This window comes from Heterodontus francisci, chromosome 7 (assembly GCF_036365525.1).
Source record: "Heterodontus francisci isolate sHetFra1 chromosome 7, sHetFra1.hap1, whole genome shotgun sequence".
Classification (NCBI taxonomy): domain Eukaryota; kingdom Metazoa; phylum Chordata; class Chondrichthyes; order Heterodontiformes; family Heterodontidae; genus Heterodontus; species Heterodontus francisci.
In genome coordinates, this window is record NC_090377.1 from 87,516,262 (window position 1) to 87,588,350 (window position 72,089).

Consider the following 72,089-nt stretch of genomic DNA (forward strand, 5'->3'; position numbering starts at 1 on the left):
GCTGGAGTTACCTTAGCTTCAAACATATAGGTGAGGATTAATCTGTTACTCAGCTAATGCTGTCTTATTTGAAAAAATGAAAACATTAAATAGAAACAAAGAAATTTAGAAAGATTTACATTATGGAAGGAGGCTATTCGCCGATAGTGTCCGTGTCGGCCAAGAAGGAGCTATCAAGCCTCATGCCACCTTTCACCTCATGGTCTGTAGACTGGCTGGTTATGGCATCTCAAGTGCATATCCAAAAGTGTTTTTCAAATGCAATGAGTGTTCCTGCCTCTACCACCCTTTCAGGTAGTGAATTCCAGATCCCACCACCCTCTGGGTAAAAAACATACTCCCCAACTCCCCTCTAATCCTTCTACTAATTCCTTTAAATCTGTGTCCCCTTGTTATTGACCTCTCTGCTAATGGAAATAGGTCCTCCTATCCTTAAAAACATAAGAACATAGGAAATAGGAACAGGAGTAGGCCATTTGGTCCCTCATGCCTCCTCTGCCTTTCAGTAAGATCATGGCAGATCTGATTGTGGCCTTAACTCCACTTTCCTGCCTGCCTCCCCCATATCCTTGACTCCCTTCTAGATCAAAAATCTGTCTCGCTCAGCCTTGAATATATTCAATGACCCAGCTTCCACTGCTCTCTGGGGTAGAGAATTCCAAAGATTAACGACCCTCTGAGAGAAGAAATTCCTCCTCATCTCCGTCTTAAATGGGAGGCCCCTTATTTTGAAACTGTGCTCCTAGTTTCGGTCCAGTTCTAGTCAGCATACTTTAGGAAGGATGTGAGGGTCCTTTAGAGGATGCAGAGGAGATTTACCAGATGTTTCCAGGGATGGGGGATTTTAGTTACAAGATTAGATTGGAAAAGCTGGGGTTGTTCTCCCTGGAGGAAAGGAGATTGAGGGAAGATTTGATCGAGGTGTACAAGGTTATGGCAGGCTTAAATAAATTAGACAAGGAAAAGATGTTCTCAATAACTGATGGTACAAGGACTAGGGGATACAGATTGAAGGTTTTGGACAAGAGGTGCAGGAGGAATATGAGGAAGAATTTTTTAACGCAGCGAGTGGTAATGACCTGGAGCTCGTTGCCCACGAGAGTGGTGGAAGCAGAGACAATCAATGATTTCAAAGGGAAATTGTATGGCCACTTGAAGAAAATAAACTTGCAGGGTTACGGAGATTGAGTGAGGGAGTGGGACTGATTGGATTGTTCTACGGAGAGCTGGCATGTACTTGGTGGGCTGAATGGCTCCTTCTATGCCATTAGTGATTCTATAACTCCAGTTCTAGATTCCCCCACAAGGGGAAACATCCTCTCAGCATCTACCCTGTCAAGCCCCCTCAGAATCTTATATGTTCCAATAAGATCACCTCTCATTCTTCTAAACTCCAATTAGTATAGGCCCAACCTGCTCAAACTTTCTTCATAAGGCAACCCCTTCATTCCAGGAATCAACCTCATGAATCTTCACTGAACTGTATCCTAATTACTTGCTGTACCTGTATACTAACCTTTTGTGATTCATGTATGAGAACACCCAGAACCCTCTGTACAGCAGCATTCTGCAGTCTCTATCCATTTAAATAATATTCACTGTTCTATTCGTCCCACCAAAGTGGACAACCTCACATTATCCCACATTATACTCCATCTGCCACATTTTTGCCCAATCACTTAACCTATTTATATCCCTCTGTGTCCTCCTCACAACTTGCTTTCCTACCTATCTTTGTATCGTCAGCAAATTTGGTTACAATACACTCAGTCCCTTCATCCAAATCATTAATATAGATTTTAAATAGTTGAGTCCCCAGCATTGATCCATGTAGCACCCCACTAGTTACAGTTTGCCAACCTGAAAATGACTTATTTATCCCAACTCTCTGTTTCCTGTTAGTTAGCCAATCCTGTATCCATGCTAATATATTACCCCCAACACCATGAGCTCTTATCTAGTGCAGTAACCATTTATGTGGCACCTTATTGAATGCCTTTTGAAAATCAAAATACACTACTACTGGTTCCCTTTTATCCACCCTCCTTGTTATATCCTCAAAGAATTCTAATAAATGTCAAACACGATTTTCCTTTCACAAAACCATATTGACTCTGCTTGATTGTATTATGATTTTCTAAATGTGCTGCTACTGCTTCCTTAATAATGGATTCCAGCATTTTCCCAATGACACATGTTTGGCTAACTGGCCGATAGCTTCCTTCTTTCTGGTCTTCCTCCTTTCTTGAATAGAGGTATTACATTTGTGGTTCTCCAATCCACCAAGTCCTTTCCAAAATCTAGGGAATTTTGGAAGATTACAAACAATACATCCATTATCCTGCAGCCACTTCTTTTAAGGCCTTAGGATGCAGGCCATCAGGTCCAGGGGATTTGTCAGCCTTTAATCCCATTTTTTTCCTGGTACCTTTTTCTTTAGTGATGGTGATTGTTTTAAGTTCCTCCCTCCCTTTTGCTCCTTGATTTTCTACTATGCTCGGGATATTTTTTGTGTCTTCTCCCGTGAAGTCAGATACAAAATATTTGTTCAAAGTCTCTGCCATTTCTTGTTTCCCATTATTAATTTCCACAGTCTCATCCTCCAAGGGACCAATGCTTACTTTAGCTACTCTCTTCCTTTTCATATACTTGTAGAGTCTGTTTTTATATTTCTTGCTAGTTTAAAACTCTATCGTGACCCATGTTAATTTTATACACCTCAATTAGATCTCTCCTCAGCCTCCTCTGTTCCAAAGAAAACAACCCCAGTCTAGCCAACAAGTGCTGGAAATACTCAACAGGTCTGGCAGCATCAGTGGAGAGAGAAGCAAAGTTAATGTTTCAGGTCTGTGACCTTTCATCAGAACAGGCAAAGTTTAGAAAAGAATTCGGTTTTAAGCAAGTGAAGGGGAGGGGGGTGGGGAGAGAGCAGAGGGTAAGCAGTTTGATAGGGCAGAGGGTGATTAAATAACAAAGCTGTCCTGGGACAAAGGCAAAGCGTGTGTATTTTGCTTTTATTATCCCAGTCTATCCAATCTTTACTCAAAGCTAAATTTCTCCATTCCTGGCAACATCCTCGTAAATCGCTTTGGTACCCTCTCTAGTATGGTCACATCATTATTGTAATGCAGTGAGCAGAAATGTACACAGTACTCTAGCTGTGGTTTAATTAGTGTTTTGTACAGTTCTAGCATAACCTCCTTGTTCTTATACTCTAGACCTTGGTCAAAAAAGGAAAGTATACCATATACCTTCTTGGCCACCTTATCTACCTATCGTGCTACTGTCAGGAATCTGTAGGCATGCACTCCAATGTCCCTCTGTTTCTCTACACTTCTCAGAATACTACCATTTATTGTGTATTCATTTGCCTTGTTTGTCCTTCCCAAATGCATTACCTCACACTTTTCCAGATTGTATTTCATTTCATTTGCCATTTTCTGCCCAGCTGACCAATCCATTGATATCTTCCTGCAGTGCATTTAGTGCTGGGATGCACATCATTATCACGGAAATGAGCAAGCAGCACAAAGTTTGTGTGCTGCCTGCATCACTTTCAGCAGGCATGGGTTAATCACACATTTGATCCCTGGCTTCAGTGCTGGCCAATTCTGCACCCTACCCACACCTGACCCACACCCCTCCATCACATACATACTTTATTTCAATTGGCTGACCTCAGGAATTTCCAGCACTAAATGCACTGCTGAGTGGCTGCATGCTCCGCAAAGGGCTCAGGTTCGTCCAAGGCCAGCACCAATTAAAGCTAGCCTGCACCTCTTAAAGTGAAAGTGCGTTCTGGCTGCAACAATTCATTCAACTAATTGGGAAACACTTTAGGAGTAGGAAGGAACCAGAATAATGGCATAATTTCCAGTGTTCAAGTTGAATGTCTTGTAAACCGTGGCGCGGAGTCAACTCCCCCTTGGCCCCTTTATTCCCTTCACCCACTTGATCCTGGCCGTCACGTGGGACTAAGTCCTCTTATTTCAGGCTCAGGCTGGGTGTTTGGGATATCGGGTTACAGGAGAGCCACCTTCCACCTAATCCACTGGCTACAGTTAATGGCTCAGTACAAAGAGGAGGAAACTCAGTCCTTTCTTTTACTATCAATTTACTTTATTCACGTTGTTGTACAATGTAAGAATAAGGCTTGTACACTTGGTTAGACAAAAGCATGCAAACTGGGTTATACAGTTAATAACAAAGCTAGCTAGAATCAATAAGCACACCCACTAGGTTCCTCTGACCTTTCCCTGACCTAGTCACAGAAAACAAAGGATAATACCCGAAAAAGGGCAGAGCTGACGCTGGCCAGGCGTTCTGTTCTCTCTCTCTTTTACGTCGTCGCCGCATTGCTCACGCAGGGTCTTCCACTTCCACGATGGTTGGTCTTCGGAGTTTCTCGCTTGCTCTATGCCTGAGAATCTCTATACTTATTCTCTTTCTTATCTCTTCAAAATTAAGCTGTCTCTTTCCGGTTGGTTTAAGCCTGCTCACCTCGTTCGTATCTTCCCCTAATTGGCCCAGGCCCAAAGACCCTGGTATCACACCGTGTCCAAATAAGGCTCTATTCCTGTGATCTCTCCCTTGTCTTGTCACATAAATTAATTAGTTCAAACTGGTTTTTATCAGCACAGGCCAGTGTCTGAGCTCCGGTTACTATAGTTCATGAACTGTTCAACAGTTTGTAACAGACTCTGTACCTCTTGCAGCCCCTGGCCAACAGTCTGCATTCTGGAAAGCCTCAGACTGCAATTGTTGGGCTGGTGTGAGTAGTCAGAACTGTGTTCTTGAAGTTCAGTTACATCTATGCACCATAGCAGGTTTTAACAAAGAAGGAACATTCATAGGATCATAGAAATTTTTACTCAGGGGAAGGATTTTTAGCCCATTGTGCGGATACTAACTATGGAACTGGAGCCATTTATTGGACTGAATGACATGTTTCCATAATGTAAATCTATCCATGTAAATATATATTTGGACTTTAACTGATTTTACCTCACTTCAATAATTTTTTCTGTATTCTGTACATGATGCCTTTATGATTTCATTACTCTGGTATTCTGATCATATATTTTGAGATCTAGGTCTGTTTTTTTGATGATTTTGTTCACATGATAGTTTCTAGAAGGGGCTTATAACATGTGAGTCTGTCTTACATAAGCTACAGTTCAGCTGGCTTTGAACCACCAGATTGAGCAGAGGTCCTGCATGTCCTGTTCACAGACTGGCAGCGGATGTTTTCTGTCAGGTCCACCTGATTCACAATGATCATTTTTTAGTAGTATCTTAAAACATTACCCAAAGCAAACCACTGTAATGATATGAAATAACTATAGAATACGGTAATCATGCCCCTTCCCTCAGTCCAGACAGTGAAATGTTTTTGACGAATATGAGGGCATCTTTCATTCAAAGGCTTGAAATGATCCCATTAGGCTTCAAAGCATCTATTCCACTGTGCCAGTCCATACAAGTTAGATGATTTTGAGTTCTCTACTCAGTAATGCTTAATTTTTGAAATATCTCACTTGACAGCACAGAAGCTTCAGGCTGGGTTTTAACTGTCTGAACTGCTAGCTGCAGAGGAGCCCAGAAGATTGTCAGTGGCTTTTTAATCGAGCCACCTTATCTGCATCGGACTTCCAGGCTTCCCAATGAATTAGAGCGAATTGACATGATGACAACCTGCATCAGTCAATTTCATCTCAGCTATTTAAAGGATGAAACTTGAAGTATTGTCCAGGTGCTTCAATGAAGCAAGAAAGTCAGCAATGGTCTCCAACATTGCAAAGCAGTAACTCATTTCCCTATACCTCCCTAGAGCTGATGCTGTGGGCTGCAAGGGTCTGCTGGGAGATTCTGTTCCCTCTCAATGGGAGGAAGAAGCCCACCATGGAGAACAAAAAGGCGTGGTTGTAAATTGCTGAGGAGGTCAGCAGCAGGAGTATGGTCCTGGATACAATGCCAGAAATGGTTTAGTGACCTAATCAGGTCAGAAAATGTGTGCAGCATGGCACGTGCAAGTATATCTTGATGTGCTTTTAACCCAACTCCCTCCGACTCTGCCTTTCCAAGCCTACTCCTACACAACACTCCTCATACCAGCTTACCTTGCAAGTGCATCCATCCCTCGTTGTCTAGGGATCTCCTCACATCTCCATCTGACCATCCACCACTGACACTCATCTTATTGCAATGTCACACCCATTCCTCACTGTATCCCTCCACATATGTTGCCCATCCATTCATTCAACACAATATATTGCTTCACTCATAGGTCTCTTCTTTCCCTCCTTGCAGGAGAAGAGAGTACAGAACACCAGGGAGAAGATGAGACCAGGAGGTGGCTCTTCAGCCATCTCCATAGTCACAGCTACAGAGCAGGAGGTGCTGGAGATAAACCAAGTCAAAGCATGCCTGGCCATTGGAGATAGAGAGATGGGGGTCTTCCAGCTACTTGGTGACTGAATTAGATATCACGTAGCCAATGGCATACAACACTTACTCATACCAATTTGATGTCAACAGCCAGTGACGTATGATCATGTGTCAATAATGATTTAACACCTTCTTATCTTGACTGTTCTAAATCACATCTTTCATCTCCCACAGGCCCTTCAAGTGTCCTTCAGGAGGTGGTGCAGGAGGAGGACAAAGACTTCGCATAGGAGGTCACTCACTCTGAGGATGCATCGTCACAGGACTCATGCAAACCATCCAACAGCTCAGATACATACAGGTAGATGGGTTTTCACATGGTGTCGCACAAGTGAGCAAAAGCAGGTAGTGGAGACAGAGACAGGGATAGCAGTGGAGAGCCTCTGTTGGAAGGTGCAGGACGCTCCAAGCTCTGCTCATCTGGTCACAGATGCTGAGCCTTGGAGGGCTGTCGATAAAGAGGATAATTCTAGAACAGCAGCAGAAAATGTGTGAGGTGCTGTCAGTCTTTCCAGTCATTCCGCATTGTGCACATTTGTAGAGAGATTTGTGGAGTCCATCTCTGACATACCTTCGGTCCCTTCATCCAAGTCATCTATATAATTGTAAAAAGTCGAGGCCCCAGCACTGATCCCTGTGGCACACCACATCTTGCCAACCAGAAAATGACTCATTTATGCCTACTCTTTGTTTCCTGTTAGCTAGCCAATCTTCTATCCAGGTCAATATGTTACCCCCGACACCATGAGCTTTTATTTTCCACAAAAACCTTTATCATATGCCTCTGAAATCTAAGTACAGCACAGCCATTGGTTCCCCTTTATCCACAGCACATGTTACTTCTTCAAAGAACTCCAATAAATTGGTTAAACATGATTTCCCTTTCACAAAAGCATGTTGACTTTGCCTGATTACCTTGAATTTTTCTAAATTCCCTGCTATAACATATTTAACAATAGCTTCTCAAATTTTCCCTCTGACAGATTTTAAGCTAACTGGCCTGTAGTTTCCTGCTTTCTGTCTCCCTCCTTTTTGAATAAAGGTGTTGCATTGGCTATTTTCCAATCTAATGGAACCTTCCTGAAAGCTAGGGAATTTTGGAAAATTAAAACCAATACATCAACTCTCTAGCTAGCCACTTCTTTCACTTCAAGGCCTCAAATGTCCTCTGGGTGGGAAGGCCGTCTTTGGCCTATCTCGCCCCCAACAAAATTGGGTTGCAACTGGGAGGCAACGGGCCCTCTGTCCCCTGTCCCCCACCGCAATTCTATGGGCACCCCCCACCTCCAAACCCAAGTCGGGGGACCCATAAAATTCAGCACTCAAAATACCACTTTAAGTAGGATTGATGAAAACCTAGCTTTGGTCATTCAGCACCTCACTGATGTGCAGAAAATTACTCTTCAGCTCATTGCTAGCAGGGAAATGCAGATGGACCATGGGAAGGAAGGTAGAGAAAGGGAACATGGAAGTGGAGACTGTACTCAAAATGTTTCCACTTCTCACCCATTGTTCCTCATCCCAGCCTGAGTCAGCGCCTAACATGCGGCTTCCGGTCTCGATGACCAATTCTGCCCCTGTATAGGTGTAGGTGGAGCAGTCTTTAGCAGGGTCCTCCCAGACTCCAAAAGTAGAGGACATCAACCAAAAGCATCTCAACAGTCAGAGCAGCGATGTGCCTCTAACTCTGCTGAAGCCACAGGGGTTACCCCAAGTAGGAGTCGTAGAAAAATGACGAGTAAAGGATTGTAATTGCTCAAGGGTATGTACATGGGTGTTTAACACAAAATTAGATTGTTAAATTACTTTTTGATATTTCTGTACCATTAAAATTATTTGTTTGCTCCATTTTTCTGTATTGTCCATTTTTGCCTGCTGCCTGGCAAGTCACCTTTTCCTTGTGAAGAATGGTAAGACAGGACATATAGATAGCTTTGCATTTATATATTGCCTTTCATGACCCCAGGTCATCCCAAAGCGTTCTACAGCCAATGAAATACATTGTGGAGTGTAGTTACTGTAGTGATGTAGGAAACACAGCAGCCAATTTGCACACAGCAAACTCCCACAAACAGCAATGGCCAGCTAATCTGTCTTTTTTTGTATGTTGATTGAGAGATACATATTGGCTAGGCCACCATGGATAACTCCCCGCTTCAAAATAGTGCCACAGCTCCACCTAAGAGAGCCTATGGTGCCTTGTTTAAAAATCTCCTCCAAAAGATGAGTTAAAGACAAGTAATGGGTGTCTGTGAAAGGACTGATTTGTTGACTTTGAGACTGATTTGTGTTGGGACACAGGGGCATAGTGGGTTCAGAATTTGGGTGCCTGATTCACTCCAATTGAACCATACCATGATTCGGCCATCCCGGGCATCTAAGACAGCAATGTGTGCCAGTCCTGGTGCCCTCCCCACATCAAATCCGTCCTCCTCCTGCTTCTTATGTCTAGCGAAGAGCTGGCAAGCACTTTTCTGCATATCAGTGAGGCTCGAAACAGCAAAGACGGAATTTTCATCAATCCTGTTTAAGGTGGCATCCTGAGTGTGCAAGCCATTGGTGAGGGCCAGCAAACACTTATGTCTTGCAGGAGGCCATTCTTTCCATGAGACATCATGACGCTCATGTCAGAGATGGATTCCTCCAATCTCTCTCCAATTGTGTATGTTGGAATTGGAAAGGCTGCCAGCACCACACATTTTCTGCTGCTGCATAATTATCCTCTTTGTCGACAACCCTCAAGGCTCAGAATCTGCTTCGAGTTGAGCAAAGCTTGGAGCGTTCTGTACCTTCCAACAGAGACTCTCCACTGCTGTCTGTCGCCGCTACCTGCTCCTGCTCATTTGTGACATTTAAGACACCACATAAAAACCCAACTATCTGTTTTACCAGACCCACCGAGGTGTGTGCATCTGTGTTGGTGTAGTCCTGCATGAGTCCTGTGACAGTGTATCCTCAGAGTGCGTGGCCTCTTCTGTGCAGTCTTTGTCTTCTTCTTGCACCATCTCCTGCAGGACACTTGCTGAGCCTGTGAGAGATGAAAAACATGAATTAGAACCATCAATATAAGTGGCTGTGTGATAATTCTGTCATTCATCTCCCTTCTCTGATGGCCAGGCATACCGAGACTCATCTTATCTCCAGCTCCTCAATCACTGCAGCTGTCGAAATGGAGCTGACTGGAGGGCGACCTCCATTTCGCATCTGCTCCCTCGTGTTCCGAGTTCTCTTCTCTTGCAAGGAAGAAAAGAGACATATGAGTTAGCGTAATGAAATGTGTTGGGTGAATGGACGAACAACATTTGCGGTGGGTCACTGTGGGTGATATATGTGACATTGTATTCGGATGGGGATGAGTGTCAGTAGTGGATGGTCAGATGGGGATGTGAGGAGATGTCTAGGCAGAGAGAGATGGGTACACCTGGAGATAAGCTAGTAAGAGGAGTGATGTGCAGAAATAGATTTGGAAAGGCAGAGTGAGGGTAGTTTGGGGTTAGATGCACATTAGGATATGCTTGCATGTGCCATGCCACACACCTTTCTAGATGTGATTAGGTCATTAAAATGGGGCGGCACAGTGGCGCAGTGGTTAGCACCGCAGCCTCACAGCTCCAGCGACTCGGGTTCAGTTCTGGGTACTGCCTGTGTGGAGTTTGCAAGTTCTCCCTGTGACCGCGTGGATTTCCGCCGGGTGCTCCGGTTTCCTCCCACAGCTAAAGACTTGCAGGTTGATAGGTATATTGGCCATTGTAAATTGCCCCTAGTGTAGGTAGGTGGTAGGAGAATTGAGGGAAGATGGGGATGTGGTAGGGAATATGGGATTAATGTAGGATTCGTGTAAATGGGTGGATGATGGTTGGCACAGACTTGGTGGGCCTAAGGGCCTGTTTCAGTGCTGAAACTCTCTATGACTCTCCTGGCACTGTATCCAGGAAGGTGCCACCACGTTTCTACTGCTGACCTTCTCAGTAACTTTCAGCCATGCCTTTTTGTTCTCTGTGGTAGGCTTCTTCCTTCGATTGGCAGGGAACAGAATCTCCCAGTGGGCCCTTGAAGCTGCAACATCAGTTATAGGGAGGTATTAGTGAAGTGAGGTGCTGCCTTGCAGCGATGTGAATCCATTGCTGCACTTTTGCTCTGTTGAGACACCTGGACAATACTTTATGTTTCATCCTATCAGGGTCTCTTTAAATAGGTGAGCTGATATAGGCCCATGTAGGTTGCCAGCTTGCCCGTTCATCCTAATTGATTGAGAAATCTGGAAGTCAGGTGCAAATACAGTGGCTGGGTTAAAAAGCCACAGATAAATATGCTTCTGAAATTTCCGCTGTCAGCATGTTGGACAGTTAAAACCCAGCCCTTAAATTTGAAATCTACAGTTCAACCAACTATAAATGACCTCTTTGCATATTATAATCGTAAACCTGCCTCTCCCATGGATTTTCCAGCGTGAAGTGGATCGCACTGAAATTAAAGGTGTAAATCCGTGGGTTGCTGCCAGCTTCCCGAAGCGCTGTCAATTTCAGCCCTTCTAACCAGCATGGATTTCCAATCCAACTACTCCTCCATCCACCACCAGGACAGCCCGAGGCCTCGCTGCTCCTTCCTTGAACACAGGCCCAACCAGTCTCCATCCACTACCACCCTCCCCCACCTGGTGATTTGTTCTCACATTGAACAACTTCGCCTTTAACTCCACTTACTTCCTCCAAATAAATGGGGCAGGATTAATCTTCGAGACAGGCACGGAGGTGGGGGGGACAAACAAAATGACAGGAGGCGCCGTTCCCAACATCGCCCAGGCCCCCTGCAATTTGTCTGGGGTCACCAAGTCTGAGAACGGCCTTCCCCACCCCAGACCAATTGAAGCCCTTAACTGGCCAATGAATGACCAGTTAGTGGCCTCTTCCCAACTCCACTTCAATTTTGTTGAAGGCGAAGAGGCCTGCCGCGGTGATGAGACACTCCCAATTAAAGCCTGGAGCCTTCCTAGCGGGGTCGGGGGTCCCTCCTTTGGTGGCAATCCAGGGCCCCAGAGGGCCCTCTGGTGGCGATGCCACATTCCAGATCACTGCCTTAAAATGTCTTTCTTTTATCCAACCAAGGATTCCTCCCCATTGTGGTTGACAGGGTCTTTGACTGTATCTGTCCAATTTCCCGTAACTCTGCCCTCATACCTTCCTGTCCCTCCCAGAACCATGATAGGGTCCCCCATGTCCTTACCTTCTATTCACTATCCTTCACATTCAACAAATCATTCACCACCATTGCTGCCTCCTCCAGTGTGATACCATCACAAAACACATCTTCTCCTCCCCTTCCCTTTCAGCATTCCAACAGGAACATTCTCTCCACGACTCCTTGACCCACGCCTCCATCATACCCAGCCCTTCCCACGGCACCTTTCTTTGCAACCACTGGAGGTGCTTCACCTGCTCTTTCATCTCCTCCATTTCCACCGTCCAGGACCCTAAACACTCTTTCCAGGTGGAACAGCAATTTACTTGTACTACTTTCAATTTAGTAAACTGCATTTATTGCTCATAATGTGGTCTCCTCCATACTGTGGAAACCAAATGCAGATTGGGCGATCACTTCACGGAAAACCGTCATTCTGTATGCAAGTGTGACCCTGACCTTTTGGTCACCTGTCATTTTAAATTTCTGCCTCACTCCCACTCTGGCCTCTTTGTCCTCAACTTCCCACACTGTTACAATGAAGCTCAATGTAAGCTTGAGAAACAGTGCCACATCTTTCGCACAGGCACCTTGCAGCCTTCTGGACTCAATATTGAGTTCAACAATTTCAGATCATAACCATTGCTCCCACTTTTCAGGCAGCTTAAAACCTATTATATCTCTAACTTCTTCCAGTGCTAATAAAAGGTCATCAAACTGAAATGTTAACTGTGTTACTCTCTCCACAGATGCTGCTGTGTTTTTCCTACATTTTCTGTTTTTATTTCAGATTTCCAGCATCTGCAGTATTTTCCTTTTGCTTCAAAACTATTTCAATGCTTAGAAAAGGCTCTGAAGTGTCCAGATGTAGTGAAAGGCGCTATACAAATGGAAGTTCATTCTTTTTGACTGTAGCTCCCTACAGTTCTTACTCAGCAAGCTGAACCTTTGCCACTGCTCTTCTCTTCAATGTGAGTAGCACGTGTTCAAGCACTGCTTCTTCCATTGGGTTTTCCAGCCCCATGCCTGCTGGCTACATTGCTTTTGCCCATTTTTCATCCACAGGAGAATTATTTTAAGGAAAGAACTAACGGCTAGCCTCATAAATTTGGGCAGATCAGCCTTCCTCAGTAATGGCACAGGCTCACCAGTGTTATCATAAAATTGAAGTTCATATCCAAGTTCAGTCAGGAAGCTAATAATGCATTCTTTAGCTCCCTGCAGCATAGTGCACATATTGTGGAATAATGACATCCAAGCACCTGACAAACTGTACATCATAATTTGATAATAAAATGCCTGTGGTTCTCAGGACCTGCACAGCTACCATGCATTCAATTTATTAAAAGCCTGAATTTAATGTCAACTGGGGTGTTCACATAATGCCTTCAGAATGCCTGAACAGTACTCCAGATACTTAGCACCCATATGAAACAGGTGCTGCATGGGCCCTACCATAATTGAGTAACTATCAGATACCTAAAATAAACACCCTGATCAGCCAAGACTTCTTCTGAAAACCCAGATGACCATCAGTCATGGTTTTCATGTCAATGGGTTAATATGTACCATTTTCCTAACTGTCTCACATGAGGCATGGGGCATATTAATACTGCATAGGAATTGCAATAGGATTTTGTTGTGATCTCACCCTTTAACCATATGCTCACATTAGTAATGTGTCCTACAAAATGTAGCCATGTCTTTAGAGATATGTAGCCAAAGAAAGTGCTGCCAAACACTTTTGTATGTTTTATCCTCTGATGTCTTACAAGACGAGATCATAGGTGACCTTACAATAACATTACTGTATTTTTGGGGGAAAAAACTTGTCAAAGCTTGACCCTGCCCTCGACCTTTGCCAGTTTTCTCATGAATATTTCACAGTGTGTCTTCTACACAGTATCTATAAATATCTCTCAGGCCATCCCTTTACATTTGCAGTTTGTTAAGGAGGAAAAGGATCACAGGATTCATGCTAGGCAGGTGTATTTTCTTTTTTGCAGAAGTCACCTTACTTGTACACATAAAAAATGTTGCTAGATAGTTTCAGAATGAAATCTTCCTGATCCCGAAGGTAGCATTAGCTACCACTTTAAGAAACAGACATGATCTCTTTGTGAACTCGGGGTGTGGAAGTGTCTATATAAAGGTTGGGTGCTTACTTTGTTTCTCCAACATACTTCTCTTAAATCAAAACTGTTTAATTCAAATTGTCTGATAATTCAGACAATTAGCAGTGCATTCCTACTTTGCTGTTTTATTTACATTGCTTAATTCAAATTAATTCGAAAATTCAACATTTTCTGCACAAAAAAGGACGAAATTATCATTCAATTGTAATCATAGCATTGCATGTGCAATGGGTTAAATTTTAGCATGCCAGATACATCTGGGTAGATCTTCATTAATCTCATTTAACTAAAGAACAGGCGTTTCTATGCATGGTGTCAGAAGAATAATTTTTGAAGCAGTCAAAACATTGTTGAATGCAAACTTTTTGAGACTGAAAATCTGAAAATGTTCTATTCACATTACTTCAAAGGGGAGGATTTAAGCCTGAAGAAGTGAGTGAGAAAATGTGGGGTTTTGTTTTTCTTTAACTGGAGCATATGTATGCAGTTACTGCATGAGCTGTTAAGGTGGTCCTCTCTTAAGGTGGTCCATCTTAAGGTCGTTCCTCCAACAGCCACTAAAAGAGTAGTCTCCCTTTGCCTGCCATTTTCTTCACCACAAAATTCAGCAGATTAAGAGGTGAGCTTGGTCCTGTGCTTCCAATTTACAATGTCCTCACAAAGCTCAATTGGTGACACAGAACCTCCCAAAATCAGAATGAGTTTCACACTAGAAAGATTTTGAGAGCTGTGTGAGCTTATAATAGTCATAGAGAAGCACAACTTTAGACATCCTTTTGTATACAAGGGCATATAACTCTTATTGTTGTTCAAATGCTGATGAATACTGAAGATGGCTTATACTAATATGCTAATATGTACTATATATGTAATACATACTAATATGTCTTATACCACTTGCCAAAGTTCAGATTACACTCAGATCAGCAATTTGGTCTAGAGTTATACTTTGTTTTGTATGCCAATGCTACATAAAAAAAATGTGACATTGAAACAGAAATTATAGCATGCCTGCTGGTCTTCAATACATTTATGAGTAACTGTAAGTCATATTTATTTCCATGGATTTCGCTATCAACTGTTTTACAATGTCACACAAAGTCAGAATCTCGCCCCATGACATAAACGTGGGACTTTTATCCCCGTGTGCATTGACTGCTAATATGTATTTTCTATAAATCTTTTCAGTATGACTCACTAGCGAGTCAAGATTATGCTCAAAATAGGAGCCATTCCTCTGTACATTTGATTATTATTAATCCTCACATGTACTTACATATGAACATATGAATTGGAGCAGTAGTAGGCCACTCGTCCCCTTGAGCCTGCTCCGCCATTCAACAACATCATGACTGATCTGATTGTAACCGTAACTCCACATTCCTGCCTATCTCCGATAGCCTTTCACCACCTTACTTATCAAGAATCTATCTATCTCTGCCTTAAAAATATTCAAAGACTCTGCTTCCACTGCCTTTTGAGGAAGAGAGTTCCAAAGACTTATGATCCTCTGAAAGAAAAGAATTTCTCCTCATCTCTGTTTAAATGGGCGACCCCTTATTTTTAAACAGTGACCCCTCGTTCTAGATTCTCCCACAAGAGGAAACATCCTTTCCACATCCACCGTGTCAAGACCCTTCAAGAATCTTATATGTTGCAGTCAAGTCGCCTCTTACTCTTCTAAACTCCAACAGATACAAGCCTAGCCTGTCCAATCTTTCCTCATAAGACAACCCGCCCATTCCGGGTATAGTCTAGTAAACCTTCTCTTAACTGCTTCCAATGCATTTACATCCTTTCTTAAATAAGGAGACCAATACTGTGCACAGTACTCCAGATATGGTCTCACCAATGCCTTGAATAACTGAAGCATAACCTTCCTACTTTTGTATTCAATTCCCCTCACAATAAATGATAACATTCTATTAGCTTTCCTAATTACTTACTGTACCTGCATACTAATCTTTTGTGATTCATGCACTAGGACACCAAGATCCCTTTGCATCTCAGAACTCTGCAATCTCTCACCATTCAGATAATATGCTTCTTTTTTATTCTTCCTGCCAAAATGGACAATTTCGCATTTTCTCATATTATACTCCATTTGCCAGATCTTTGCCCACTCACTTAACCTATCTGTATCCCTTTGTAGCCTCCTTACGTCCTCTTCACAACTTACTTTCCTACCTATCTTTGTGTCATCAGCAAATTTAGCAACCATACCTTTGTTTCGTTCATCCAAGTTATTTATATAAATTGTAAAAATGTTGAGGCCCCAGCACTGATCCCTATGGCATACCACTCATTACATCTTGCCAACCAGAAAAGGACCCATTTATGCCTACTCTCTGTTTCCTGTTAGCTGACCAATCTTCCATCCATACCAATACGTTACCCCCTATACCATAAGCTTTTATTTTCTGCAATAACCTTTGATGTGGCACCTTATCAAATGCCTTTTGGAGGCATGAGGCAATCACTCCATGAACAATGCCTGTCTTGCAATTCACTGGTGACTGCAACCTACAAATTGACAGTAAGTGAACAAGTTTTCTTTGGTAGTTTAACTTGCTATTAGTTTTTTCTATTTTTACTATAATCAAAAATATATGGCTCAGTTGAGTGAGTACCAAACAGATCAACTCAGTCAGTTTCTCCAGCTAACAATCTTTGCTACTGAAGACATTAAAAAGTACTATTGTGCTCTTATCTAATTTGGAAATCTCAAGATTATATAAAAAGTGGCAACGTTACATTCAAATCCCAGCTGGATGACCACTCAGTTATGTAGAAAATGTGGATGCTCCAATTCCAATATGGAAGGATGAATCTCTTTCCACTTCACAGTTTATAAGATAATGCATCAGAATTCGTACTTGTATATATATTAATGGATAATTAGGCTCTTCAAAATTGTTCCAGATATTAATTAAGCCATATTAATTAAGTCAACAACATGATAAAACTATAGTGTTGGTTGAAAACCATTTAATGTTTAGCCCACCATAATTGTTATGAACTGAGCAGGACAAAAATTATTAGCAAAACCAGAATAAAAAGGCAGAAATTTGCAAGAAGACAGGAAATGTGGTAAGGTAAGAAGAAACTTGTATTTATATAGCCTTTATTATATATTCAGGAGAGTCCAAAGCACTCACAATCAATGAAGTATGTTTGAAGTGGGGTCACTGCTATAATATAGTGAAATACCACAAGTAGTTTGCATACCAAAGGTTCAGGACTACCTGTAAATTGTTTTAATGAAATCCTTTGTGCTTCATATCTATCATAGGTTGTTTCTTTTGTTAGATGTTTCTATTCAGAAATGGACGAATGTATTATTCCTGTCAGACAAGGCTACAATGAACTTCTTGATACATAGGTGGACAGATGCATCGTCCCCCTCTTTTGTGGAGACAGACGCAAAGTGTTCATTAAGAACCATACCCACATCTTCTGCCTCCACACATAGGTTACCTTTTTGGTCTTTTATGGGCCCTACTCTTTCCTTAGTTATCCTCTCACTCTTAATGTATTGGTAAAAGTTCTTTGGGTTCTTCTTGATTTTACTTGCCAAGATGTCACTACAGGACTGCTGAAAGGCAGAAAACCAACAGCAATAATCAGGATATATATAAATACAGAAAGTGATGGAAATACTGAGCAGGTCTGGCAATGCCTGTGAAGAGAGAAACAGAGTCAACATTTCAGGTCAATCACCTTTTATCAGAACTGGCAAAAGTTAGAAATGTAACAGGTGTTGAGCAAGGGGAGGCGGGGAAGAAGAACAAAAGGGAAAGCCTGTGATAGGGCAGAGGCCGGGAGAGATTAAATGACAAAGATGTCATGGAATAAAAGGCAGAGGGAGTGATAATAGTTGTAGTAAAAGGCAAAGCATTTGTCCAGAGAGAATGTTAATGGCAGATTAATGAACAGATCTGTCCTAAAGCAAAAACATGAAAAACAAGCTTAAGACTGGAACATGGTTGAAAAAAAACCAATCAAAATGGGGTTCATGGTCTGAAATTGTTGAACTCAATGTTGAGTCCAGAAGGCAGTAAAGTGCCTTAATGGACGATGATGTGCTGTTCCTTGAGATTGTGTTGAGTTTCACTGGAACACTGCAGCAGGTTGAGTACAGAACTGTGGGCATGGGGGCAGGGTGACCAATTAAAATGGCAAGCAACCAGAAGCTCAGGATTATGTTGAGGACTGAGCGGAGGTGTTCTGCAAAGCAGTCATCCAATCTGGGTTTGGTCTCCCCAATGTGGAAGAGACCACATTGTGAGCAGTGAATACAGTATATGAAATTTAAAGAAGGACAAGTAAATCGCTGCTTCACCTGGAAAGAGTGTTTTGGGCCTTGGATGATGAGGAGAGAGGAGGTAAAAGGGCAGGTATTACACCTCCTGCGATTGCATGGGAAGGTGCCATGGGAAGGGAACAAGGTATCGGGGGTGATGGAGGAGTGGACCAGGGTGTCACGGAGGGAACCCATTACATTTCTAACCTTAACCAGTTTTGATAAAAGGTCATTGTCCTGAAACGTTAACTCTATTTCTCTCTACACAGATGCTGCCAGACCTGCTGAGTATTTCCAGCACTTGCTGCTTTTATTTCAGACTTCCACCATCTTCAGTATTTTGCTTTTATTACATGTAAATACACTTGCTTTAATGCTCAAAGTTTTGTTTGACAAATCAGAAACAGCAGTTTAAAGGCAATTCTTTTGGGCATCACCAGTTTTTGTTTGCAGGTGATCAGTAAGTTGAAACCTTCTTTGAAATGTTTGATGATGACATTTGGAACAGAAGATATATAAGAATGTTTATGCTGGGGATTAATATGCAGAGCAGCATGGTGAATTAATCAATGGACCAATTACAGAATTTACAGAATTTTGTGCCCACTCCTGAGGCCAGCCCACGCTGGAAACTTGATAAATCATTCCTCGCAAAGTATCAGCAGTTCAGTCCAGATTACGTTATGGCCCACCTACATGATTCCATGGACTGTGCACACTGCCAATTAAGGGTCACTTCCTGAATGCTGCATTTCTGATAGTTTCTCCCAGCCACCTATTTGTTGGAAATACTTCTCTTATGTATTCATAAAAGGACCTCCAGATCTAACTAATTACTATGTTATTTTATTACATCAGCGATGTGTACATCCTTTAAAAGAAAATTCTGCCACAGTCAACCTTGTATCCCAGTACTCAGTGATATAATGGGGACAATTTCCATCAGCACCTCTTGGATGGTAATACAGGATAAAAATCAAATGAGTTCTATCATGAGAGAGCGATGGGTGGTGGCTGTGGTGTGTCACTGAGTGAGGAGCATGGCACTGGTGGGCAAGAGGAGGTGCCAGAGGCAGAGGGAGCTGTAGTCAGTTCTCCTTGGAGAAGGGAAAACATATACAGCCCTGCTCAGCTGCGCACAGATGTAGGGCCTCAGGAGTAACAGGAAAGGAGGTTACACTTGAAACAAAAGTTTCCCACGTGTCAGAGTTCCCTGACGCAGTGCGGAGACACAGGCAGAGAATGGAGGAGTCCATCTAGCTCATGGCTCAGGGCTTAGAGCGCATGAGCTCCTCCACAGAGGGAGTGGCCAACCTCATAGAGAGCCATATGCAGCAGCACTCTGTGAATGCAGGAACAGTGCACTGGCATGCACAGGATGCATGGCACAATGTGTAGCCTGGAGCAGTCAGTGGTGCTGGTGGTGCAGAGATGTCTGGAGGGGATGCCAGTTGTGTCCCAGCTGGTGTCTCCCTCCAGGCATCTGGTGCACTCAGCAAGGGCTGAGGATGTCACGGAGGCAGGGGAGGGTGCCACCCCACATGGGGCACCTTCATTATCCCTGGGCTCCTTAGTTCCTCTGACACTGGGAGCCTCTGTGCTGCAGGGCCAAGTGACAGAGGCTGCCCCTGCAATAATGCAGATTCAACTGCCTCTGGAGCTGCCCCCATGGGCACCTCCATGACGAGAATGACCACCACATACATCTTGAACAGATATGTGGGCAGTCTGCATCCTGCTCCTCCAGCAGTGGCCACTGCTGGAACTGCAGCCCAGCTGACGCCATGGAACCTAGAGATGAGATAAGTTGGGCTTGCCTCACCAGGGGGATCAGTCCTCCCCTGTTGAGGCTGGAGTGGTCGTTTGGGGGAAGGGGGGGGGGCTTTGGGTCCTGGGGGTGGGTTGGGAGGTGGGGGCGGCCCTCAATCGGGAACCCTGTGCCCAACTGTCATGGCCAATCCCCCCCACCCCGGGAGCGGAAAGGCCGCCAGCTTTTGCTGGGCGGCCTTTCACGACCCCAGTACACCCGCTTGCCATGGGTAAAATACCCATGGAGGCGGGCACGGGTCCTTAAGCGGCAGTTAAGTGGCCACTTAAGGGCCTTGATTGGCCTCGGATGGGCGGGTGATCCCCCACCCCCCCCCACCCCACCCCGCCCGACCGCCGTAAAGTCGACCGGAGGCGGGAGCGGGGCGGATAGCCTCCCGGAGCCACCCGCTCAATTTTACCTTGCCCCCACACCACCAACTGACCCGCTGGGGCGGTGTAAAATTCAGCCCTTTGTTGCTGATGTGACAAGGGAACTGGTATGAGGTGGTCAAGGGAATCAAGGGTCCCTCCATGGCAAGGGCAAAGCCTCTGGTGAGATGTGCATCCTTCATTGGTGGTAAGTAATTAGATGCTTCAGGCTGCGTCTTGAATGGATGTGTTAATACAGATACCTCATACAATACCCTTCATCCTGGGCCAGAGGGGCTCAACTGAAAAGTTCTTCGATCGGATGATCCCCGACATTCATGGCATCTTGCCGAGATCCTCGCACCATGCCCTGTTCCCTGCCACCTCCCTGTGCAGCCAGAGCACCTCGGTGTTCTGCTCACCTCAGTCTCCACTGCCTTCTCATCTCTCACCTACTGCTCCTCCTCTTCCTCCGATGAGCTATATGGTATCAGGGCCTCACTGTCCTCAAGGTTCACACCTCTCCGGAGGGCCATGTTATAGAGTGTCCAACAGACCACCACAATGACCGAGACCTGTGCAGGAGTGCACTGCAGGGCATCACCCGACCTGTCCAGGCATTGGAATCGCATCATCAGAAGCCCAATGGCCTGCTCAATGGTTGTCCTAGGGAGCAGGTGGCATTTGTTGTATTCTCTTTCCTCCTCTGGCTTAGGCTCTTGTAGAGGGGTGAGTAGCCATCTCTTCAAGGGATACCCCTTGTCCCCTAGGATCCATCCACAGACTTTGAGGGCTGGAGTGAAGATCTGTGGCAGCCAGGATTGGCGGAGGATGAAGTACTCATGGCAGCTGCCAAGAAAGAGAGCGCACACATGAAGGAAGCTCTTGTTGTGGTCACAGACTACCTGAACTTTGAGGGAGTGAAAGCCCTTCCTCTTGATGTATCTGACTGGCCTGTCGCTGGGTGCTTGATGGCCACATGAGTACAATTGATGATGCTCTGCACCAGGGGGATTCCAGTGACGGCTGCGAACCCCAATGCCGTCCATGCCTGTGAGGTCTCATCAGTCGTGAAATAAATGTATTGTCCAGCTGTGGCAAAATGGGCATCAGTGACCTGCAAGATACAGTGGTGTGCAGCTGTTTGTGAGATTCACAGCTGATTACCAGGAACAAAGAAATTCAAGGCCACAGTGACTTTGACAGTTACTGACAGGGCACGATGACCAGTGCTGCGAGGTGTGAGATCTTCGGCAATGAGGGACAGATGTCAGTGACCATCTGCTTGGAGAGCTGCGGTCTCCTGAGGCTCTGGGTTTCCATTATCTCCAGGTAGCTCCGTCTTCTCCAGTAGATCTCATGCAGAGGGTATGGCCTCCGTCTCCTTCCAGCCCTTCATTCCTCTCCCCTGTCCTCCTGATGCCCAAAGCTCCGCCGCTCCTTTGTGTTGTCCCTCATCGTCACCATGCCCAAAATTTGATGGTTGTGCTCCCATTGCCAGTGGCTGCCTTCCTTGTGCTCAGGTAGTTGTCCAATTGACCTTTGCTGTCTTTCCCCTTGCTATTTTGCTTCTGCAATACCAGGAGGGTGATAACCCTCTACCTCTACCGAAGCACTCACTGCCCACTCTGCCAGATACCTGTGTAGTGCCAAGGACCCCTTTCTACCAATGTCTGAGTCTCCCTGTGTGCTGTTTCAGTTTTTATGGCACTGTGCTAATTCCCTGGAGAGGCCATGACTGGCTTTCCACTCTGTACCCACTGCCTTTCACCCGGTTTGCCCCAAAGAGCGCACATACCTATGTGCCCCTGTGAAATTCTCTACACCGCCCCTCACCACCAGTTACCGAGCTCTTAATGAGCTCAGCAAGCACTTTGATTAATCTTAATCAAGGATGTGGCAGGATCACGATTTAAACTCCCCCTGCCCTGGTAAACATAACTGGCACAAGGAATGGCGTTGGCAGACAGGCACACAGGCCATTGCTGATATTTTCAGGTCCTGTCTGCCACCGATCCCAACCGTGACGGGGTCTGAAAAATCAGCCCCGTGCAATTATTTAAGTCCTGTTTTTGCCAGCATCTTCTGTCATAAAAGCAAGTTTTAGTCCCAAGAACATATAAAAGAGCTACCTGAGCCTGAAGCTATTTCTGACTAATTATAGAGTTGAGGTAAAACGAAAAGGCAGATATGACGGAAATATGTAATATAAAACAGAAATACAGCAAATGCACAACAGGTCACTTGGCACCTGAAAGAAGGAAATAAGTTAACAGTTTGAATGGGCTGCATATTTCTAGCTTTTCTGTTTAGCTTCCATTCTGAGATATTCAATTGCTTCTGAATCTGCCCAATGTGGATTTATTCAAATGTTTGATCCCACACAGCCCAGGTGAGCTAGACTTTCTGCTTTATTTCAAATGCTATACCTCAGCCTGGACTCAGTGGGAACATTCTCATTTCTAAGTTCGAAGGTTGTGAGTTCAAGCCCCACTCCAGAGAATGGGCACACGATCTAGGCTGACAATTCAGTGCAGTATTGAGGGAGCGCTGCCTGTCAGAGGTTCCATCTTTCAGATGAGACTTTAACGCAAAGTTCTCTTTGACCTCTCAGGTGGATGTAAAGATTCTCATGGTACTTTTCAAAGAAGAAACCTACCCCACTTGGACTGCAGCAGTTCAAGAAGGTAGCTCACCACCAACATCTCAAGGGCAATTAGGGATGAGCAATAAATGCTGGCCTAGCCAGCGACACCCACATCCCATGAATGAATAAAACAAAAAGAGCAGGGTGGTTCTCCCTGGCATCCTGGCCAATCTTTATCTCTCAACCAACATCCCTAAACCAGATTATCTGGTCATCATTTTATTGCTGTTTCTGAGACCTTGCTATGTGCAAATTGGCTGCCATGTTTCCTTACATTACAACAGCGACTTCACTTCAAAAGTACTTCATTGGCTGTAAACCACTTTGGGATGTCTTGAGCTCATGAAAGGCACTATATAAATTCAAGGCTTTGTTTGTTTACATGGCTGTACCTGTAAATTATAAAATGGGAACAAACTGGAACATATTCTAACTTTGTTTCGATAAAGCATCTTCATGCAGTCCTTGCATTACAATAGTATGTGTGTGTGTGAAAGATCTTTTGAGGTGAGTGTCTGCCTGTGTGTCTGTGACTGAGCAGGGGAAACACATAACAAGAACTTGAAAGTATGTGCCCTGAGCTTTAAATATCCTGACTTCTTTAATGTTGTTGATCTTATGAGTCCAGATTGTTGTGTGATTGCCTTTAAGAGTTTTTCGAGAAGGTGACCAAACAGGTGGATGAGGGTAAAGCAGTGGATGTGGTGTATATGGATTTCAGTAAGGCGTTTGATAAGGTTCCCCACGGTAGGCTATTGCAGAAAATACGCAAGTATGGGGTTGAAGGTGATTTAGAGCTTTGGATCAGAAATTGGCTAGCTGAAAGAAGACAGAGGGTGGTGGTTGATGGCAAATGTTCATCCTGGAGTTTAGTTACTAGTGGTGTACCGCAAGGATCTGTTTTGGGGCCACTGCTGTTTGTCATTTTTATAAATGACCTGGAAGAGGGTGTAGAAGGGTGGGTTAGTAAATTTGCAGATGACACTAAGGTCGGTGGAGTTGTGGATAGTGCCGAAGGATGTTGTCGGGTACAGAGAGACATAGATAGGCTGCAGAGCTGGGCTGAGAGATGGCAAATGGAGTTTAATGCGGAAAAGTGTGAGGTGATTCACTTTGGAAGGAGTAACAGGAATGCAGAGTACTGGGCTAATGGGAGGATTCTTGGTACTGTAGATGAACAGAGAGATCTTGGTGTCCAGGTGCATAAATCCCTGAAGGTTGCTAACCAGGTTAATAGGGCTGTTAAGAAGGCATATGGTGTGTTAGCTTTTATTAGTAGGGGGGTCGAGTTTCGGAGCCACGATGTCATGCTGCAGCTGTACAAAACTCTGGTGAGACCGCACCTGGAGTATTGCGTGCAGTTCTGGTCACCGCATTATAGGAAGGATGTGGAAGCTATGGAAAGGGTGCAGAGGAGATTTACTAGGATGTTGCCTGGTATGGAGGGAAGGTCTTACGAGGAAAGGCTGAGGGACTTGAGGTTGTTTTCGTTGGAGAGAAGGAGGAGGAGAGGTGACTTAATAGAGACATATAAGATAATCAGAGGGTTAGATAGGGTGGATAGTGAGCGTCTTTTTCCTCGGATGGTGATGGCAAACACGAGGGGACATAGCTTCAAGTTGAGGGGTGATAGATATCGGACAGATGTGAGAGGTAGTTTCTTTACTCAGAGAGTAGTAAGGGCGTGGAACGCCCTGCCTGCAGCAGTAGTAGATTCGCCAACTTTAAGGGCATTTAAGTGGACATTGGATAGACACATGGATGAAAATGGAATAGTGTAGGTCAGATGGTTTCACAGGGCGGCGCAACATCGAGGGCCGAAGGGCCTGTACTGCGCTGTAATGTTCTAAATTCTAAATTCTAAATTCTAAAAAAGAGTGATGTCCCTTTAAGATCTTAGTATGCTAATGAGCTAAGTGCCAGGATGTAGTCATGTGACTACAAGCCAGTCTCACCCTGTAACTGTAACACCAAGAGGCAGGTCCTATAAATAGTTTGCTCAGTACATTTGTCAGCTGTAAATAAACCTGTCTGAGAACTTCAATGATCTGGACTCCACGTATCTCATATATGTTGCATCAGACAACATAAAAAGCTTCTCATTACACAGGCGAGCCTCCACAAATGGGGCTGAATTTTGTTGGGGTGGCAGTGGCTCCATACAGGTTGGAAAGCCAGGGGCTACCCTGCTTCTGCTGTTTCCGGGAGCCCTGACCTGATTCTATGGCCATCAGGTAATTAACTGCCAGGAGTCGGGGCTCCTGTCCCTTTAAGGGCAGAGATCCTGCCTCAAAGAGCTGCCAGCCAATCAGAGAACCGGCAGCTCTCAATCCCAGCAGTGCCATTGGGAGCAGTGGCCACTGCTGGGACTGCACCTGGCCCAGAGCAGCATCTTGAGTGGGGTCGGGGTCGCCAGCATCATACAGGCAGGCCCCAGTGGGGGAGCGGGGGGAGAGCAGAGGCGGGTGTTTCTGCAGGAGTGGCCTTTGCCACTAGAGGGGCCCTCCGAGGGCCACAGGGTGCATTCCCCCACCCTGAGCCCACAGGGAGACCGCCAGCTTTTACTGGGCAATCTCCCCACACAACAGATGGCCCTTCACCGCTGGTAGAATGGCAGAGGTGGTGGGAAGAGGCCCTTAAGTGGCTCTTAATTGGCCTCTGGAAGGGAAGGCACTCCACCTCTCACTTTCTCTCACCATTTTATGGACCCCCCTCCCCCGCCTCCACAACCCTTAGAGGGCTCGTAAAATTTAGCTCTAGGAGAGCATATATTGGAGATAAGGCTAGAACATTGTAGCAAGGAATCATTGAATACACTCTTGAATTTTCTTCATGCTATTTGGTTGGCTTACATGAATTTCCTGTGTCAGCCCCTAAGATTTCTGGCTACCCATTGTTTATATTACAATTCTCTTGTGCTTCTCCATGCTGCAGCATATCTCTGCATGGTATATCTTCAGTAGTCTTTTTCTTTCAGGCAGAATGACACAGGAGAATACTTTTTAGGATTGTTCTGCACAGAATTCACAGGTTAAAATAACAAACCCTGTGACATGCCTAAACGGGGCAGGTACTTGGCATTTAAAGCTATCTGTTAAGCTTATTTAGTAGCTTTCTTCAGCCGTCTTTCACCCGACCTGCTGGGCCTTGATCCCTTTGGTTATAGAGACTACCCTCTCTGCAATTTGTTCTCAGGTCTGCTGTAGTAGCTGCTGCCGCAGAAAACCTCCTTCAATATTCTACAATACAGCCCTTCTGTTCATCACTTCACCCAAGATTGGTTCCAGTTGTTGGTCATTAACATAGGTATTGCAAACCTGCATTTACCAGTAATATTGCTCAGCAGGCCCTGAACCAGGCTAATTGCCTCCTTAAGCTATTTAGCAGCAGCTGTGCCTAGTGATGAATTATAATACTCCATTGGTTTGATTTATGTGCGGTCATTCTAATTCATAATTTACTCCTCCAGCTAAAAAAAGGGAAATCGAGGATTAATGAGCAGCAGTCAATGCTCCCAGAAACTTTTAGTAATGCTCAGTCAATCCTGATTAGTCCACAGCATTTTCCAGGTTGTTGTTTCACAATTACTTTAAAATTCTTTGCTATCCCAGTGTATGTATACACATTTGATGTAATCATGCGCATCATTTCAAAGAGTTCATGTAAGATTCAAGTGTTAGGAAAACTCTTCATTGATGGCAGAATTTTTAATCTGGATATGAATTCAAAGGGTATAATTTGTGTGACAAATAAAGTGTGTAATGCTTATTTTCTTTTAATTATTTTATATAGTCTGTACAGAAATTATTCTAAAATGGTTTAAGAGTTTGTTTGCAATGGGTTCCTGCTCACACACACACAATGGAATATAAGAGACAAAATAAACAGATTACAGGCAATATGGCCGGAATTTTACGTTGGGTGGGAGGCCCCGCCCACCGGCCGAAAAGTCGGGGGTGAGCCTGCCTTCACCGGCCCTGAGGAGCCACGCCGGGATTTCTCGCTCCACAGGCCCTTAATTGGCCTTGGGTGGGAATTCCACCTCCTTGAGGCAGGACGTCCTGCCTAATGCAGCTGCTGGCCAATCAGTGGGCTGGCAGCTCTAGTTCCAGCAGCACCACCAGGAACGGTGCCCACTGCTGGGACTGCACCCAACCAACAGGAGCAAGAGAAGGGACGGCCCCGGAAACAAGGTAAGTTTTTGCGGCCTCGCTGGGGACAATCGGCAAGGCCCCAGCGAGGCAAGGGGGGTCACTTAGGAGTGGTGGGGGGTGGGGGGGGAGTGTCGTCCAGTGGGTGTGGTTGGGCTGTTTGGGGGGGGGTTCTCTCCATGGGGCATAGGGTGCCCGATCAGCAGGGTCCCCACCCACAGCCCACAAGAAGGCTGCTAAGTTTTACTTGGTGGCATTCTAGGAGCCTTTGCCGCTCGGCCATCGCAGGTAAAATATCAGCGGCGGCCGGAGGAGGCCCTTAAGTGGCAGTGAATTGGCCACTTAAGGGCCTTGATTGGCCTGGGTCGGGCTGGCCGTTTCATGCCACCGCCGCCCCACGTCAAATTGCAGTGGGGCCAGGAAGGCATCGGGAACGGCACACCCCACCTCCCACTCAAGTTTACAGCCCCCCCCCACCCCCTCTGCCACCAGCCCGCTCGTGTGGGGAGCCGTAAAAATTCCAGCCTATGGTTCAATCTTTGACATTTCATTAACTAGCACTGTAATTTCAAAAAAGTACATACACCTGTCTTTAGTAAATGTCATTTGATTCAATGGTGGCACTCTCACCTCTGAGTCAGCAAGTTATGGGTTTAAACCCCACACCCCACACCAGCACTTGAGGACTTAACCAAGTGCAGGACTGCATTGTCAGAGGTGTCATCTTTTGTATGAAACATGAAACCAAGGCTTCAGCTGGAAGTATAAGACTACATGGCATTTTTCAAAGAGTAGTAATTCTGGTTAACATTTCTTTCTCAACCCACACGACCAACAACAGATTAACTGGAGGAATAGCAGAGTTCTTTGGTGATGGGGGTGTGGGGTTACAGAAGAGGTTACAAAGATAGGGAGCAGTGAATAAATGAAGGGATTTGAATACAAGGTTGATCATGTTAAAATTGAGGCATTTGGGAAAGAATGCTTAGCTCAGTGAGTTGATTGTCAGCGAGATTGACTGGATTGACTGTTTTTTCACTACTTTACAAAAATGTCTAATACAGGAGAACCTGGCAGAGGCAGGCAAAGAAAGGGCCTTGGGCATGATACAGAGGCAGAGGAGAAGATGCCACAATTTTATGCTGTCAGGTCTGCAAACCTTGCTGATGAAGTACAACAGAGGAGAAACAGAGTGCTAGGTGTCCAGGACAGAATACCTTTCAGAAAAGTCACTCCTGCCACATGGAGGGAGGTGGTTCTTTCACCTTGAAACATGGGAAAGTGAGCAAACCCATATAACTGATGGCCTTAGCTTCTTGTTGCCTTGCTACGATGTCAAAGGTGACACCCTATGCCCCATGGAGAGACCCCCCCCCCAAACAGCCCAACCCCACCCACTGGACGACACTCCCCCCCCCCCACCACTCCTAAGTGACCCCCCTTGCCTCGCTGGGGCCTTGCCGATTGTCCCCAGCCATACCTTAAAGTGCATCAGTTACCTGTCAAATCTATGCCAATACAGAGCTTCTCTTGTGATTGTCTGCAATAAAAGTTGGGTGCAGTGGGCATCTTCATAGCCACAAAGAGAGCAGTGTGAGTGGATAACCTTAGCTGTAGGTTCTCATGCAGTATCTAACAGAGCTGCTTTATTGCCTGTTTGGTGAAGCACGCTCTTCTGATACACATCTTCTCACTGAGGTTCTTCTACGACCTGCATTGCCTGTGTATTCTGGGGAAGGAGAGTAATACCTGGTGCAGGCCATCCTCAATGCTGCTTTATTCTTCTTTGCTGCTTTTCCATGAAAATGGCAGACCTGTTCCTGAGTAACGCTCAGTGAGGATGAGGGCGGAGATTGAAAATCTCCCAGTGGTCTCACACATGAAGAAACAGTTAAAGGCCAGTCTAGGACTGCGTCGGCACAATATGAAAAACAAAAAAAAAAATCACTGTGAAACAATTGTTTCCAGCTGCAGAAATCGCGAGTGAAACTATTCACATCCTTCAGGTTCACAGGCTCCTCACTTTTGCCTGTGTCTGCTGATCCAGCAATTACTGCACTTTTCCTCATTCTAAGATATATAAATGAACTTGCTTTGGACTCGCCTGGAAAATCACATAAAGGGCCAAAGCGTATGAGGGCATCTGGGAGATCGGTCCTGTGGTAAATCAGTGGAAATAACTGACAGCCCATTTTTCTGCTTAAAAAGGCTACTTCTCTGGGTTGTACTCTAAAATTACACTGAAAACCATATAGAATTTCTAGGCCTAAGTGAGGTCACACTCTGTTTACTTGCAGCAATTAGACTTTGTGGCACTAAATATATCAGCCATTTTAAGAGATACACTTCAGTAGCAGAATAGTACATTATGTGTTATATGGTGTAATGTTCCTCTCATTATAAAACAATGTATTATTCAATTTACAGTGGGGAATACAAAGGGAGAACTGCTAGTAATTATTATGTTGTCTAATCTTTCATTCAAAGTTAGTACAACTGACAGATTTGTTTGCATTCAATTGGTAAGAGATTTGCTTTTTTTTATTGAGGGACTCTTACTTCTTAGAAAGAAATGGTATATTGCCAAAATTATTTTTCAAGTAACAACAACTCAACAACAACAACATTTTCAATTTGATATAATTCTAATTTATTTTGTCCTGTTCATCTTTTAGTAGCTGCTGATTATTTGAATAATCCTTAATATTACAATCAAATGATAATTTAAGGCTGGAATTTTATGTTGAGCGGGAGGCCCTGCCCACCGGCCAAAAGGTCAGGGGCGAGCCCGTGTCTGCCAGGCCTGGGGAGCCACGCCGGGATTTTACATTCCTCAGGCCCTTAATTGTCCTTGGGCAGGGTTTTCACCTCTCTGAAGCAGGAAGTCCCGCCTACTGGAGCTGCCTGCCAATCAGCAGGCTGGCAGCTGGCAGCTCTCAGTCCCAGCAGTGCCACCGGGAGTGGTGGCCACTGCTGGGACTTCACCCAGCCAACAGAAGCAAGAGGGCCAACTGCCCCAGAATCAAAGTAAGTTTTTGCGGCCTCACCGGGGACAATTGGCTGGGCCCTAGTGAGGCAAGGGGAGTTGTTTGGGGTGGGTGGAAGTGTGGTGCATTGGAGAGGTTGGGCCGTGGAGGGACCTTCCATGGGGCACATGGTGCCCAATCAGGAGGGTCCCCCCCAACCCCTCCCAGTCCGGAAGAAGGTCGTCAGGTTTTACCTGGCAGCGTTCTGGGGGCCTGAGCCACCCATCGGCCGCTGGTAAGGGATGAGGTCCTTATGTGCCAGTTAATTGGCCACTTAAGGGCCTTGAATGGCCTGGGGTGGACAGGCCATTTCTTGCTGCTGCCGCCCTGCGTAAAATTGCAGTGGGGGCGGGAATGGCATCACCTGCTTCCCACTCAATTTTACAGCCTCTGCCACCAGTCCGCTTGTTGGCGGGCTGTAAAATTCCATTCTAAACGTTTATCGTTGGCCAGGAAACGTGGGATAACAACTGCCTATTTTATACCTCGTCTGATTTTCTTTGCTATTGGAAGAGAAAATGATCCAAGATGTAAAATGGACTTCAGATTCACTATCATCCACTTTCATTTTATATAGACACACTTGGCTATGGATGGGAGCTGCTGATATATTCAATTAACTATTAAACAAAATTTAGGAGAAAGTTTACTTTTAGTCAAGTGTAATCTAGGAACTTCAATTTACTGGTGCTACATTTGAGAAGCAGATGTAATGCTGTAGGCAATAACTTTGGCAACATGAAAGTGTGCCAGAAAGAACTTTAGATTAACAAATGAGGCTCCTACAGCCTTTTATTAGTACAATATTAGATTGTGTTTCTTGTGCTTTACATTTATTTGATCCATTTGGTTATTGTAAATGCTGATAGATTTGTTTTAAGCAAGGCATATATCTGTACTTAGAAACATAGAAAATAGGAGCAGGAGTAGGCCATTCAGCCCTTTGAGCCTGCTCCGCCATTCATTATGATCATGGCTGATCGTCCAACTCAGTAACTTGTTCCCGCTCTCGTCACACATCGTTTGATGCCTTTCAACCCAAGAGCTATACCTAACTCCTTCTTGAAAACATACAATGTTTTGGCCTCAACTGCTTTCTGTGGTAGTGAATTCCACAGATTCACCACTCTCTGGGTGAAGAAATTTCTCCTCATCTCAGTCCTGAATGGTTTACCCCGTATCCTTAGACTATGACCCCTGGTTCTGGACTCACCCACTATCGGGAACATCCTTCCTGCATCTATCCTCTCAAGTCCTGTTAGAATTTTATAGGTTTCTATGAGATCCCCCTTCACTCTTCTGAACTCCAGCGAATATAACCCTAACCAACTCAATCTCTCCTCATACGTCAGTCCTGCCATCCCAGGAATCAGTCTGGTAAACCTTCGCTGCACTCCCTCTATAGCAAGAACATCCTTCCTCAGATAAGGAGACCAAAACTGCACACAATATTCCAGGTGTGGCCTCACCAAGGCCCTGTATAATTGCAGCAAGACATCCCTGCTCCTGTACTCGAATCCTCTTGCTATGAAAGCCAACATATCATTTGTCTTTTTTACCGCCTGTAGGACCTGCATACTTACCTTCAGCGACTGGTGTACGAGAACACCCAGGTCTCGTTGCATATTCCCCTCTCTCAGTTTATAGTAATAGTAAGATAGTCAGATCCTAAATGACAGATGTTTATCCTGCAGAACCACAGCAATATTGACATACTCAAGATAGAATTGAAGAATTTCAGCATACTGAACATAAGCAACATGTGATAGGTTTTGACCTTGTGCAATAGTGTAAATTGGGTTATAGTGAATGGCAGACCATTTTACATCTCTCCCGATTTTTATTTCCATTGAGGTCATTGATAGCTTACTCACTATCACCCGTTTTACAGTATCACCCAAAGCTAAAATCTACTCCATATACTGAAGTAGAATTTTCTGCAGATGTAGTTGGTGAAAACAGAAAGAGTAAAAACTGAGGTGGATCATTGGCTAAAGGAGCAAAGGATTTGTAAAATTCTACAAAAGTTGGAGTGGTGCTGACATACTCATGGACAGATTAGGTGGATGTTCACTGAATTTAAAGAGATTTAGATTAGGAAATGAACTTGACACAGCTCACTGTTAAGAATAGCACAAATCTAGAAACCTGAAGGAATACAGTCGGATTTAGTAGCGATGAGCAGAAAGCTTAATCTGCTTGCAGCAACATGGATTTTTAAATCTGAAAATCAATGCTGGTTATTGATTTGAAAATAACTGTGGTGATACAGTCAAGATAAAGCTATGTTGTAGAAAAAGGCATCAGAAATGTTTTCTGTAATGCATGGAGATGTCCGACAGCAATAAGAGACATGTATTAAATGTAGGAATCTTAAAACCTAAAATATATTTAATAATAATTTAATACCTTAGTTAAGGGAAAATAGGACAGTTTACGTTGTGCATCAATAGAGCGCACAATATTTACATAACTTATAGGAGGCATTTACTGTTTTATAATTAAACATAATACCTGCCAATAAAATTCCATGTTTAACGTAATAGAACACTTAGTAATTCAAAGAATACTGTGTAGAAGTTGAAAATAAAAACAAAAAAGGTTGGAAATACTCAGCAGGTCAGGCAGCATCTGTGGAGTGAGAAACAGAGATAACAAGCTGCATTTTACCGTGGGCTTCGGGATCCCAATATTGGGTGAAAAGCGAGTCCTGAGCTCGCACTTGCTGGCAGTAGGGCAGGCTCGGCGATTTTACTGTAGGAGGCCTCCTAATTGGCTGACTGCGAGCCCGCCATCCAATTAAGGACGTTGGAGGGCTCCTGATCCTGCCGGCCCAATCAGAGGGCCAGCAGCTCTGAAGTTTCCGCAGTGCCACAGGGAGAGGTGGGCACTATGCAGCAGGCAGGAGACCTTGGAGCACCTCCAGGGAGGCAAATTAAAAGTACAATTTCTGGAGGCCAAGGGTCAGTGAGGAAACAGCGGCTGCAGAATCTTCCAGCGGCTCCCTCTTTGGTCCATGGAGCCTCTGGCTCTGATGTCCCACGTGCTGCCGCAGGAAGGCCATCTCCAAGAAGCAGGTGGCCTCCCCACATGGCGGAGAGGTTGGCACGCTGTCGTCAAAATGCTGCCGGCCCCATAAAATAGCACTTAATAGGGTCATTAATTATGCAAATCAGCTACCCGCCTCCTTGGAGTGGGCAGCCGATCCATCTTGCAGGCCGCCGCAGGGAAATATCGCTGGCGGCGGAACTGCATCAGGGAGTCGTCCCAATGAGGCTCCCCGCTATTACCGGCCACCCCACTACCCAAAGGCTGGTAAAATTCTGCCCACTGTTTCAAGTCAATGACCTTTCATTAGCAATAGAAAAAGTTAAAGTTTAGCAAGTTTTAAGCAAATACAGAGGGAGGGAAAATGGGGAGGGTGGGAAGAACAAAAAGGGAAGTCTGTGATCGGATGGAAGGAAGGAGAGATTAAATGGCAAAAGGCATAATGGTGCGTGACAAAAGAGAATGATAATAGGACAATAAAAGAAACAGAAGGTAGGTCCAGAGGAACTGTAAATGACCAAAGCAGAAACATTAGCAGCAACTGCTGTCTGAAAAATGAGACAGCATTGGTTATAATCTGAATTTGTTGAATTCAGTGCTATAAAATGTCTTATTAAAAGATGAGGGACTGTTCCTCAAGCTTCCACTGAGCTTCAAAGTGTAGAAATTGGTATGTGTTACTCCCGTAAAAAAGGTGTAAATTGTACTAATCTAGCAGTGGCAAAACCTGTACCCACAATTTGTGCAGATGATGATGCCTCTGCAATTCCTGGGGCCTTTTTTTAGGAGTCCCGGACGGATGCTTAAAAGAGGCGACAGGCCTCCTAAATGTGTAAATTGCAGGTCTAATGACTGTTAAAGGACTCCATCAAGAAATTAGTGATGTGTAGGGAACGTTTCAGGCCTTTCCCACTCAGGCTTCTTCAGTGGCTCCCACCACTGCTAACTCTAGCTAAGTTTAAGAAAAGATGTCTCTGTTTAAAAAAATCCTGTAGAACTAAGAGGTGCAGGAGTGTTCCCTGAAACGCAGTAAGGAATGCATTAACAAATTTGTTATCGTTCTCTGCAAGTATTCAATCTGTATCTGTTTTCTAACTGAATCATGAAACCATTCATTACCATCTTGAACACAATGTCAGCTTGGCTGAGTTGGTACCGATATAATTCCCAGTGATCCATTTGTCTTTGTCATTCCTATAACACAAGGAAAGGACCTTATTAACAATCTTTAAAAGATGTCTGTTCCTTATTGCTCAAAAACATATTCCTTGATGTATAATCAGGTTTGGAATTTTTTTAAATTTATATATAATCTTTTAATAGAATGGCTGCCCTGATGATTCAGATGAGTTTAACCGGTAAACACCTGATCCATACAGACCAGAAAAGTGACAAGTTTGATCTGTGTTGAATTACATGATCTCAACATTGGCAGCAGTAGTGATGTTTCAGTTGGCTGTAGTGTTTGTGTGTTAGTTAGCAGCAAGTCAGCTCCTAGTTATTATTCAAATATTTCTGCTGAAGACACAAGTGAAAGCTTAGCTGTGGCCAATACTCACGGTAAAGGTTCACATGCGATTAATGGTCATTAGGGTAAAGTACCAAAGAACAATTCTTGTAAGTGAAATTGAACCCAAGCAAAAAGTCAATACTTTTAGGAGGAGTTCTTGACCGTGAAAAGCCTGTGGCATTGGGTATGCAATCAAATCATCTATAATAATGATACAACCAGCAGATTTCCCCAGTACCTAACATTATTTCTGGCATCTATTATATTTTGATTGGAATAGTGTGTGATTATGGTTTTGCCGCATAGCTACTTGAGAAGAATTTATTAAACATTAAAATAGTACACTATGTAAATACCCAGACAAGTTCCAGAAAAGGTTAACTCAATTCACCAGATTTTGGTTAGAGGCTGAAGTACTGGTCTTCTCAAGCAGTATCACATTGTAACTTCATATCATGATCAATCATAGAGCTAGTTATGAAAAAAACACAGGAACTTTACATATCCTGACAATACCATTAATAGAAACAGTATTCTGGTAGGATCCTAAACATGTAGAAAATAGACAAATGGAAAAAGAATGACTAAGCTGAAATCAAAATGATGAAGAGAGACTCAAAACAGAAAACAAACAAAACATTTCTGGATGAAGTGTGCTGAGAGAGATGTACATTCCAGTCCTATAAAATGAACAACTTCAATTGGCTAGCCTGGGAAATTATTGTAAAAATAAACTATGCTTAGTTTCTGAATTTGAACAAAAAAGTTTTCTTGAAGCTGTAGTCATCCAGGCAAGCGGAGAGTATTCCATCACACTCCTGACATCTGCCTTGTAGATGGTGGACAGGATTTGAGGAGTCAGGGGATGAATTACTCGACATAGAGTTCCCAGCCTCTGATCTGCTGTTGTAGCCACAGTATTTATATGGCTTGGTTCAGTTATGTTTCTGTCCACCCTATTGACTTTGCCATCTCACGTGGCCTCACTATTCCAGTCACAAGTAAAACCATCTCTAATCACTTCCTCGTATCAATCACCATCCACATTCCCCTTGCAAATCCAAACTCTATCTCCACCTGTGTCCGTCCCTTGAGAAACTACCCCTAATACATTACAAATGCACTTTCAAAATCCCAACTGTCTAGCCTCTTGCCCTCCATTCACCCCAACATTTCTACAGCTACTGATTTGCTCAACCGCACCTTCACCTCCACCTTTGATGCCCTTGTCCCCGATAAAAACATTATTCTCTCTCATCCTGGCCGTTCTCTCTGGTATGGCCCTCATCTCTTTTCCTTTAGGTCCAAGGAATGCAGACTGGAATGGATATGGCAGACAACTGGTTTAGCTATTCACTGCCAGATCTGGGTAGCCACATAAAGCACTATCAGGGCTGCGCTTGTGTGCCAAAACTGCTCACTATACAAGGATCATTCTGGAATGCAAAGATAACCCTATGCTTCTTTGCTCCACTGCAAACAATCTTCTTAAACCCCTCTCCCCTGTCTTCTTCACCTTTGCCTCCAACAATAAGTGCTAAGAGGCCATGAACTTCTTTGCCTCTATAATTAAACAAAGAACAAAGAACAAAGAAAATTACAGCACAGGAACAGGCACTTCGGCCCTCCAAGCCTGCGCCGATCCAGATCCTCTATCTAAACATTTCGCCTATTTTCTAAGGGTCTGTATCTCTTTTCTTCCTGCCCATTCATGTATCTGTCTAGATACATCTTAAAAGACGCCATCGTGCCCGCATCTACCACCTCCGCTGGCAACGCGTTCCAGGCACCCACCACCCTCTGCGTAAAGAAATTTCCACGCATATCCCCCCTAAACTTTTCCCCTTTCACTTTGAACTCGTGTCCTCTAGTAATTGAATCCCCCACTCTGGGAAAAAGCCTCTTGCTATCCACCCTGTCTATACCTCTCATGATTTTGTACACCTCAATCAGGTCCCCCCTCAACCTCCGTCTTTCTAATGAAAATAATCCTAATCTACTCAATCTCTCTTCATAGCTAGTGCCCTCCATACCAGGCAACATCCTGGTGAACCTCCTCTGCACCCTCTCCAAAGCATCCACATCCTTTTGGTAATGTGGCGACCAGAACTGCATGCAGTATTCCAAATGTGGCCGAACCAAAGTCCTATACAACTGTAACATGACCTGCCAACTCTTGTACTCAATACCCCGTCCGATGAAGGAAAGCATGCCGTATGCCTTCTTGACCACTCTATTTACCTGCGTTGCCACCTTCAGGAAACAGTGGACCTGAACACCCAAATCTCTCTGGACATCAATTTTCCCCAGGACTTTTCCATTTACTGTATAGTTCACTCTTGAATTGGATCTTCCAAAATGCATCACCTCGCATTTGCCCTGATTGAACTCCATCTGCCATTTCTCTGCCCAACTCTCCAATCTATCTATATTCTGCTGTATTCTCTGACAGTCCCCTTCACTATCTGCTACTCCACCAATCTTAGTGTCGTCTGCAAACTTGCTAATCAGTCCACCTATACTTTCCTCCAAATCATTAATGTATATCACAAACAACAGTGGTCCCAGCACGGATCCCTGTGGAACACCACTGGTCACATGTCTCCATTTTGAGAAACTCCCTTCTACTGCTACTCTCTGTCTCCTGTCGCCCAGCCAGTTCTTTATCCATCCTCTGCAGCTTCCCTCTTTTACTAGTCCGAGGGCCAAACTTCCTCTACAGTTCCCCTCTGTCATAGCCCTGAATTCACATCTTTCTCTAGTTTTTCTCCTATCTTTCCCTCTACAAGCTCATCTTGTCCAGGAGACCCACCTCCTGCTCCCTTGACCATATTTCCACTACCTACTCATCACCCAACTTCCATTCCTGGTTCACACATTAGGTAATGTTGTTAATGGTTCTCTCTCTTCGGGTATTGTTCCTCTCTCCTTTAAATCTTCTGCCATCACCCCTCTCAAAAGATCAGCCCATGGCCCAACCTTTGCAAACTACGCCACCCACCACCACCTCCCCCCTCCCCCACCCACCTCCCATCTCCAACCTCCCTTTCCTCTATAAAGTTCTTTAATGTGTCATTATCTCCAAAATCCATGCCCAGCTTTGCTGGAACTCCATGTTTGAATCTCTCCGATCAGGTTTCCACCACTGTCACAGTACACGATAGAATGGAGGGCGGCACAGTGGCGCAGTGGTTAGCACCGCAGCCTCACAGCTCCAGCGACCCGGGTTCAATTCTGGGTACTGCCTGTGTGGAGTTTGCAAGTTCTCCCTGTGTCTGCGTGGGTTTTTTCCAGGTGCTCCGGTTTCCTCCCACAAGCCAAAAGACTTGCAGGTTGGTAGGTAAATTGGCCATTATAAATTGCCCCTAGTATAGGTAGGTGGTAGGGAAATATAGGGACAGGTGGGGATGTGTTAGGAATATGGGATTAGTGTAGGATTAGTATAAATGGGTGGTTGATGGTCAGCACAGACTCGGTGGGCCGAAGGGCCTGTTTCAGTGCTGTATCTCTAAACTAAACTAAACCGAAGTGGCTCTTAACAAAGTCACAAATTACATCCTATGTGACTGTGACAAACGCAAACTAACCTTCCACATCCTACATGAACTTTCTGCAGCCTTTGACATGGTTAACCACACCATCCTCCTTCAACGTCTCTCCAATGTCGTCCAGCTGGATGGGACTACCTGGTTCCATTCTTATCTATCTAATCGAAGCCAGAGTATCACTTGCAATGGCTTGTCTTCCCGCTCCCGCACCATTACCTCTGGTATTCTCCCAAGAATCTATCCCTAGCCCCCTCCTATTTCTCATCTACAGGCTGCTCCTTGGCATCATCATTCAAAAACACAGATTTCGCATGTATGCTGACGATACCCAGCTCTACCTCAAAACCATCACTCTTAACTCCTCCACTGTTGCTAAATTGTCAGACTGCTTATCTGACATCCACTATTGGTCAAACCATTGTCTTCAGTCCCTCCCACAAACTACACAATTTCTACAATGGCTTATTTCTACCTCCGTAACATAGCCCGCACTGCCCCGCCTTGGCAAATTTGCTGCTGAAACCTTCATCGATGCCTTTGTTAACTCTAGACTGGATTATTCCAATGCATTCCTGGCCAGCCTCCCACAGACTGTCCTCCATAAACATGAGCCCATCCAAACCTCTCCTTGTTTCCATGCTCTTGCTGAGTCCCATTCACCCAACACCCCAGTGCACATTGACCACATTGGTTCCCAGACAAGCAATGCCACCATTTAAAAATTCTCATCCTTATATTCAAGTCCGTCCATGGCCTCACCCCTCCCTATCGCTGTAATCTCATCCAGCCCCACAACCCTCCGAGATATCTGCGCTCCTCTAATTCTGGCCTCTTTATCATCACTGATTCTATTTGCTCCATCTTTGGTGGCCATGCCTTCAGCTGCCTAGACCCTTAGCTCTTAAATTCTCTCTCTAAACTTCCCCGCCTCGCCACCTCTCTTTCTTCCTTTAAGATGCTCCTTAAAACCTACCTCTTTGACCAAGCTTTCAGCCATCTTCCCTAATGTTGCCTAATTTGGCTGGATGTCAAATTTTGCTTCAACAGAATCCAGTGAAGCACTGTGTGAAATTTTATTAATGTAAAGGTGTTATGTAAATGCACGTAGTTGTTGTAGTGGATTTTATCAGGTCACAGTTCTGAAAGGGGAAAAGTGATGTTGAGCATTCAACTGCCAGGAAAATGATTTAATAATTTACTTGTTGTGGGCTGAATTTTATGGGCCACATCAGGAGGGGAACGGAGATGAGGGGACACGTAAAATTGCGATGGAAGGCAGAGGAGTGGAGTGTCCGTCGCCTTCCCAATGCCTTCCAATTTAGTCCATGGCAGAAAGGTCGAGGACGGCCTTCCTGCACCACAGCAATTGAGGCCCTGGCCACTTAAAGGCCTCTTCCCACCTCCTCCTCAATATAATTGAAGGCGGAGGCGTCCACCGCTGCAGGGAGATGCTGCCAGGTTAAATCTGGCGACCTCCTAGCAGGGTTGTGGGGTCCCTCCTTTGGGGGCAATCCATAGTTGTCAGAGCACCCCCCCCCCGCTAGTGGTGATCACTGCTCCCTCCCCCAGGAAGATCATCACACCACCAACCCCTGCCCACTCTCACTAACCGATCCCGTCGCCGGGGCCTGCCTGCATGGTCCCAATGACCCTGACCCCACTCACCTGTCCCGGAGTCTCCATACCAGCTGTGATCACTGTTCCCAGTAGCACTGTCGGTACTGCAGAGCTGCTGTTCTTCCAATTGACTGGCAGCTCTTGGATGCGGGAGCTCATCCCTTGAAGGTACTGAGTCCCTGACAGTGGGCATTTAAATACCTGCCCACCATGTAATGGCAATGGGGGTCAGATAAGGTGCCACACAAGAGGCTATTACACAAGTTAGGAGTCATGGGATTGGGGGTAATCTATTAGCATGGATAGAGGATTGGTTAATGGAGAGAAAACACGGACATATGAACATACGAATTAGAAGCAGGAGTAGGCCACTCGGCCCCTCAAGCCTGCTCCACCATTCAGCAAGATCATGGTTGATCTGATTGTAACCTCAACTCCACATTCCCGCCTATCCCTGATAACCTTTCACCCGATTACTTATCAAGAATCTATCTACCTCTGTCTTAAAAATATTCAAAGACTCTGCTTCCACTGCCTTTTGAGGAAGAGAGTTCCAAAGATGCATGACCCTCTGAGAGAAAAAAATTCTCTTCATTTCTGTCTTAAATGGGTGACCCTTATTTTTAAACAGTGATTCCTAGTTCTATATTCCCCCACAAGGGGAAACATCCTTTCTACATCAACCCTGTCAAGACCCCAAAAGATCTTATTGTTAAAAATCCCTGCGGATACAAGCCTTTCATCAAACGACAACCTGCCCATTCCAGGTATTAGTCTAGTAAACCTTCTCTGAACTGCTTCCAATGCATTTTCATCTTTCCTTAAATAAGGAGACCAATACTGTTCACAGTACTCCAGATGTAGTCTCACCAATGACCTGTATAACTGAAGCATAACCTCCCCACTTTTGTATTCAATTCCCCTCGCGATAGACGATAACATTCTATTAGCTTTCCTAATTACATGCTGTACCCACATACTAACCTTTTGCGATTCACGCACTAGAACACCCAGATCCCTCTGCATCTCAGAGCTCTGCAATGTCTCACCATTTAGATAATATGCTTCTTTTTTATTCTTTCTGCCAAAATGGACAACTTCACATTTTCCCACATTATACTCCATTTGCCACATCTTTGCTCACTCACTTAACCTATCCATTTCCATTATGTCCTCTTTACAACTTATTTTCCGATCTATGTTTGTGTCATCAACAAATTTAGCAATGAGGGCCTAAATTTTATAGGCACCTCGATGTCCAGAACGGTGGTGAGGGGGTGGGAGGCATGAAGATTGCTCCGGATGAGGCCCGCCACTGACCTCAATGCCGGCAGGGGCCGTCCTGATCTTGTCGGCAGCGGCAAGGCCTCATGGCGGCACTCCCGCCGCTCGACAGCGGGACCTCCACTTAAATATTAAAATCAATTTACATACCTGACTTAATGAAGGTCCTGTTGCCTTCTAGTGAGCCCCCGCGATCTTCATTCGGGTGGCCGGCAATGCCACGCCTTCGAATCCCCGTTCAGGGAATTGAGGCATGGAACCTGTTGGGAGAGGGGAGGAGTAGGTTTCTCAGTGCAGGAGGTGGGAAGCAGGGTCCAACTCTTTGGATTGGTTGGGGGGATGGTGGGAAGGGGTCGAGGTTTAGAGTTTATGAAATTTGTGGGGTGGAGGTCCTGTAGTCAAGGTAAGTTTTTTAGGGGGTAAGTGGGCAAGGAATTTAATGTAAGGCTAATGGGGGGGGGTGGGAGAGGGGATGGAAAGAATTTTTGCATTATTTTTAATTTCTTGTCATGCACTGCCTCCTTAAAAAAAGCCTGTTATTTAGGGCTCTAAGCCCTTTAAAAATGGCGCCGGCACCTGCGCATTGGCGCCAGATGCCATTGCCGGGGACGGCTGGCCTGCCCCCTCCACATCATTGGGGGGGCGGCCGCCCCAGGCATGTTAATGAGCCGCCGCAGTTACGACCACCTGAGAAAGGTGTCTAGGGGTCTGTTATTACCTGGTGTTGTTGTAATAGGGATTAATTTTAAACACACTGTGTTTTGAGCTCCCTTTTTGTGAATCCTTGTTCACAGTTTTCAATTTTAAGGCAAATAAATGAGTACAAACAGGCTTTCTTTGGTTTAAAGAAGAAAAATGAAATTTATTAACCTTACTTAAACTCTAATACAGTTCACACCTACAGATATATGACGCTCCCATGCTGGCATGCATACACAATATGCATGCAGATTGGGACAGAAAAGAGAAGAAAAGATAAAGTGGAACAGTTTGAGGCAATATCTTGTTACTGTGCTTTGCTCACGGCATAGTCATTTTGTAGGTAAGTCTTGCATTTCGATGGGGCCCAGTATTCTGCTTAAACCTTGTTCACATAGCAAACTTTTCCCTCTTTGAGTTTCACATTTTTCGCAAGATTCAGTTCCATGGGAAGAAGTTGGGAGCAGGCAGACAGGAGGGGAGGTAATTCTTGCTTCAGTTGCAGGAGCACACGGTGTTCTGAGTTTGAATCCTTTGTTGGAAGTTCAAATCTCAACAGCCAGCGAGTCATGTGACTAAAACTGGTCTGATCACTTCTGCTGTGTATTGGGGAAGCAACGACGGGGTACCTTTTGTTCCAACACTGCTAGTAATAGGCAAATGACCTTCCAGTCAGGGTCTTGCAATTTTAAGTTTTAATGTTCATGTGCTAAAATCATGTGTGCCTCAGTCTTGGCAAATGGGGGGTTTGCCTGACACCTCATTTAAGATCGTGGCGGCTGTGCAGATTGAATGTCGTGTGTGGGGGCCGCCTTCTTTTACAGCTGCCGCCACATTTGGCGGCAGACACATAAAATGCAGCCCCATACCTTCGGTCCCTTCATTTATTTAAATGGGAAAAAGTTGAGGCCTTGCACTGAACCCTGTGGCACACCACTTGTTACATCTTGCCAACCAGAAAATGACTCACTTACATTGACTCTCTGGGCTGAATTTTATATTGCCGCTGCCATGATCGGCGGCGGCCGTAAAAAATAGTGGCCCACATGCGTGGGCTTTACTCCGCGGAGCAGCCGCGATATTAAGTGCGATGGCTCATTTACATGGCCGGGGTGGACCATGCCCCTGATACCGTGGAGTGGACAGGCGTTCTGTCCCAGGCAACGGCATCCAGCGCCATTGTGCAGTCGCCGACACCATTTTAAAATGGATTCAAGCCCTTACATTTAATTTAAATTTTTAAAGAAATAGACACTTAGAAATTATTCAAACAAATTAAATAAATATTTCAAGCCCCTCTCCCTCCCCCCGCCCCCCCTCCCCCCAATGAGCAAACAATTCATTCCTTGCCACAGGAGTGCACTGAAGATCGTAGTGGGCCTGGAAGATTGAGGGTAAGTATATTTAAATGTATTCCTGTTACTGATTTAAATATTGAAATTGAGGTCCCGTCGCCCAGCAGCGGGGGGGGGGGGGGGGGGGGCGGAGGGGGGCGTCACGGAGGCCATGCTGCCACCGGGAAGTTCGGGCCGGGCCCTCCTGGTGTCGAGCTCCGTGACAGGCCTCGGCTGGAACGATCTTCCAGCTCCTCCCCCCTCCATGGAAATTGACGTCAGGGGCCCGGTAAAATTCAGCCCATTGTGTTTTATGACATCATAGTTAAGACAGGGTTCCAGATGACTAATAAAGTGTATTGGATCTGGAACTGATGTGATGTTTTACAGTAGATTCCACAGACAAGCTTTGATGTGATTGTTGGTTTGGAGAGAAATCTGAAAGCTTGTCACCTTGGGAAATTCGTGCATAGATCCCAATAGCTGATTCAAGAAATGCATTAGGAATAGGCTGCCTGTTCATTTTCTTGATCAAGCAAGATGCACAATGGAGTGGACTTATACAGAGGGGAGAAAGACAAATAGAACAGAGAACACAATTAATAATACCAGTTTATATTTTGTGTGCAGCTAAGACCAGAGAAAAATGAGCAGATTAAGCATCGGTACAAACCAGGGTATGTTTGTACCTGCAGTTCTGATGAAGGGTCACTGACGTGAAATGTTAACTCTGCTTCTCTCTCCACAGATGCTGCCAGACCTGCTGAGTATTTCCAGCATTTCTTGTTTTTATTTCAGATTTCCAGCATCTGCAGTATTTTTATTTTATTTTATGTTTGTACCTAAACTGTGTAGGAGAAGAACTGGCTCATTTTACTTCAGAAAAATCCAGTATGAATGTATTCTTTCACCAGGTATCCTCACTATATCTTCAGTATTTTTATTAATTAGAAAAAACACATTATGCAGCTTTTATAATAAATAGTGAGACAAGTGCAGCGTGTGACTGTTCCACTTCAATACTTCAGTATTAAATGGATAGATAATACTTTATTCACGATTTTAAATATCTCCACCTGGTGGGAACCAATCAGAGAGGCAGTTAAAATAAGGCAAGTCACTTATCTCATTGCCTTCCCACCATGCCCCAATCTTGACATGCTCTTTTGAGCAGGTGAACAGGACACCCACGGTAAGAAAGCAAGTTTCTGCTTTAAATATGCAGATCGACTCCAATGATGGGGTTAAAACCCCATCTACATTTTCAATTGAAGACCTGAGCAAGGGTGGGAGGAGGGGCAGTGACGACACCCCATTAGGCTAACCTGTTGGAAACTGGATTGTGGGCTAGAAGAGGCACAGCAGGTAAATTTGAAAGTTTTATTTTAGATTTCCTTGTGGGCCAGGAGTGTTCCTGCAGGCCTCATATGAAAGTCTTGGGTTCCTGCCAGACGTTTGCCAGATTCGTTCTCCAGTACTGGGCTCCCTCGCACCCTTCCCACACGTCACACCACCTCCCCCACTGTAAAAATCAAGGCCTTCATCTCCACCTTTGTTAAAGTTAAAGCACAGACATTTGGTATAACCATTACAAGATAGTGTTGAATACTGCTTTGTAATTTAAAATCCAGTTTAGCAATTTAAGTAGGGATCTGAGTCAGTTCAACATATCAATCCGGTTGCTAAATTGTTATTGACTATGCCAGTCTAGCCATGACTCATTTTTATCACATCCAGATTTTCTTGACATTGCTGAAATATCCAATCCCACAGCAGGATCAGATTATATGAACAGACACCCTGCTGCTGAACTGCATTCAGAAAATAAATAACAAATGCACCTTATCCCCCGGGCAAGATTTAGATGTATTCTCTTTAAGCACAAGCAGCTTCAGTGCTAAATGAAATACAGCTTTGCACATTATTGGACTATGGTTATTGTAAGACCAGGGTATCCATTATACAGCCATGGGCAACTGTGTTGTGGCCTTGACAAACTCAAACTATTTCTGCTTTTCCCACTTCTGCTCCAGCTCAGATTAACAATTGCAATCATATTTTGTTACAGGAAATTGAAATGCAAATTTTTGAATAAAAGGAAATTATTTATATGCAAATGGAAAAAGCCAAACAGCTAAATTACTGCTCCCTTCAATTTATGTGCAATTGGCAAAGCTATCAGATAAAGAAACAAAATTGAGATTATGGGGGTGTTGTTACTTGCCGTTGCTCTGGGAGCCATAGGGGTCTGAAAGTGTGCAGGAAACCTGGAGGTCTGGCGATCCCCACATGTTTTAACTCCGCAGTGAGTGACTTTGGCTCTGACAAGTTCCCGCCCAGAGTTCAGCCTGATTGACGGGCTTGGCTTCCAGTTGGGCAGAGAGCACTCTGGAGGAGGCTGCAGGTAGAGGCCTGCTACCCGACGGGACCCGACGACATGTGTCGGGTTTGGGTCGGGTCGGGCCCATCTTCCGGGGCCGGCTTTCGGGCTCGCGTCGGGTCGGGCCGGACACACACGGTAAGTGCTCTGCTGGTAAGTATTGAAAATAAAAAACTTACCCGAGCTGGGAGTCCAGGGCGAAACTGAGTCTGCGCAGTGAGCGACTGACATCACTATGACGTCTCGCGCATGCGCTGCAGCTTCCGGAAGGTTCGGTGTCAGGAAGGTAAGTAAAGGGATGGTCGGGTCGGGCCGAGTAGTGGCAGGTTCGGGTCGGGTCGGGCTCGGGGCAAAATTGGAGGGACTCGGGCCAGGTTGGGCTCAGGCCTGCTGTGGTTCGGTGAGGTTTGGGTTGGGTTCTTTTTCCCGACCTAAAGCAGGCCTCTAGCTGCAGGAGCAGAGAGGCTAGGCCTGCTCCTCAAACTTAGGGTAGAGGGTGTCCTATCCCAAAGCAGAGTACGATTCCTGATCCCGAGGGGTTGGGGGGAGGTTCCAATTCCTGAGCCCAGAGGGGGCATGAACCCGACCCTGGGGAGGGGGTCTGATCTCAGATTGGGGGATGGGGTTGTATGGGGACAGGATCTGGTAGTGGGGGAGCTTGGGAAGCTGGGAGGAAGCAAACCTGCTCCTCCTGGCTCACAAGGTGTGCTGTGAAAGCATTTGCCTTCTCCCCAAGGCTGTCTTCGCCTCACTGCCAGGCCTGGGAACAAAGGCTGGCCACAGTTAAACATTTAAAGCAGGTTCAAGCAGAGGCTTCCAGCCTCTTCAACATATTTAAAATGCCAATCCGCCTCCTGGGAACAGGTTGGCTGTCCGCTGTTTGTCGCACCCGAGTAAAAGCCAGAAGTCGGCAGGTTGGAGCCGGCTCCTGGACATGCTCGGAATTTTTGGTCATTAACCGCACCCAATCCTATCTGCTGATCCATGTTAAAATTCCCCACTATGATCTTGAAATATTAATAACAATCCCATTTTCCTATGTAATATAACAGAATTTGACGTTGCCTTCAAAAGCTAATGATAAATGAAAGGGTTCCTGGAATGCAATCCCCAATAAAAAAAACAGGTAAAATCCTACGGTCCCAAGTTGTACAACACTGGGCCTGTTCAATTGGGTTGCCTTTTGTTAATTAGAAATTGAAACTTTTTATTACTTCAGCCAGAATAAATTCCATTCATCATTGTGTTCCGGATGTGAAGTTTATTTCATACCGGTATAATGGAAAATTTTCCCATTTCAAATTTTGCATTGTTTGTGATCAACAACAACAAAAACTTGTATTTATATAGCACCTTTAAACAATAAAGTGTCCCAAGGCACTTCACAGGACATCATTTGACACCAAGCCACATAAGGAGATATCAGGACAGATGACTGAATGCTTGTTCAAAGAGGTAAGTTTTAAGGAGTGTCTTGAAGGAGGAAAGAGAGGTGGAGAGACAGAGAGGTTTAGGAAGGAATTCTAAAGCTTTGGGCCTAGGCAACTGAAGGCATGGTCACCAATGGTGGAATGATTAAAATTGGGGATGTGCAAGAGGCCAGAATTAGAGGAGCGGAGATATCTCAGAGGGTTGTGGGGCTGGAGGATATTAGAGGGGTGAAGCCATGGAGGGACTTGAATACAAGGATGAGAACCAATGTAGGTCAATGAGCACAGGGTTGAATGGGATATGGTGTGTGTAAGGACATAGGCAGGAGAGTTTTGGATTGATTCAAGTTTATGGAGGGTAGAATGTGGGAGGCCAGCCAGGAGTGCATTGGAACAGTCAAGTCTAGAGGTAACAAATACATGAATGAAGGTTCCAGCAGCATATGAGCTGAGGCGGAATATAGGTGGAAATAGGCAGTCTTAGTGATGATGCAGATACGTGTTTGGAAGCTCATCTAAGAGTCAAATATGACACTAAGGGTGCGAACAGTCTGGTTCAGCCTCAGACAGTTGCCAGAGAGACGGATGGAGTTGGTAACTAGGGAACAGAGTTTGTAGCAGCGATTGAAGACAATGGCTTCAGTCTTCCCATTGTTTAATTGTTTTTAAATAAGCTGTTTCTATACTGTTGTGGGGCAGAAACCTGACTGGAGAGATTCAAATATGGAGTTCAATGAAAGAGATGCATGAATTTGGGAGACAACATGTTCAAGGACTTTAGAGAGGAAAGGAGGGTTGGAGATGGGGTGGCAGTTTGCAAGGAAGGTTGGGTCAAGGGATGTATTTTTGGGGAGCGAGGTCATGATGGCAGGTTTAAAGGAGAGCATATAGGCAGACAACTGGTTTAGCCATTCACTGCCAGAAATCGCTAGTTCACATAAAGCACTACCGAGTCCTCCTCTCATCTGTCAAAACTCCTCACTGTTCCAGGATCAACCTGGAATAAAGAGCTTATCACTGACTTCTTTTCTCGAATTCAAACCATCTTCTTAAATCCTTCTTGCCTGTCTCCTCCACCCTCAACTGCAACAAGAAATGCAAGGAACTCTGTCCTCTGTTCTTTGTTATTAAGATTGAGACCATCTGATCAGTTGCCTATGCCATTTGTCTCACTTCCCTTAGTCCAACGGGCTAAACTTCCTCTAATGATTCCCCCTGGCCTAGCCCTGAACTCACATTGTTCTCTGGTTTCTCTCACAGAATCACAGAATTGTTGCAGCACAGAAGGAGGCCATGCAGTCCGTCGTGTCTGCGCCACTGTCTGAAAGAGCAGTGTACCTAGTGCCAATCCCCGGCCTTCTCCCCGTAGCCCTGCACATTCTTCCTTTTCAAATAACAGTCCAATTCCCTCTTGAATGCCTCAATTGAACCTGCTTCCACCACACTCTTAGGCAGTGCATTCTAGATCCTAAACACTCTCTGCATCAAAAAACATTGCCTCATATCCCTATTGCTTCTTTTGCCAATTACTTTAAATCTTTGCCTTCTCGTTCCCTCCACCAATGGGAACAGTTTCTCCCTGTCTATCCTGTCCAAATCCCTCATGATTTTGAATACCTCCATCAAATCACCTCTCAAACATCTCTTCTCCAAAGAAACAGTCCAATCTATCCACGTACCTGAAGTTCCTCATCCCTGGAACCATTCTTGTGAACCTTTTCTGCAGTCTCTCTTTCTGCCTTTACATCTTTCCTAAGTGTGGTGCCAGAACTGGACACGATACTCCAGTTGAGGCCAAACCAGTGTTTTATATAAGTTTAACATAACTTCCTTGCTTTTGTACTCTATGCCCCTATTAATAAAGCCTAGGATGCTGTATGCTCTATTAACTGCTCTTTCAACCTGTCCTGTCACCTTCAATGATTTATGCTCTCTTAGCTTCTCCCTGCTGCTTTCACATGCGTTCAAATCCTCTGAAGAAGGAATTTTCCTCCACACAAGATCAGGGGGCAGGTTGTTCAACCTTGCCCGTCTAAGAGCGAAGTCCAAAGTACGGAAAGTCCCCATCAGAGAACTCCTCTTTGCTGACGATGCTGCTTTAACATCTCACACTGAAGAATGCCTGCAGAGTCTCATCGACAGGTTTGCGTCTGCCTGAAATGAATTTGGCCTAACCATCAGCCTCAAGAAAACGAACATCATGGGGCAGGATGTCAGAAATGCTCCATCCATCAATATTGGCGACCACGCTCTGGAAGTGGTTCAAGAGTTCACCTACCTAGGCTCAACTATCACCAGTAACCTGTCTCTAGATGCAGAAATCAACAAGCGCATGGGAAAGGCTTCCACTGCTATGTTCAGACTGGCCAAGAGAGTGTGGGAAAATGGCGCACTGACACGGAACACAAAAGTCCGAGTGTATCAGGCCTGTGTCCTCAGTACCTTGCTCTACGGCAGCGAGGCCTGGACAACGTATGCCAGCCAAGAGCGACGTCTCAATTCATTCCATCTTCGCTGCCTTCGGAGAATACTTGGCATCAGGTGGCAGGACTATATCTCCAACACAGAAGTCCTTGAAGTGGCCAACATCCCCAGCTTATACACACTACTGAGTCAGCGGCGCTTGAGATGGCTTGGCCATGTGAGCCGCATGGAAGATGGCAGGATCCCCAAAGACACATTGTACAGCGAGCTCGCCACTGGTATCAGACCCACCGGCCGTCCATGTCTCCGTTATAAAGACGTCTGCAAACGCGACATGAAATCGTGTGACATTGATCACAAGTCGTGGGAGTCAGTTGCCAGCATTCGCCAGAGCTGGCGGGCAGCCATAAAGACAGGGCTAAATTGTGGCGAGTCGAAGAGACTTAGTAGTTGGCAGGAAAAAAGACAGAGGCGCAAGGGGAGAGCCAACTGTGCAACAGCCCCAACAAACAAATTTCTCTGCAGCACCTGTGGAAGAGCCTGTTACTCCAGAATTGGCCTTTATAGCCACTCCAGGCGCTGCTTCACAAACCACTGACCACCTCCAGGCGCGTATCCATTGTCTCTCGAGATAAGGAGGCCCAAAAGAAAAAGAAAAGAAGCTTCCCAATTGACCTCGCTGAGCTCATCTTGTCCTTGACACCCACCTCCTGTTCCCTTGATCCTATTCAGGGGGATAGATAATGGTGATTGGGGACGGGAATGCAGTGACCAGATGAGAAGTGGTCATCGGGAGGGGAAATTGTGATTGGCGGAGGTGGTAATCAGGGAGAAAGCACAGTGATCTGGGTGGGAGGGGTGAGTGAGAAAGTGTGGTGATAGGGGGAGAAAACAGAGACTGGGGGAGAGAATGGCAATCAGGGCAAACAGTCATGTTTTATTAACACAACACCTATTTAGCGCCTGCTTTCATACTTTCACCAAAATAACCCCTTTAAAAAAAAAATTGCTTTCAATTCCAGGGTAGTGACAATGGAAATAGGTGCATACAGGAACAGTAACTAGGGGTCAGTTTACTGGAAGTATGTGGGGCCTGTATGGGGAATTAGCCATGAGACATGGGAAATGGAACTGGGAAGTGGGCTGGGTGGAGGAGTGAAGGGTTTGTGCTGTCCACTGATTTCAGGCCACAAACACAGACAGCACAAATGAGTCTGAAATGCTGACAGCACATTTGTCAACCCTAAATATGACACCCTGGCCTGTGCATCATTCTCACTGTAATATGGTCTGGCTTGTGTTGCTCACCCAGTCTGTGTATTAATCTGCATCCTTTTAGCTCTAACTTGATGTCCCTTTCTCAGCTGTTCCCCACCCACCAACAGCTGCAAGATCCAAGTCAAAAGTCTTCAGGGCCACCTGATTAATGAGATACTGTACCAGCTGTTTTCTTTTAGTGTTCACATCAAGCCTTTAAACTGACTTATTGCTTCAAAAATACTTAAGTATTTATTCCAGGCATTGACTCCCCTAACATATCAAAGGAGATTTGTTGCCCTAGTGACTGATACAAGAAAAATATGTGAGTGAAATACATATGTTCTTTCAGCCAACATGGGAAGTGCTGAACAGATAGTGCAGGCAAAAGTGTGCATCAATGAACAGACACACAGCAATCCAACAGCTGGCAACTAAGTACTCAGAGCAACGTTGATTGTGCTGAGCACTCATGAAAGGAAGTGAATCCCCCAATCAATCCCCTATTTGACATCAAACTGAAGGTCACGAGTGCTGAAATGGAAAACTTGTCTATTTCTTGCTCTGTGTCAACTGCGTCCATATTAAAAGCTGCATGGACATTGCCCTTGGACCTAGTTTAACCCCCAGTTTCTGAAGAGCAGTCTTTGCTGCACCAGTGTAATGTTGCCCATTTGTCTACTTCCTGAGTATGAGTGCTAATTTGGACCATATGCTAGAGAATTTGAAATTGAAAATTTCAAAGCTAATATTGATGGATGTTTGTGAGGCAAGGGTATTCAAGGGTTACAATATCAAACTGCGTATATGAAGTTACGTGAGGACCTAATTGAATGGCAGAAAAGATGGAATAGCCCAGAGCTGTTCCTATGTGACTGCTGAGCACCAGCATCTGCTTTGAGATTAATTAAAATGTGATTTTAAAGTAAATGTACAGCATTAAGAAAATACTCTGAACTCAAAGTGTGCCAAATGTTTGGAACAACATGACAAGTAAGGAAATGGGGCATTGAAAATACCATTGAATGCAATAATTGCAAGAAAGCCACCAGCGATTTAACATCCGCAGCACTTAAAGCAGCCAGAAGTACTGCACAAAGAACAGCCAGGCGTTGCGCAAACGACTACTGGCAACACCTATGCAGTCATATTCAGCTGGCCTCAGACACCGGAAACATCAGAGGAATGTATGATGGCATGAAGAGAGCTTTTGGGCCAACCATCAAGAAGATCGCCCCCCTCAAATCTAAATCGGGGGACATAATCACTGACCAACGCAAACAGATGGACCGCTGGGTTGAGCACTACCTAGAACTGTACTCCAGGGAGAATGCTGTCACTGAGACTGCCCTCAATGCAGCCCAGCCTCTACCAGTCATGGATGAGCTGGACATACAGCCAACCAAATCGGAACTCAGTGATGCCATTGATTCTCTAGCCAGCGGAAAAGCCCCTGGGAAGGACAGCATTACCCCTGAAATAATCAAGAGTGCCAAGCCTGCTATACTCTCAGCACTACATGAACTGCTATGCCTGTGCTGGGACGAGGGAGCAGTACCCCAGGACATGCGCGATGCCAACATCATCACCCTCTATAAAAACAAAGGTGACCGCGGTGACTGCAACAACTACCGTGGAATCTCCCTGCTCAGCATAGTGGGGAAAGTCTTTGCTCGAGTCGCTCTGAACAGGCTCCAGAAGCTGGCCGAGCGCATCTACCCTGAGGCACAGTGTTGCTTTCGTGCAGAGAGATCGACCATTGACATGCTGTTCTCCCTTCGTCAGATACAGGAGAAATGCCGTGAACAACAGATGCCCCTCTACATTGCTTTCATTGATCTCACCAAAGCCTTTGACCTCGTCAGCAGACGTGGTCTCTTCAGACTACTAGAAAAGATCGGATGTCCACCAAAGCTACTAAGTATCATCACCTCATTCCATGACAATATGAAAGGCATAATTCAACATGGTGGCTCCTCATCAGAGCCCTTTCCTATCCTGAGTGGTGTGAAACAGGGCTGTGTTCTCGCACCCACACTTTTTGGGATTTTCTTCTCCCTGCTGCTTTCACATGCGTTCAAATCCTCTGAAGAAGGAATTTTCCTCCACACAAGATCAGGGGGCAGGTTGTTCAACCTTGCCCGTCTAAGAGCGAAGTCCAAAGTACGGAAAGTCCTCATCAGAGAACTCCTCTTTGCTGACGATGCTGCTTTAACATCTCACACTGAAGAGTGCCTGCAGAGTCTCATCGACAGGTTTGCGGCTGCCTGCAATGAATTTGGCCTAACCATCAGCCTCAAGAAAACGAACATCATGGGGCAGGACGTCAGAAATGCTCCATCCATCAATATTGGCGACCACGCTCTGGAAGTGGTTCAAGAGTTCACCTACCTAGGCTCAACTATCACCAGTAACCTGTCTCTAGATGCAGAAATCAACAAGCGCATGGGTAAGGCTTCCACTGCTATGTCCAGACTGGCCAAGAGAGTGTGGGAAAATGGCGCACTGACACGGAACACAAAAGTCCGAGTGTATCAGGCCTGTGTCCTCAGTACCTTGCTCTACGGCAGCGAGGCCTGGACAACGTATGCCAGCCAAGAGCGACGTCTCAATTCATTCCATCTTCGCTGCCTTCGGAGAATACTTGGCATCAGGTGGCAGGATTATATCTCCAACACAGAAGTCCTTGAAGCGGCCAACACCCCCAGCATATACACACTACTGAGTCAGCGGCGCTTGAGATGGCTTGGCCATGTGAGCCGCATGGAAGATGGCAGGATCCCCAAAGACACATTGTACAGCGAGCTCGCCACTGGTATCAGACCCACCGGCCGTCCATGTCTCCGCTATAAAGACGTCTGCAAACGCGACATGAAATCGTGTGACATTGATCACAAGTCGTGGGAGTCAGTTGCCAGCGTTCCCCAGAGCTGGCGGGCAGCCATAAAGACAGGGCTAAATTGTGGCGAGTCGAAGAGACTTAGTAGTTGGCAGGAAAAAAGACAGAGGCGCAAGGGGAGAGCCAACTGTGCAACAGCCCCGACAAACAAATTTCTCTGCAGCACCTGTGGAAGAGCCTGTCACTCCAGAATTGGCCTTCATAGCCACTCCAGGCGCTGCTTCACAAACCACTGACCACCTCCAGGCACATATCCATTGTCTCTCGAGATAAGGAGGCCCAAAGAAGAAGAAGAAGAATATGAGTAGATTGAGCTTTGATGAAACAAATGGACTTTCCTCAACCTTCCATGCTCTTATATTTTTAAAGAACTGGCGCGTGGAAAAATACATTAAACGTTTGCCTGGAAAAGATTTACCAGTCTAACTGTTACTATTGGACAACTGCAGAAAATGTTCCACCTAAGTTGAGAAATGAACTGAAGAAATCACCTTTGGCATTGCACTTGAGGTGACATATTAGACAGAATTATTATGAAGTACTAAATGTTTTCCATTCATGCACATACTCATAATAACCTCTTCTGAAGACTTAAAATAGACATGAAATGGAGCAGGATTATTTTGACTCCATCAGGCTTCAAGGACCACCGGTTTCCCTGCCAAGCACCCAAGGTAACTGACACAGCATGTATGGTACATACTGCCATCATGCACAATTGAATTTTGCAATGAGGACCTCAAAATAGCCCGTATGCAAATAGGTAAAGGGCCTAATGCCTGTTTCAGGCACACACCCTGGATGCCCTATGGTGGAACACTTCTGGTATGGAATGAACTCACACACGCTACTCACCATATTGGATCCCTAGGTGCCAGTTTTATGCCTGGTTGGGAGTGAAAAAGAATCCCAGACTGTACATAAGCTGTATCCTAGTCAGGATGTATCACCCTTTTGACTTACATGGAAGGTCTGGGAACCGACAAACTCATCTTCACAATGCATTTCACGCTATCACTTCTGGGCAGATGCTGAAAAATCACACATGTGTGGAAGGGATAAGTTGCAAAGTGCCATCGGGCAGTAATAAAATGCCCAGGATAAATGAGCAGATGGAGTACCATCCAGTGGTGCAAATGAAGAACAAAAAAACTGATCAATTTAGAAAGCAAGTGTGTTGGCAAACATGTAATTCGGATTAATTTTGCCTTTTGTATATCTATTTATGCAGAAGACATGGAAGGAATTGCAAGAGACAATTGCATAGACTATTTGATGAAATCACTTTGGTGGTGAATAAAAATTGTTTTTATCCACACTTTTGCCTCTTTGAGGTCGAAAGAAAATGAAAGGTAGAGACCATATAGGAGGAAAAGTTAATGAATATGGAAACACAATGCAGAGTACCTATTAGAATTGGCCTAGTTCCTCCACACCTGCAACATATGTGCTACATAATGAAACAAAGGTGTCATTCTTATTATGACTCCCAAAAGAATCCATCGCCCAAACTGCTGTTCAAAAATCAGTGACAAATTTACAATAAAAAAACTGACATTTTAAATCATGATAACTATGGGATATTGCATGAGCATGAAAAGCAAAATGAATTCTGTACCTGAAATGTCTCAAATTAAGTCAATTTGGCTTCCTGCAAAGGAGAAAAGCAGTATTCAATCTTGGTTTACTGCTGCAAGGACCATATTATGGATTGGGATTTGGCAGCGCAGCCATACCTCCTACAGAAGACAGAAATCCAAGTAGTGAAAAAGAAACAAGTGGCTGTATCTCTTAAAAAGACTGTGACCTGGATTTTGCTGTAATTATTACAGGATAAATCTGACAGCAACTTTGAGCATCAGCACATGCAACGTAAAATGCGGAAATCCAGAAATTGTTGTCAGAGATATGCTCCCCTTCCACAGGATGCACAATTGCAGTGTTCATCCATAGACCTGGCACTGAAATCACCAATCCGCTGACTGCTAGATGAGGGAGGGCTTCCAGAGCAATAGTCTTCGGTAACTTTAATCTACATGTATATTAGGTGAATCAGATTAGCAATTGTAGCCTGAAAAATGAGTTCATAGCTTGTATTCAGGATAATTTCTCAGAGAGCCAACCAGCGAGCAGGCTATTCTAGGCCCGGTAATGCGCAATGAGACAGGATTAGCCAATAACCTCATGGTAATTGAGCCTCTTGGCGACAGTGATCATAACATGATAGAATTTCACGTTCAGTTTGAAGGAGAGAAGTGTGGGTCGAAGACCAGTGTTTTAAACTAAATAAAGGTAATTACAAGGGTATGAAAGCAGAGCGAGCTGAAGTGAACAGGAAGCTAGGTTAAAAGGTAGGTCAGTAGAGATGCAGTGGCAGACTTTTAAGGAAATATTTAATAACTCGCAGAAAACATTTATCCCAGTGAGAAAGAAAGATTCTTTGAGAAAGATGCATCATCTATGGCTAAATAAGGAAGTTAAGGATAGTATCAGATTGAAAGAGACATGGCAAATCTACAAAGATTAATGGTAGGTCAGAAGATTGGACAGGTTTTAAGAAACAGCAGAGAGTGCCAAAAAAAAGAGGGAGAAAGCAGAGCAGGAGAGAAAGCTAGTGTTCCAACCAAAGCAGGAGGAGTCTACTGTTAATTCAGTCCCACTTCTCCACAGGTCACAAATTTTTTTTTAAATTTTCCCACTTACTGAAACAGTCAATCTGATATATTATTTTTCCCAGAATGGATCACACTAGCCACATTTCTTTACTAAACAACAAAATTAATAGTTTATTATAAAACAAGTTTTAACTAGTAATGAAGAAAAAACAATATCACACAGATCAAATTTTTAAAAATCCAACATTAAATTTTAAAAGTCCCCTTTCTACCTTAACCAATTTTTAAAGTTCCTTTTTACCTTAGTCCCTTCGCACTCATCCACACAGATATACACCGGTTAACCGAAAATAGATAAAAATGGATATTTAGATCAGAGCTCTGTTACAGACAATAAAACAAACACCCAGGCAGATCACTTGCCCACCCCTGAAGAAAACAGCCAATAGGACACACTGCACCAAAACTGGCACACAGTCCAACCTTCGAGTACACATAGACAGGATCTTTAGAACACTTCACTTCAGGTGGCATTGAGAATTATTTTTTAGCAGACTTTCTTCAAATACAGGAAACAAGATGAATTGACACAATGGTCTTCTCAGAGTCTTTTAGCGAATTGCTGGAAAGCTGATTTGTAGTCTTCTGTTCTTCCTTGGAATTCTCTCCTTCTGCAGCAGACTTGACTTTTTAAACATTCAGCAAGAATCTGGTATCTTCTTCCAGAAGGTAAAACACACACACACTAACACACAACCAGAAAGCTTGAGTTTTTCTGCCATCCAGGTGCTCTCTGTTACTACTGGCTTGTCCAATCAAAGGAGCGCTTGTGACTTTTCTGCCCGTTACCAGGATTTCCGCTCTGAGCCATGTGACAACTAGCAACACTGTTGCCAATCTGGCTCCCTCAGTGTCCTCTTGATGGTTTCCTTTCTAAAAAAAATCCTGGTCCAACATTTTTTCAATTTAACCATAAATTCCTTCAAAAAATATTCTCTAACCAAAAGAATCACTTTCATAACACTAGCTAATAATATTAAAACAGATAATCAGAGTTTCTACAAGTATTTAAATAGGAGAAGAGTAACTAAAGCTAGTGTTGGTCCTCTAGAGAGTGAGTCTAGGGAATTGATCATGGAAAACAAGGAAATGGCAGAGGCGTTGAATGGCTATTTTGTGTCTGTTTTCACTGTAGAAGACTTAGAAAACTTCCTGAAGATACCTGAAAATCAAGAGGTGTAAGGGAGGAACTTAAAACAATCACTATCACCAGGGAAAAGGTGTTGGGAAAAATATTAGACTTAAAGACTAATAAGTCCCCAGGACCAGATGGTCTGCATCCTATGGTCTTCAAAGAAGTGGCTGCAGAGATAGTAGAGGCTTTGGTTATAATCTTCCAAAACTCCTTGGATTCTGGAAGTGTCCCAGTGGATTGGAAAATAGCAACTGTAACACTTTTATTCAGGAAAGGAGGAAACAGAAAGTAGGAAACTATAGACCAGTTCACCTAACATCTGTCATAGGGAAATTGCTCGAATCCCTTATTAAGGAGGTTATAACAGGATACTTAGAAAATCATAGTTGTATCAGACAGAGTCAACATGGTTTTGTGAAAGGGAAATTGTGTTTAACTAATTTATTAGAGTTCTTCGAGGAGGTAACGAGCAAGGTGGATAAAGGAGAACCTGTAGATGTGGTGTACTTGGATTTCCAAAAGGCATTTGACAAGGTGCCACATCAAAGGTTAGTACACAAGATAAGAGCACATGGTGTGGGCAGTGGGTGGGGTGGGGAAGGGTGGTGTGGTAACATATTAGCATGGATAGAGGTTAGCTAACAGGAAGCAGAGAGTAGGGATAAATGCATCTTTTTCGGGTTGGCAAGCTGGAACTAATGGAGTGCCACAGGGATCAGTGCTTGGGCCTCAACTATTTACAATCTATATCAATGATCTGGATGAAGGGACCGAATGTATGGTAACTAAATTTGCTAATGACACCAAGATAGGAGTGAAGTAAGTTTTCAAGAGGAGGTAAAGAGTCTACAAAGGGATATAGATAGGTTAAGTGTGTGGAAAAAAATTTGGAAGATGGAATATGATGTCAGAAAATATGAACTTGTCCACTTTGGCAGGAATAATAGAAAAGCTGTACACTATTTAAATGGAGAGAGATTGCAGAACTCTACGGTCCAGAGGGATCTGGGTGTCCTGGTACATGAATCACAGAAGATTAGTATGCAGGTACAGGAAGTGATTAGGAAGGCAATTGGAATGTTGGCGTTCATTGCAAGGGGAATCGAATATAAAAGTGAGGAAGTTTTACTGCAGCTGTACAGGACCTCAGTGAGATCACATCTGGAGCACTGTGTACAGTTTTGGTCTCCTTATTTGAAAAAGGCTATAACTGTATTAAAAGCACTTCAGAGAAGGGTCACTCGACTAATTCCAGGGATAAAGGGCAGATCTTATGAAGAAAGGTTGAACAGGTTGTGCCTATACCCATTGGAGTTTAGAAGAATGAGAGATAATCTTATTAAAACATATAAGATCCTGAGGGGACTTGATAGAGTGGATACCAGGAGGATGTTTCCTCTTGTATGGGAGATGAGAACGAGGGCAGATTTCCCTTTGAAGATGGAGATAAGGAGAATTTTTTTCTCTCAGAGGCTCATTTGTCTAAGAAAGCAGTGGAGGCTGTGTCATTGAATTTATTCAAGGCTGAGTTAGATAGATTTTTGATCGACAAGAGAGTCAAGGGTTATGGAGGGCAGACAGGATCGTGGATTTGAGACCACAACCAGATCAGCCATAATCTTACCGAATGGTGAAGCAGGCTCGAAGTTCTATGTTCCTAGTAGCAGTTCCAAGTATTAGCAGACAAGTGATAATACCAGAATGAGAAAATCAAAAATGGCCACAACCATTACTGCAGTACATCAAGTGAAAGAATTTGGAAGCCAAATTCTGTATGCTGATGGCGGAATACAGTTTTGTTCAAGCTGCAGTGGTTCATTACATCACACGTGGCTCCAGGGTTCAGTGCCACTTACAGTCCAAAAGCCAAGGCAGCAGAAAGAGAGCATGCAACATGTGACACCGCTCTGCTGGAAAACAAACACAAATAAAAACACAAGCAGCAATTTCATCTCTTTTTAAAAAGTCGTCAGAGCTCAGAAAATCATCAGTTGGTTACAATGGAACTTGTGAATGATTTTCCAAGCGCCAACATTACCATTTATTTTATTCTTTTTATTTAGAGGTACAGCACTTCAGCCCACCGAGTCTGTGCGGACCAACAACCACCCATTTATACTAACCCTACAGTAATCCCACATTCCCTACCACCTACCTACACTAGGGGCAATTTACAATGGCCAATTTACCTATCATCTGCAAGTCTTTGGCTGTGGGAGGAAACCGGAGCACCTGGTGAAAACCCACGCGGTCACAGGGAAAACTTGCAGACTCCGCACAGGCAGTACCCAGAATCGAACCCAGGACCCTGGAGCTGTGAGGCTGCGGTGCTAACCACTGCACTACTGTGCCGCCCCATTGATAGACTTGATCGCCCAAAGCTGCAGTTATTCATTCAAAGTAATGTGCAAAATGCTGGCTGCTTCCTAATTGCAAATAAATGACGACAGCACTAATTACTAAAGGTTTTTGCTACACATTGCAAGCAGATGAACTCTGTGGAATGTAGAATCCCTCACTTTGCAGAGCTAGCATGGTGCTGTCTGACAATTCCAACAAACTCTGGACATGGAGCGGGCTGTGTCTAAACACGGACAGGTGTTCACGGCACAGAGACAAGAATGAAGAAAAAGACAGTTGCAGGTTGCTCCATGCTCACATTCAACCAATGACTTCAGTGAGTAAAGAATGTGACCTGTTTATAGTCAGCTTTTTTACAATAGTTTTTGAGTATATAATAAATGCCATTGGAAACCAGAAACCTACTTTCTCTTTTTTTTATATTGATAATTTTCATGGTTTGTTGTGACACGATGAAATTTACGATTTAAATAATAAAATTGTAAAATTCACAATTCTCAAAATGCCGTGATCATGAAATTTGTAAAAATTATACTATGAATTTGGTAGGGCCCTAGTTATAGGGGACAGGCAGGAAACTGGAGTTGAGGCCAAGATCAGATCAGATGTGATCTAATTTAATGATGGAACAGGCTCAAGGGGCCATATGATATACTCCTGATCCTGTTTATTATTTCTTATATTCTTAATTGTGTAATAAGTGATAATTACTGCTGTATAACCTCTCTGACACTGAAAAATAATTTTACAAATGTGGAGGCTCATTCCTTCAGAATAAAATTAAGGTTGCAGACTTTAAAAAAAAACATTTTCTGTTTTCTCTTCTATCACTCTCTTTTAATCTCATGTGTATGCCACGATCTTTATTTCACTTCAGGTATAATGATTTAAATGTAATTTATATTTCCTGTTTTTCATTTCCTGGTTTGCAGTCTGCATTTCTCAGTGAGGATTCTTCAATACGATTGGTTGAAGAACCTTTCTGCTGCTTTGCCTGCTTACAGACTCCCCAGACCCCTATATAGGATGCCACATTGGAACAGATGTAGGATAGGTAGAAACCTCAGCTGAAAAGCAGGTGAAAAGTCTCTGGGAAACTACACATGAGGTGAATGGTAAAAGCCATTCCTTCACTGCTCAGAGCAAAATCAAGGCCCATAAAATATATGGTCAGATGCAGGGAAGTAAGTGGGACCCGAGTGTATGCTTTAATGTGAGACACAAAAAAAAATATTCAAAAGTTTAAGAAAAGCTGATTTTGTACTCATCAGATTAGCCCCTAACTGTAATACGTCTCATAGAAATAACAGGCTATAATTGGTGTACAACAGAAGAGGTACTTAAACTGATATATAATGGGCAACACCAATTACTTTACTTCATTGAGCAAAACAAAATTAAGCAGTATTTTTGGTGAGCTGTCATGAGCAATGCTGAGCATTGATAATTTCACAGTGTAAAGTACTCGATTTTAAATGTGTGGCAGATATTCAGTCTTCATATTGTAAACATTTTTATCATGTTTGCAATTAAAGTATAAAGCAGCACAAAAACAAACCCATTTAGAAAAATTTAGTTTTGTATTTGTAATAAAGTGAATTTCAGAATAAAGTGAATTCCAGTTCAACTAATAGTTGGTTCAAGCATACAATTCCAATGGATTCAAGCACTTCTTTTTGACTGATATTGAGATCACTTTCCTGATTCAACCTGAACAACTTAATCCAACCAGACTTCTGGGATGTAAGTTTTCCCTTTCTACTGATTGAAAGAATCCAATGTGAAAGTGGAGAATCTTGATCCAGTCATTAGTGGACATGGAAACATAAGAGCAGGAGTAGGCCATTCAGCCCATCGAGCCTGCTCCGCCATTCAATACGATCATGGTTGATCATCCACTTCAATGCCTTTTTCCCCACACTATCCCCATATCCCTTTATGTCATTGGTATTTAGAAATCTGTCAATCTCTGCTTTAAATATACTCAATGACTGAACTTCCACAGCCCTCTGGGGTAGAGAGCCTATAAACAATGGTGCCCATAATTTAACATTAAATTGACACATAATTGACAATCCCATTCAGAGCGGTTACAAGAATATTTGATATTTCAAGTGAAAAATTAACCTAGCCACAAAAATAAGATTTGGGCAGAGGAAAAGGGACATTCCTCTACACACAAATATTCAATTTTTTGCTTTTCTGAGGTTTGAAAGAGGAAAGGGAACTATGCTTTGCATATTCTTCCTGACATATGAGTATTTAATACTAGGTTACAAAATGAGTTCTATTTATCAGCATTGAAATATTCTCTAATGATCCCATTTTTAGTCCTTAATGCTCTAATTACAATAATCTACTGCTAATTCTCAATTAACAAATTGATGGAATGTTTGACAGTTTTGTTATTTTTGTGTAAAATATGCTGCATGTTTTTCTAAAACATTTTTGATCAAATTGAATTTAATGAATGAACAAGTAGGTGGCCTGTACTACAAAAAAATTGCAAACTGCTTCTAGCAGCTGTATGTGGACATCTTGATCCAAGCATAACATTCTTTGGAAAGCAGATGTGTTTTTTTTCAGGATTCAACTATAATAATAGCGATTAAAGAGTTTAGAGATAGGACATGTGTCCTTGCTACACAATAGTCAGTTATTGAATGAGATATTAAATTACCCTATTTTGATAAATAATTAACAGGCTCATATATTTTTCTCTCAGAGGGTCATGAGTCTTTGGAATTCTCTTCCTCAAAAGGCAGTGAAAGCAGAGACTTTAAATATTTTTAAGGCAGAGGTAGATAGATTCTTGATTAGCAAGGGGGTGGAAGGTTATCAGGGGTAGATGGAAACACAGAGTAATCAGTTCAGCCATGAACTTATTGAATGGCGGAGCAGGTTTGAAGGGCCAAGTGGCCTACTCCTGCTCCTAATTCATATGTCCGTATTTCCAAAAAATATTATGAACCATTAGTGTACAAATTCAGTTGGTATTCTGAGTGTAATTGTAAAGCTTTACACTTAAATTTACCCTTATTGTGATCATTTTCGCCAGACAGGATTCAATGGATATAATTATGGATCTGAAAAAATACAATGCACTTAAGAGAAGCATAAGTCTGAGAGACATACACTAAAGTGATTAACATTATTGTATTATTGACATTTTGCCATCTCCATGTCTGCTTATTTGATCTCTGTGCAGGCTCATTTGACAGAAGGGTGTGAGAGGGAACAATCTTATAATGATGATCTGTGATCAGGCAGTAGGAGGCACAATTGTAAGAGAGGAACTGTTGGTTCTTTTTCATCAAGCTAGGGCCTGTTCCACTCAAAATTCCACCGAGCAGTTAAAAGAACAACAAATATGTCAGTTTGAAGAGTAAAACGCTGAGCAAGGCTGAGACTCAAACCATGTGTTCTTACTGATACAATAGGCTGCCTACTTATCCATCATGTTTAACCTCGGCAGCAAGAGCAAATATAAGATTGTTTTTAAGTATTGACCTCAGTTATCATTGGTGCAAGAAAGTAATAGCAAATAAGCTGAGTCATCATTATCCCAAATAAATGAGCAGGATTCACTTCTAACTGGTTTCTCTTAACATTTGGATTGAACATGGAAATGAATCGTGGTATTCACAGAGACCTGTGGAATGACAGTGGAGCTTGAATTGTGGTTTGTTCCTTAGAAATAAATTAAATTTCTCATTCTTGCATAATATAGGGTTATCTGTGCCCTTTTGTGGTTGTAATATTTTAGTGATACATTTTACAATAAACAGTTCAGTTCAAGACATAATTTAAAAAAAAATCTTGAATGGATTTCATTCATTTCCATACATTATCGAGATTAAGTTGAACAGAAACAGCCTCCCTGTCTTGCTAAAAGAACATTTCCTTTTGCAAAGCGAAACTTTCTTGGGTGTACCTTTTGGTTCAGTGCGAGTTTACTTAATGTTTTTTGTTGCACAGACACCAGCTGAAATGGTCTATAGCGATTTGCTTATTCAAGATTTTTGATGGTGCTGAAAGCTTCCCTCTTGATTACAGGTGAAGTATCTTTTCAAAGGGTATTGCAGGATCTGATAACAATCAGAGCTGGCAACAGTGCAACAACCATTTTTCTTCATGAAACTTAAAGCTCTACCACATTTAGGTCTGGGTAGGTCCTGCCAAAGTACATTCTGTTGTTTCAAAGGTTGCAACAGTGACATTAAATTTGGCAAAATCAAGTCCTTGACTGTATGCACATAAACAAAATCAAATGTCAGCTCTTAATTTGCTGAGTGAATAAAGTAACCTTTTTGGATGCAATTTTTAACTTATATTTATTGCCAATTCTTTGCACACAGATGAATGACAATAGACTAATGTGTTAACACTCTGTACTGGGCTTTGGTCGATAAGGGCATTAGGTTGCACTTTTGCTTAGTTCAGAAATGACCTGAGAAACATTGACAAAATCATGGTAGGCCCAACTAATTAAAGAGTTTAGCTAATTTTTACTATAATAAAAACAAGAAATGCAGGAAATACTGAGCAGGTCTGGCAGCATCTGTGGAGAGAGAAGCAGAGTTAACATTTCAGGTCAGTGACCCTTCATCAGAACTGGCAGATATTAGAAATGTGAAAGGTTTTAAGCAAGTAAAGTGGGGGTGGAGCAAGAGATAACAAAAGAGAAGGTGTTGATAGGACAAGGTCACAGAGAATAACTGACCAGAAGGTCATGGAGCAAAGGCAAATGGTATGTTAATGGTGTGGTGAAAGACAAAGCGTTAGTACAGAGAGGGTGTCAATTGACAGAAAAATGAACAGCCCTGGCTCCAAGCACAAACATGAAAAAAAAAACAATGGGTAGGCACAGTTGAAACAAACTAAACAAACAATAATAAAATAAACAAATAAAAAACTAAAAAGCAAAAAAAAGAAATAACTAAAATTACAAATAAAAAGTGGGCCCGTCATGCTCTGAAATTATTGAACTCAATGTTCAGTCCAGTAGGCTGTAGTGTGCCTAATCGGTAAATGAGATGCTGTTCCTTGAGCTTGCGTTGGTGTTCAATGGAAGACTGCAGCAATCCCAGGACAGAGATGTGGGCATGAGAGCAGTGGGGTGTGTTGAAATGGCCAGCAACTGGAAGCTCGGGGTCATGCTTACGGACTAAGCGGAGGTGTTCCGCAAAGCGGTCACCCAATCTGCGTTTTGTCTCCCCAATGTACAGGAGACCACATTGTGAGCAGCAAATACAGTATACTAAATTGAAGGAACAAGTAAATCACTGCTTCACCCGAAAGGAGTGTTTGGGGCCTTGGATAGTGAGGAGAGAGGGGGCAAATGGGCAGGTATTACACCTCCTGTGATTGCAGGGGAAGGTGCCGTGGGAAGAGGACGAGGTGGTGGGAGTAATGAAGGTGTGGACAAAGGTGTCATGGAGGGAGTGATAGCTTCAGAATGCTGACGGGAAGGGAGGGGAAGATGCGTTTGGTAGTGGCATCACGCTGCATGTGGCGGAAATGGCAGAGGATGATCCTTTGGACGTGGAGGCTGGTGGGGTGGAAAGTGAGGACAAGGGGAACCCTGTCGCGGTTCTGGGAGGGAGGGGAAGAGGTGAGGGTGGAGGTGTGGGAAATGGGCCAGACACGGTTGAGGGCCCTGTCAACCACAGTGGGGGGAATCCTCGGTTGAGGAAAAAAGAAGAAATATCAGAAGTGGTGTCATGGAAGGTAGCATCATCAGAGCAGATGCGTCGTAGATGGAGAAACTGGGAGAATGGAATGGAGTCCATACAGTGGGCAGGGTGTGAAGAAGTGTAGTCGAGGTAGCTGTGGGAGTCGATGGGCTTATAATGAATATTAGTAGACAGCCTATCCCCAGAGATATAGACAGAGAAGTCGAGGAAGGGAAGGGAAGTGTCTGAGATGGACCATGTAAAGGTGAGAGAAGGGAGAAAATTGGAAGCAAAGTTGATAAAATGTTCTCGTTCAGGGCGGAAGCAGGAAACGGCACCGATACAGTCGTCAATGTAACAGATAAAGAGTTGGGGAGGGGGCCTGAGTAGAACTGGAACAAGGAATGCTCGACACAAAAAGATAGGCATAACTAGGACCCATGCGGGTACCCATAGCAACACCTTTTACTTGAAGGAAGTGAGTGGAGTTGAAGGAGAAGTTGTTCAATGTGAGAACAGCATCTGCAGTATTTTGCTTTTATTTTAGTAGCTAATTTTTATGACCTGGTGAGAAAGGGGTCTAGGGTTCCCTCTCAGCCTTCACCTAGTCTTAAGGTTTAGTTCTAAACACACCGTTTTTTTTTTAGCTCCCCCTTAGTGAATCCTTTTTCACTAACTTCCAATTATAAGGCAAAAAAACCAGCCAAACAGATTTTCTTAGGTTTAAAGAAAAAAGGTTGAACTTTCTTAAACTTAAACTCTAATTCGGTTAACGCCAACGGATACGTGACGTAAAGGCTTGCTACCCAACCCAAACCCAACGGGACCCGACAACATGTGTCGGGTTCGGGTCGAGTCGGGCCCCTCTTCCAGGTCTGGGTTTCGGGCTCGGGTTGGGTCGGGTCGGGCCAGGGCTGGGTCATGCCAGACACACACGGTATGTGCTCTGCCAGTAAGTATTAAAATTTTTTTTTAAACTTACCTGAGCTGGGAGTCTAGGATGAAACTGAGTCTGCGCAGTGAGCGTGTGACGTCACTATGACATCATCACACATGCACTGCTGCTTCGTGGAGCTTCCCAGTTAGAAAGTAAGTAAAGGGATGGTTCGGTCGGGCTCAGGTCGGGTCAAGTCGGGGTTGGGCTCGGGTCAGGTCGGGCGCGGAGCGAAATTGGAGGGATTCGGGCCGATTCGGGCTTGGGTCTGCTGTGGATCGGTCGGGTTTGGGTTGGGTTCTTTTTCCCGACCTGAGCAGGCCTTTAACGTGATGTGCCCGTGTTAGCATGCATATGCGGTACACACAATCAGATAGAGACAGAAAAGAGCAGAAGAAATAAAGTGGAAAAGTTTGAGGCAATATCTGAAGATGGTTTTAGTTACTGCTCTTCGAGCCCGCTGTAAAGTCTTTGATTGTAGTAGGTCTTGCTTTTCATTGGGGCCCAGTATTCTTCTTAAACCTTGTTTGATGTCGGACACTTTTCTCTGTTGCAGTTCATGTGTCCTCAATGGGTCCAGAGGTTTTTGAGAAAGAGATGGGAGCAGACAGGAGAGATCTTCTTACTCCAGGAGCAAACAGTATTTTTCTTAAGTTCAAAAAACCCTGGACCAGCCAGTTAGTCGTGTGACCAGCTGGTTTAAACAATTCTGGCTTTTGTGGATTGTATTACCTTAGCAGTCTCTGGATTGCTCTTCCCTAAACCTTCAATGTCTGGTGATCAAAATCCGCTGTGGGTTGAATGTGTTAGGGAATGGTCCTTTTGTCTCCACAAGCACTGTCTGTTAGTGTGCAAATGTTTTCCAGCTAAGTGTCCGGCAGCCCTTAGAACAGGCCTTCTCTTCTTCCCAGCAAGTTTAAAATCAATGTTCATCTGACAAAATTAATATGCCTCATTCTTGGCAGGTTGGGGCCTGCATGACACCTCCTTACCCAGCAGAATGAAATGCGATTTGGGAAAAGCACATTTCATTAAAAAGGATCGAGAGAGAAAATATAAGATACAGGGAAAAAAAACATGCGCCTCTCTCTCTCACTCATTCACATTCATTCATAAATCATCAAACTTATTACAGCCTGTCTTCTTTTGCTGCCAGTGCTGTTTTAACTACCCCATTTTTGGCATCCCGATAAACATGTGATTCTTGGGGGAAGTTTTTCTTTAGTTTGCCCATTTCCATGACTGCCTAGCGTCTTTGTTCCTGTTGAGGTCTGCAAAGGGAGGGGGTTAGATTAGTTAGCACTAAGTTGGAGTTTTTTTTTCCAGGAGAGTCGGTAGCAGGCGGGTCTATCCTGAACTCTCTTTCAGTGCTTGGCTGAGTCATGCAAAGGCTTTTGACTTCATGAGATGGGTGGTAGTCTTTTTTCGGACTATCGGGGAGGATCCTTTGATAATCTCCCCTTTGTCCTCTGAGACACTCCTGCTTGCAGGTATTTGTGCAGACTCTACTGCACTCCCCTGTTGCACTACAACTAGATGAGGCATCACCCTTACAGTTTCACTGCCCTCTAGGGATCTTTCTTTGTCTCTACTGGTTCCTATAAATGCTGTTCGCAACTCCGGTGGAGTTCTTCTCGTGTCTGCATTTACATCGGAGGATGTGGGGTCTAACTTTTCACATTTTTCGGGGTTGGCTAACTGGATAGTAGGGGTTTTCATCCAGGATTCCTCACGGACTTCCTCTAACCCACTCTCTTGGTCACTTTTTCTCCTTCCCTTTCTAACATTTTGCCAGCCTTGTGCCTGCCTGTCCCATTTTGTTCTTGGCGGGGGTCCCTTACAGTTCACCAGTCCTCTGCTGGAGGGCCCTCCTAACATTAGTACAGGACTTAGGCGTGCTGATTTCACTGTCGGTTGGGGGTTTTCCTCAACCTAGCACATGTGGAAACTCCTGCAGGACTCCACCACATCTTTGTGCAGTTTTGGCCAGTCAAACTGCTGTCTTATGTGGGTTTTGGTCTTTCGTATACCAGCATGTACAGCTACTTAGTCTTGTGAGCCCTTCTTAATATTTCTCCCGGTACCTCTGCAGCATCACTAACTGATGAATAACTGTCCACTCCTTACCCTCAGGTCTGTGAGGAGAACTTCATTTCCTCATCAGTACCTCATTCTTTGAATAGTAGCAATCAGGGACTCCCTCTGCTTCACTTTCAGACTGGGCAGCCTGCGCTAACTCTCGCAATACTGGGTCGGCTCGCTGAGCCTCAGCTAGGGAAAATCCATTTAATTCATTCCCTGAGGTCTTCTAACTTCCCTAGGAAAGTTTTGGACAAACAGACCTCATGGTTATCTGCCTGCAGTGCCATTGCAGTCTCCTCTGCGGGGTGCTGCTTTGTTCATGGCCTGATTCATTACACATTCAGGGAAACTGCAGGGGTCTGTCTCCCACCACTGCCCTGTCTCTCTGACCTCCTGCGGTCTTTCTTTCACTACTAGGGGGCTACCATCTTCACCTCCATCAGATCATTACCTAGGAGCAGGTTAATCCCTCCACAGGCAAACTAGGGACAATCCGTACAGTCACCAGTCCCAAAAATCTAGGTCACTCTCCAGGTGCACCCCGTGTACAGGTACAGGCATACATTGCCCTCCAATACCATTCACCACCATTCTGGTGTTCACTGCACTCTCTGGGGGAAAGGTCAGGCCTTTTCCCAGTAAAAGGGATCTTGTGGCTCCTGTGTCCCTGAGAATTACAATGGGCTTGCTTGGCCCACTCGAGGGGTACGGGGTTACTTTCCTTTTAAACACAAAACGCAGATACCCTTCAGGAATCCTATTAACTTTTCCTGCACTTGCAGTAGTAAACTTCCTGGGTTGCACTCTTATTGCAGTTAAAGCCACAGCTTGCTCTGTTGTGCTCTCCTTCAGGATTCATTCTTCACTGAGCAGATGTGCCCTGATTAACCCTGCAGGTTTTCCCTTTAGTTACAGTGTCAGCTTTTCGATGACCAGCCTTATTGCAATGGAAGCACAGATCTCCAGGTCTCACCTCCACTCACAGCACCGTCCCTTTTGGCTAGAGGAGGGCCCCCTGTGTCTCCCGCTTTTCTTTCTCTCCCAGGACTGCTTGGGCTCCTATCATCTTCCCACCCTTTGTCCCTTTCATATTTGTGGGGTGATTAGGAAAGGTTCTCCCCTGGGAAACCGACTTATAAATTAAAGCAAACTCATCAGCCAGGACGGCCACTTGCTGGGCTCTCTGAACCCGCTGCTCCTCTACATGGGTTTTATGGAGAGTGGGAAAGAGTGTTTTAATTCCTCTAACAGAACTACGTTCCTGAGATTCTCATAGCTGAGCTGTACTATAAGAGCCCTCAGCCGCTGGTCAAAAGCCAGCTGCTTACTTCTTTCAAACTCTGTCCCATTTAGCATGGTGATAGTGCCACGCAACACGATGGATGGTATCCTCAATGTGAAGGCAGGACTTCGTCTCCACAAGGACTGTGCGGTGGTCACTCCTATCAATACTGTCATGGACAGATGCATCTGTGGCAGGCATATTGGTGAGGACGAAGTCAAGTATGATTTTCCCTCTTGTTGGTTCCCTCACCACCTGCCGCAGACCCAGTCTAGCAGCTATGTCCTTTAGGACTCAGCCAGCTCAGTCAGTAGTGGTGCTACCGAGCCACTCTTGGTGATGGACATTGATGTCCCCCACCCGGAGTACATTCTGTGCCCTTGCCACCCTCAGTGCTTCCTCCAAGTGCTGTTCAACATGGAAGAGTACTGAGTCATCAGCTGAGGGAGGGCAGTAGGTGGTAATCAGCAGGAGGTTTCCTTGTCCATGTTTGACCTGATGCCATGAGACTTCGTGGGGTCCGGAGTCGATGTTGAGGACTCCCAGGGCAACTTCCTCCCTACTGTATACCACTGTGCCACCTCCTCTGCTGGGTCTGTCCTGTTGGTAGGACAGGACATACCCGGGGCTAGTGATGGCAATATCTGGGACGTAGTCTGTAAGGTATGATTTTGTGAGTATGACTATGTCAGGCTGTTGCTTGACTAGTCTGTGGGACAGCTCTCCCAACTTTGACACAAGCCCCCGGATGTTAGCAAGGAGGACTTTGCAGGGTCGACAGGGCAGGGTTTGCTGTAGTCATTTCCAGTGCCTAGGTTGATGCCGGGTGGTACAGTGCAAGATATTAAGTACTGGTTTGTCAATATGGTGGTCGCAGGACCAGGTCACAGGGCTAGCTGCAGTTGAATGTTGGGATATATTCCATCAGTACTCAGCTGGGATAATGGGAAAAGATGGGAAGGAATGCCGATAAACCTACATAGATTATTTCCCTCAATCTAAAATGTAACTCCCATCAGCACAAAGTTGAATCTTCCTGTGATCTAGTTAGCAAATATAGATATTATGAAGCCATTGTATATTTTGATTACAAGGTGCTTGAGTAATAGGTGCATTGATAATTCAAGTTAAGGTAGCTTGACATGGTTGTACTCACACTCGATGCAATGTAGATTTACCTCTTCGACATATCCAGGGCAACATTTTGTAAGAAGATTTGAATGCAGAGGTCTATGAAAACAACTGCAATAAAGGCCTGCTAAACCAACAGCTATTCTTAAAATGATATGATTGTACTATTGATTGTGCACAGACTCCTGACCACACAGTGCTGCTTCCCTCTTCCGTACAATTACAATTGTTCCATTATGAGCCCTTTCCTCTCCAAGTCCATGACTGAAGATGTCATTCCTTATGAATACGCTTAATCAAATAGCTAGTTATCAGCAGCAGATCCATCAAACCAACTATGCCCAATTAATTAATTTGGTGTTCATATTTAAAAATTTGAAACGGAATGAATTGGTGTTAGTCTTCTTAACATAAAACATATTCCACGTCATACTGTGTGCTAGAAATTAGCAAATCATTCATCATTGAAGCTGTAGTAGGAGTCCTGCTGAACTTAATTACACTCAGTATCAATTTCTGTTGTATATTAGTGTCACGCAGGCCCCCACCTGCCAAGAATAAGGCATATTAATTTTGTCATATGAACATTGATTTTAAACTGGTTGGAAAGAAGAGAAGGCATGTTACAAGGGCTGTCAAACACTTAGCAGAAAAATATTTGCATACCAACAGACAGTGCTTGTGGAGACAAAAGGACCATTCCCTGACACATTCAACCCACAATGGATTTTGATCATCAGACATTGAAGGTGCAAAGTACAGCATTCCAGAAACTGCTAAGGTAATATAATCCACAAAAGCCAGGACTGGTTAAACCAGCTGGTCAAATGACTAACTGGCTGGTCCAGGGTTTTTTGAACTAGCCACAGAGTTTTTGAACTTAAGAAAAATACAGTTTTCTGGAGTGAGAAGACCCCTCCTGTCTGCTCCCATCTCTTTCTTACAAGCCTCAGTACCCACTGAGGACACATTAACTTCAAGAGAGAAAAGTGTCCTACATTGAACAAGAGTTAAGTAGAATCCTGGGCCCCAATGAAAAGCAAGACCGACCTACAATCAAAGACTTTACCGCGAGCTCGAAGAACAGTAACCAAAACCATCTTCAGATATTGCCTCAAACTTTTCCACTTTATTTCTTCTGCTCTTTTCTGTCTCTATCTGCATATGTGTATCGTGTATGCATGTTAGCGTGGGCATGTCGCATATCCCATTGCACAAAGTTTGTAATAGGTATAGGGGCCACAGTGCCAGTGCTTCTGAGTCAGCACCATGACAGAGAAATGGAGCAGAGGCTGCGGAGGGGGAATGCACAGCTTCAC